At 41.0% G+C, this 72089-nt stretch overlaps 4 protein-coding genes across 4 annotated transcripts in view; 2 read left to right on the top strand and 2 right to left on the bottom strand.

The window, feature by feature from the left end:
* The window catches only part of LOC119740012 (protein SERAC1-like), a 15677-nt gene extending 3377 nt beyond the window's left edge, over positions 1–12300 (top strand). The window contains exons 5-16 of the mRNA XM_038215201.1: positions 613–741; positions 1166–1284; positions 1947–2072; positions 3255–3368; positions 4255–4423; positions 5319–5469; positions 5909–6080; positions 7412–7512; positions 9073–9170; positions 9374–9556; positions 10901–11044; positions 11764–12300. Coding sequence (XP_038071129.1) covers positions 613–741; positions 1166–1284; positions 1947–2072; positions 3255–3368; positions 4255–4423; positions 5319–5469; positions 5909–6080; positions 7412–7512; positions 9073–9170; positions 9374–9556; positions 10901–11044; positions 11764–11984 — 1727 coding nt within the window. The 3' untranslated portion in view covers positions 11985–12300. The remainder of the gene's footprint in view (positions 1–612; positions 742–1165; positions 1285–1946; positions 2073–3254; positions 3369–4254; positions 4424–5318; positions 5470–5908; positions 6081–7411; positions 7513–9072; positions 9171–9373; positions 9557–10900; positions 11045–11763) is intronic.
* A 6742-nt stretch (positions 12301–19042) lies between these two features.
* On the bottom strand, positions 19043–26884 carry LOC119740113. The gene is made up of 8 exons (XM_038215313.1): positions 26522–26884; positions 24653–24718; positions 23870–24121; positions 23414–23557; positions 22798–22897; positions 21684–21830; positions 20387–20448; positions 19043–19855 (listed from the first exon to the last, which is right to left on the bottom strand). Exons 1-8 carry the CDS (start codon positions 26735–26737, stop codon positions 19343–19345), a joined length of 1500 nt encoding a protein of 499 aa, XP_038071241.1. The 5' UTR covers positions 26738–26884; the 3' UTR covers positions 19043–19342.
* A 1444-nt stretch (positions 26885–28328) lies between these two features.
* On the top strand, positions 28329–39604 carry LOC119739899 (uncharacterized protein C2orf42-like). Its single transcript, XM_038215025.1, is given in 8 exon segments — positions 28329–28481; positions 30129–30985; positions 31741–31854; positions 32939–33048; positions 33051–33150; positions 34241–34449; positions 36363–36522; positions 37323–39604. Coding segments are annotated over 7 exon segments (1719 nt in total). The 5' UTR covers positions 28329–28481; positions 30129–30153; the 3' UTR covers positions 37517–39604.
* A 3493-nt stretch (positions 39605–43097) lies between these two features.
* On the bottom strand, positions 43098–58571 carry LOC119739974 (ectonucleoside triphosphate diphosphohydrolase 1-like). The gene is made up of 11 exons (XM_038215141.1): positions 58335–58571; positions 56825–56953; positions 53881–54044; positions 53238–53358; positions 51795–51945; positions 50317–50482; positions 49495–49740; positions 47515–47817; positions 46477–46587; positions 44782–44910; positions 43098–44148 (listed from the first exon to the last, which is right to left on the bottom strand). Exons 1-11 carry the CDS (start codon positions 58444–58446, stop codon positions 43891–43893), a joined length of 1890 nt encoding a protein of 629 aa, XP_038071069.1. The 5' UTR covers positions 58447–58571; the 3' UTR covers positions 43098–43890.
* Positions 58572–72089: the final 13518 nt, after the last annotated feature.

Genomic DNA, 72089 nt, shown 5'->3' with positions numbered 1-72089 from the left:
TCCTTTTTGTTTTTATAACGCTAACGAAATTGTTAACAAGTTCTTGAAACATTGATAGTGACATATTGGGGAACCGCCAACGTAGGGCTGGATAGCTCAGTTGGTAAAGCCCCTGTATAATGTTCTGGAGGTCGCAGGTTCCAACCCCGCTCCTGTCTATTTCTTTGTTTACCTTTTGTAATACCAATTAATGGACTAGTTCTGCACATTGCACAGGCATCATGCGCTGAAAAACTTCCAGTGAATAGCCAATCTGAATCGTTTGAATAGAATTTGGGAAAGAATGTTGCAACCCGACGCTGCTTTTTGCTTTATATATCATCTCATTGAAGGTCAGTCATTGCAACAATGATGATAAGACATGAATCTGGGACTGAGAAACTTTTCCACTTTTGTCAGGAAATACTTAGAACATTTCTATAGACTCTCTGTAGACTTTGTACACAACCGCTGAAGTAGCGTCAGGTTGCAATGCTCTTTCCGAATTTTGTTCTTTGAGACCGACTTTACTAGGCTTGCTTTGCCTTGTTAATTGGTTGAAAGTTTCCTCAATGTACGGCATCTGGCCTTCTGCCAATTTCTTGGTTTTCGTTGTTTTCTACCCCCAAACAGTCCTCTCCAAGTTACCCCTGGACCGGACGAGCGACGACCCCTGGCGTTTACTCAAGAGGGCCCAGTCAGACAACCCGCAACGCAGACTAGCTGCGGTGGCTAAACTGGCCAAGAAACACCACTGGCTCGGTAACCATCATTAGTTTTTCATTTCTTAAAAACTTTCCCTTTTTTCAAATTATTGTACGTGTTGATTGTGTTATTATTTTCTTGGGCATAGTGTAGGTGCTTGTGATTACCTTGTGATTGCTTTGTGATCACCTTGTGACTGCCTTGTGATTGCTTTGTCATTGACTTGTGATTGACTTGTGATTGACTTGTAATTGACTTATGATTACCTTGTGATTGCCTTGTGATTGCCTTGTGATTGCCTTGTGATTGCCTTGTGATTGCTTTGTGATGACTTGTTGTGACTTGTGACCGAGTCAATTCCAACTCTGGTCAATGGTTCATTGCTCCCAAATCCGGAACTGACAACTAATAAGACTTTTAATTTAATTTGGTGAGTTCGTTTGTAATGAGTTAAATAAAATTCCTTTTTGGTTTTCATCAGACGCTGAATATAGAGCCATTGCACAAGCGTGTGATCAAAGGACACTGATTGGTCTAGCCAGGTCAGCTGACGTGGATACCAGGTTCTTTCTGGCCCCGCCCTCTCTGAATGACTTCAAGGTTTGTGAAGTTTTTGTTTCTTAATTGGAAATGGACTATACAATCCTGAATTTTCAAATTCATCGTTGTGTTAAAGAGCAATTCCAGCATTATAAAAGGAAGTGTAAAATCCGTGACAGAGCCAAGTTAACCATGAAATCTAATTAATGATTCAGAGAAATGATCCAAAACTCCTAGTCTGTAATCTCCTTGGCCATTACTAGAAAATGGATGCATACGATTTGAAAAATACATTTTCAGGTCTATTCACTGAGCTCTTAAAAGCTCTGTCACGGACATAATGCCGGAATTACCCATATGCCTGTTCTGTTAAAAGTCTTTGTAATCACCTACATGTTGATGTGAACACGTTGATTTTGGTATTATATTCATGGGGAAACTACAGTTTTATTTATACTTTGTTTACTGCCCAGTTAAAGCGTACAAAATAAGTCAAAAATTATAATTATAGCTGCAAGCGATCCTTACCGACTCCGTATTTGGTATGCTTAATTTGAGCCTTATGGGTACTCAAACGTTCTGAACCAAATTCCGGAGAGTGAGCACGATTTCTAGTTCAGAATTTTTGAATTAAGGAATTACTATCAATCTCTACAAACGCAAGGATCAGTGGTAGAAACAATTGAAAAAAATTCAACATTTTAATGAATTTTCCTTGTTAGGAGAGCACAGAGGAAGGTTTCAAGAAGCTTCTGGGTGCTCTACCGAGAGACAAGATTGACCGATGTACGGAGTTCTTCACCCTGAGGGCCATGACAGAAGGGAAGACAGTCCAAGCCCATGATCAGGTCAGTTTTTACTTAATTCTCCTTAAATAATGTTTTATATTAACAGTCCCCATGTTTTTCCAGTGATGTGATGCTGGTAAAATTTGGGTTTGAATTCGACAAGTTCAGTTCACTTTTAATTTCGAGTCCACAATCTGTACAGATGTACCAAAGTTACTGACGGGTCAAGTTGACACCACCCGAAGTGACTGCTCATTCAAGAGGGCTGAATGTGTGGTAATTTTTGAATTGTAATCTGAGAACAAGTTTAAGCGAGAACCTTAATCCATTGATCTTCATTCAAAGGGTTCCCACAGTCACGGAAAATTCATGGTAAATCCTGGAATTTAAAGCTATCATGGAAAGTTATGGAAAAGTCACAGAATTTTGATAATTTTATAAGGACATCATTGAAAGTTGATATATCAAGAAAAAGTACCATGTACCATAAAATGCTAGGAAGATGGTGACATGATGCCTTATACATGTACAGTGGAACGCCGTTATACCGAACACCGCTATACCAAACATTCGGCTATACCGAACATCGTCCTTGGCTCTTGATTTTTGTGTACAAAATATACCGAATATTGCTGTTGAAAAATGTCAACAGAAGACCGAAGAGTGGCTATTATTTCCCCAAGGAATAGAAGGGGAAAGCCATGCATTGCTGTAGGTACCGGTAGTAAGCTCACAATCTGTGTAGTTACATTATTCAATAGTCGGCATGAGTTCAAAGTCAGCTTTCAGTAATTAGAAGTACCAGGGCATGCAGGGTGAAGTTCTGAAGGGCGCTATTTATTGCAAAATGAATACCGGAGCACCGGCAGCTTAAAATCGCTATACCGAACGATCGCTATTACGAACAATTTCTGTGGATCCCGTGATGTTCGTTATAGCGGGGTTCCCCTGTACATGTTTTGCAACATTAACTTTAACCTGGAAAAGTGGGAGGATCGGATGGCTGTGAGGGGAGGTGGAGGCCATCTTGTTGATAGTTATGCACACTGTATCTAGACCTTTATTTTCAATGTGATGACTGGCCAGTGTGTTGTAAAAAGCCCTCTGAGATGCAAAACAGCGTAGGAATTGGTCAAGAAAATGCCGTTATTTTGTCCTGGAAAAGTCATAGAAAAGTCGGCCGCAAAATCAAACATGCTCCAGGGATTGATTGTGTGAATTTTTATATGCCTTTCCCCCTAGACTGGGGCGCTGTGTTTCGGCGGCAACACCTTGACCTTTGTTACGGGGCTCAGCAAGATCCCCGAGGAGGCGAGGGAGACAGTCAACCTGCAGGCTCTCGTCAGTCACTCAGAGGTAAACCACCCCCTCAAGAGGTGACAGTGGGAATAAGGGGAAGTGCCGTGGTCTAGTGGTCTGGAGCATTGAATTTGTGGTCTGTGGGTAATTCTGCAGGTTGTGGGTTCGAGTCCAGCGTGGGGTTGTGGTGCGTGTTCCCTTGCGGCGAGACAGTTTGTCACTCATTGTTTCTCCCTGCCTAGGAGTAGTATGGGTACCTGTGAGGGAAGAGGTGGTTACCTTTTTTTTTTGATTTGATTTGATTTTATTTGCGTGTTTACTATGATTGATTTTAGCTGTTTTGAGCCAAAATGGCAATGTCCAACTGTATGCCAGGATCCTAGCCACTCTGGAAAATCATTGAAAACCTTGAAAATTAGTTTCCATTCTGGTCAGGGTAAACTTAGGGAATTTGGGGAAAACACCAAAATCAGGGAAAACTCAACTCAATCAGGGAATTCAACAGTGACCCCAAAAGGGAAAGGTTTCTGCCAGTTTGGCGTATGTGCATCTTGTGCCACGTGTCCAAGTTGTGTCCATAGACTGATTGCCTGTGGTAGCTGTTAGTGTTTATGCAGCGTGAATATGACACACCTCTCCAGACAATAACAATTGGCTGCGCTACGCCACCTCTTGACTTCCCAGCAACCTCGTTAAAGTGAAAATATTTCTCATGGAATTTGGAAAATTGTCAGGGAAATATCAAGGCAAACTTGGGGAAATTTTGTTTTCATAAAGTGCTGGGAACCCTATATAAGGATGCTGAGATCATGGGATACAGCTTTTGTTTACAAATCATCAAATAAACCATATTGAAAAGCCTGGATGTTTCACATCATTACATCAATAAAGAGTTGAAGTGAAGAAATTTTTCCCTGACTTAAGTTGATATGAATTCTCAAAGGTTCCCAGCCATTGTGAGGAGATTGCCAATCATGGAGGCCTGCAGCTACTGATGAAGCTACGCAACTCCAAGGCGGCAGAGGGCAGTCTCAAGATTCAGTGCTACATCGCTCGCATCCTAGCTAACATGGCGCTCAATGAGCATCTACATTCCAAGATTGTACAGGCAGGTGGGTGTTAAATATGCAGTTTAATAAATCTTTTAATGAAAAACGAGCTCCAAAAATGAAAAAAACCCCAGAGTGACATAAAATGCTGTGGTCAAGTGGTTATACGTTGTTTGACTCATGTGCCATCGGTATGTGGGTTGGAACCCTAACGGGGAACATGGTGCTTGTGTTCTTGGGCAAGACACTTCACTACAATTGCCTCTCCCCACCCAGGAGTATAAATGGGTACCTGGGAAGGTTGAGACCAGTTTGCGCTGATCTCGAGCTGCTGCAGAAAAAAATTGTCTCATGACATCTATGATTTTATAATTCTCAATCCAAGAGTGATTATAAATAGCGAACAACCTACCCAACAAATACAACTTATTTTGAAATCATTTCTAAGATACTTGAATGGTAAATTACAAAGTTTGGAGGTAACAGGCACAGTAAAAATGTCACATTTTGGCACTCTAAATTTATAGAATGACCCAAAATTAATTTTATATAGGTCCATGATTACCTGTCTTTAAAGGCATATAGGATCATTTGCATTTATCCCAAATGTAACCTACCAAATTATAATCAAAATCTTCTTTGCATTAAAGATCCTACTGGTACTAAACATACTTTCATATTATTCCATCTGGCTTGCCGTCAGTTAGAATAAATCAAGAAATGTAGGTGATTTCCAATTCACTGATTTTGGAAGTCAAGAGTTACATATAGATGAAATTGCGTTTCATGATCAAAAGGTTGTATTGTGCATGGGTTTTCACTGTTTTCTCGAAGAGTGTAATATCCCTTGAGCTGAAACTTCAATAGGTTAGGTTTTGAACTTTCTTCTTTGAATTTTGAGTGGGTGTTATTATTAGAAACTATACTTTTTTAAACCACCTTCTTGGGTTTCTTCTAGGCTGGGTTACTGTCCTTGCCTCCTGGGTGAAGTCGGACTGTATCCCTCTGGCTGCCCACGCTGCCAGGGCCCTGGTCAATCTGGATCGCGATGCCGTGACGGAGAAGTTTGATGACGGTATCTTTCTACTGCACCCCCAAACCAGAACGAGGTACGGAGATCCCACTACTTTTAAAAAAGCTTTTCCGAAACATTTCAAACATGCAGTCAACACCCCTGAAACATTCCACCTCCCACAAACACACTCACCCTTAGAAAAAGACAAGGAAAAAAGGGAAAGGTATGAAAAAGGATAATCAAGAAAAGTATCTACGCCAATTTGATTTCATGTCAGTAGAATTTGCCAGAAATGGGCTTAAAATGTGGCTCAGCAGTTGCTAATACCTTTGATTTAATTAGCTCTAGCTCTTACCTTTTTGCATTTCACCATGGCTGGCTGGAAAAGTTGCAGATATTTTCAGATATTTTTGGGTAACCTTCTTGATCTCATATAGACAAATGTTGCTAAGTTATCTCTATGTGCCATTTTTGTACAAGAGTTTTGCAATTTCGTGTTTGTTTTAATTTTTGTTTTAATTTTTTTTCTTCAGGCAAGCATTGGAGGCTGATGTGGTATTTGTGCACGGCCTCCTGGGCGGAGCCTTCAAGACGTGGAGGCAGCAGGACAAGGTGAGCAAGACAACCAAAGAGTCACAGCAGGAGGAGGGCAAGGAGGAAGAGATGAACCTAGCTGATGAGGAATGGACAGATTGCTGGCCTAAGGTAAACTTGAGACATGAATTCTTATCTTCAGTTTAGAGAGTGTCTTTTAAAGGTACAGTCCATCATTTGCAGCTATCCAAAAAGTAACTGACATAATTATTGTTGAAAAGCATACTTGGTTTAAGATAGTGATGGGACTAAACTCCCTGTGAAATTATTCATTCTGGCAAGCTGTCATTTTGAAGAAATCAATGAAAGAAGGCCTTTCCAACGATGCATCTAAATTTCCGTTAGTAGTTTTTTATTTTTATTTGGCGAAGCTTTGACACGATGCACACACAGGCGCAATTTATATAATTTGTCGGTTTAGTGCGCGACATCGTGTAGCTGCAATCGGCTCAGGCCCGATTCAAAACATGACTCAGCAACTTTTGATTTGAAATCGAGATCCTAGAATATTGTTTTCTCAGAATATACAGCATTCACTGAGCTGAAATTTCATCAGGTAAGTTGTTCAGCACCCTTCTTTAGATTTTGAACACTTTTGTTGCTTCAAAAGAACATAATGCACAAATTACAAATGATGGATGTTACCTTTAATACAGAGGTTTTGCATCCAAATGGATAAATGTACGCATACGTTTAGCTATCCGTAACCGTTATCGATCATTCAATTGTTTCACATTGTGTATGCGTACATACACGCAAACTTTGAAACAAGGATTTATTAGCCTCTATTTTGAAATCAATGGTGCTCTAATTGTCATCCGTGACTGGAGAGATGCAAATAAGATATCAATGAAAAGCTAATGAAGTACCCTTTAAGATGGAGCCACTTTGGCAAAGTTCAAGTTCAGGGGCGTAAATCCCAGTGGGGATGGGGGATATATAAAAAAATAAAAAAAAACGTACTTTTAGACCGGGGGGGGGGGGGGGGGGATGGGCTATTTCATCATTCCCCCCACTTTTTTCATGATGAGAAAAACAAAATGCGGATTTTGAGGTATTTTTCGAACATCCCAGCAACCCAAATGTATTCAATAGCACTGAAAAGTACAAAAGCTTTTAAAATGCGCTGTTTTGATGTAAGCGCCAGTATTCATGTTGATATACATCTATATCCTGAAGAGAGCTCCCTATTGTAATGTGGTGTCCAGGCCCAGTCCCCCCCCCCCCCCCCCCCCCATGGCCGGGCAATTTTTTGCATTGTGGTCATCCCCCATCCCCCCACTCACCGGCACAGATGTACGCCACTGTTCAAGTTCATAACTTCTATATATTAACCCGTTACTTTTGCGTTACCTTTGTTTTGATAAACCCCCTATTTCAAGACAAGGAAGGTATAACTGACACAAATGAAGAAATTACTTTCTGCTTTTCAAATACCCTAGACTTGGTTGTCCAAGGACTGTTCCCAAATGCGCATACTGACCATCTCCTACGACACCCACATAACTGAGTGGTCCGCCAAGTGCCCCTTCGAGAGTGACAAGTAAGTGGACTAGGGGAAAGTTTAGGCAAACCGAATCGCATGGCTATGGCCACAAATAACACGCGCACCTATGGAAGCCACCGGCTAGTGGCTGCAGCCACTCCCCACAAACTTGTGTGTGTGTTTTTTTAGACATCTGCACTAGTAATCTAGGCCTTGGGTTCGAGTCACACCTGAGAAAGCTTGTGAATTTTTTTCCCCGAAGCGTTCAACAGCACTAAGTGTGAAGCGCCGATAAACTTATGTTGGGGACGTGAACCCCAGACCTTCAGATTTCCAGGCATTAGAATCTTCCTGTTTAAACAGGAATTCCTGTTGTTTTTTTGCCCAAATTTCCACATTTTTATTTATTTTTAGCCTGTTTTTAGGCTTTTTTGCCTGCTTTCACATTTTTATGCCCCGCGGCGAAGCCGAAGGGGCATACTGTTTCCGCCTTGTCCTTCCGTGGGTGGGTGGGTGGGTGGGTGTGTGGGTGTGTGTGTGGGTGGGTGGGTGTGTGGGTGTGTGTGTCCGGACAAATCTTGTCAGCACGATAACTTGAGAAATACTTAACATATGAACTTCAAATTTGGTCTGTGTATTGTTCTTGGTAATCCTAAGAGGCCTATTGCATTTGGGGCCGAAAGGTCAAGGGTCAAGGTCACAGTGGCTAAAACAATAGAAATTTTGTCAGCGCGATAACTTGAGAAATACTTTACATATGAACTTCAAATTTGGTTTGTGGATTGTCCTTGGCAATCCTGAGAAGCCTTTTGCATTTGGGGCCGAAAGGTCAAGGGTCAAGGTCACAGTGGCTAAAACAAAAGAAATTTTGTCAGCGTGATAACTTGAGATATACTTTACATATGAACTTCAAATTTGGTTTGTGGATTGTCCTTGGCAATCCTAAGAAGCCTATTGCATTTGGGGCCGAAAGGTCAAGGGTCAAGGTCACAGTGGCTAAAACAAAAGAAATTTTGTCAGCGCGATAACTTGAGAAATACTTTACATATGAATTTCAAATTTGGTTTGTGTATTGTTCTTGGTAATCCTAAGAAGCCTATTGCATTTAGGGCCGAAAGGTCAAGGGTCAAGGTCACAGTGGCTGAAACAATAGAAATTTTGTCAGCGCGATAACTTGAGAAATACTTTACATATGAACTTCAAATTTGGTTTGTGGATTGTCCTTGGTAATCCTAAGAAGCCTTTTGCATTTGGGGCCAAAAGGTCAAGGGTCAAGGTCACAGTGGCTAAAACAATCAAAATCTTGTATTTATTCTGAGATCATAGGGATTAGGGATTAATTCATATAAAACCTACAGAAGACACTAATGCTGTCAATGAACATTCCATGTGGCCAAGGTACATGTAAGTTGATGTTAAAGAGTGGTGTTATGTCATGGGAACAGTCACGGTTGCGGGGCATTTGTGTTTGTAAACACACCTGACTTGTTTTCCCCATGTTTTTGGACTAGTTTCCTTTTTATTGAAATTCATACATGCCTGTATTTACCCTGCATGTAGACTGTAAAAAGTGTACAAATTTAGTTCTGTTTTTGTTCTAATCCTATTTTTCGGCAGACGGTCACTGGCCAACCGTTCGGCAGAGATTCTAAACAAATTGCATCGGACAGGTGTGGGCCAGAGACCTGTTATATGGGTGTCCCATTCCATGGGAGGTAAGATATACTTAAAAGAGAGTTAAACAAATCTTTCAAATGTCCATGGGATTAAAGTTTTGGAGTGTTTGGGAGAGGGGCAATTTGGTTTACACAACTTCTTTAATGATTTAAGTGCATGACTGAATGCTGGACGTTTAACCTCATTTTCGCAGTGCAACCTAATTAGCAAACAACTTCTCATAATTTTTTTGTAACCGCAGGACTACTGGTAAAACAGATGCTGCTGGATGCCTGCGAACAACCTGAACTGGAGAATATTGCTGATAATACGCACGGCGTGGTGTTCTTCAGTACGCCGCACCACGGTTCCTCCCTGGCTGCAGCATCCCAGCAGGCCAAGCTCCTTATCTATCCATCAGTAGAAGTCAAGGAACTAGTCCAAGGTCAGTTGAGGCTCATATTTGTTATGGGGTCGTGTTCACTCTAAACACCATTTCCAGTTTTGGTTTTAGGCAGTGTTTGAGTACTCGTACTCGTACTTAAGACCTCTTACTCATGAGAATGTACTCATTCTCGTATTTGCAAGAATAAAATACTCGCACTCATGGAATTGTTCTTCCACTGAAAGTTTTATTTTTTTTAGAGGTACATGCAGGGATAATATTCGTCTCCATTAGGTAGGCTTTTGCATTTGTGACCTGCCATGAGGAATAATTCCCACCTTTGACTTGTCAAGTTATATACATCATGTTTAGGCCCCCCCAAAAAAGTCTCCGGTTTCTGGTATGCGCGCGCGTCGCCGTAGCCATGCGCGTCGGCAAAATGAAAAAGTTTTTTTTTCAATGAAAGATGATGTCTCAAAACTGCCAAACTCACTGGTTTGACTGGATTCCTGCTGCTGCACAATTCTAACGTGTTTTTAGATTGGGTTATAGTCGAGAATAAGCTTTATGTGGCCTCTTTGGACTCCCATATATTTGCACAAAGTTTAGTCGGGCACCATTTGCAGTCATCAGCCGACATTTGAAGCAAAAAAATCAGGTAAAAAAAAAAAAAAGCCGCATCGCCGCACCACTTTTTGGGCAAGCTCCATACCAGAAACCGGAGACTTTTTTTTTGGCCTTAAGTGCAAATGACACCGAATTTATTTCTGTAAGCTTAATTTATTCCAAAGATACGCAGCAGGAACTTCAACAGTGTTCCGCCGAACTTTGCTGACCTCGTTTCGAGAAAAACAGCTTTGAAAAAAATAATACGTATTGCGCCGCCAATGGCAATGAAAAACATTCTTCAGTTTTTCCACTTTTAGGGCTATTTTTTCCTCAAACAAATGCAAAATGAGAATCTTGAATACATTGGCTACTCAAAAATACAAAAAAAGCAATGCTGATTTTGACATAATTTTCTAGTATATCCGACTTCGGGCGCTGCTTATTCAAAACAAGGTTTGGGGGACAATCCTGATTTTGCCTCAGTAGGTCACATTTATCTAATGCCTAGTTTGACAGCAAAATATCCTTGGGAGCGTATGTACCCATAGAAATGTACTCGTACTCAATGAGGTACCGGTACTCATGGAATTATACTTCATACTCTTACTCATACTCGTGGAAAAAGTTGCCTTGTACTTGTACTCATGGCAAGGTAGTCATACTCTGAGCTTTAATATCCCCATGTTTTCTTTGGTAGTTCTTTAACAGCAAAGGGAACATAAGAGAATTTCCAATCCGCAAATTCCCTTTGAAAAATTGCTATTTTTTTATATTTTCTGTCCCTTTTTCAATCAGATTCCCCCTCCCTGAAGAATCTTCACGGCCGTTTCCGGGCTTTTGTGCAGATGAGACGTCTGCCCGTGCTCAGCTTCGGCGAAACCAAGCCCATGAGTATTGGGCTCGGGGTTAAGACAGTCGTGGTTCCTGTCGAATCCTCACGTAAGATGGGCACATTCAGTATTAGTTGGTAAAACATTAATAATGTGGTGTTTATGTATGCTGTATACTAAGTGCTCCACAGTTATTACACCTGTTCATCGGGCCACTAGACCAGTTTGCTGCAGTAGTTCGAGATCAGTGTAATCTGGTCACTACCCTCACACATACCCATTTATACTCCATTTATACTCTGGAGAGAGTGGCTATTGTAGTAAAGTATCTTGCCCGAGAGCACAAGCAACATGTTCTTGTTGAACCTACGTACCAAAACACATGCATTGAACACTGTAAACATTGGACCACAATTCTCTACAAGGAAAACAGCTGTTTGATACCCAAGTAAGGATTGACTCAGTTAACTCAAGTTTGGCCTAGTTTATGGACAAGTACCCCCTCAATAGTTAAATAGGGAGAGTTGGGGGAGACCACTTGGAAGATCTCCTGAATGCATTGCTGAAGGCGCCTGACGCTCACGCAAAGACATCACAAGTTGGTGCAGAATCAATATAGTATTAGCCCTGTGCACACTGCCCAATATGCGTGAACCAGCACGTGCAGACGATGTGTCCCTCCACTGGAGCCAGAAAGTGCCAGGAAGCATCTTTTGGTTGTGCACTGGCACGCAGTACATAGACTTATAAAAGTATAACATGGGCATACTCTGTTCTAGACCTTCCAAACATTGCTCCCAGTGACTTGCCATACACTTTCCCCAACAGATCCTGGATATGGTGAGTACCATTCCCTGGACGTCAACCACCTAGAGATCTGCAAGCCCCCAAGCCAGCGCTCCCTCCTCTATCAGCTGACTCTACGGTTCATCAACCACTCCGTGCCCCGCTCCCTGCCCCACATGCTGTCGGAGAGACTCCGGGAAGATTTGGATGGGGAGGACACGGCCGAAGTCTTCTATCCGCTGGGCATGAGCTTCGGCGAATAATTCCAAGCAGTATTCAGTCAAACTTGATCGTGCATTCCATGCTGCGTTTGGTGCCTGCAAGATTTCACTAAATTGAAAATAGAGTCAGTGAATTAAAAATTGAAAGTTGAACAAAGAAATTGACTGGAGCAGGGTTTGAACATGGGACCGCCCTTGTGGCAGATTTGATTATTTGAAATAAAAAGCCGCATCCTCTCCAAGTGATTAGATCACAGTTAGCCATTTTCCAGGTTTGCAGCATTGCTAATGTTGCTATGGGCCTTATTCACGAGTCGGCCATATTGAATTGGAAGTGAGGTAAAATCTTCTTTTTTTTGAACTTGCGAAGAGAAATGAAAGCAAGTAAATGAATAATTAATTCAAGTCTGCTTCAATGAATAATTTAAAATTTGTAATTAAATGTTCCCTAATGTTTTAAGCCAGATTTAAAAAAAAAATGACAGTAAAATAAGACTGCATAAATAGTCTGGCGCCATCCCATTCAACAGTTAACAATTTATGAAAGACATTCAGGGAACTCGACAAAAATGGCCAACTCGTGCATAAGGCCTACATGGCATATGTATACAGGTTTATGGTACAGACATCTTAATAAAACCTAGATCTGCCATTTATGTACTTTTACGTTGCATGTTTCCGTTTGCAAAATACTGTGTCTTGTAACTGCCGTCTGACTTTAAGCTCATTCTGTGGTGACATTTCACACATGTGTTTTCAGCTTTCGCAAATGTGTAGCGTGGAAAAAACTTGTTGTGAAGTCATCCATTCATGTTTGCGTTATATCTTTGTGCTAATTATTAACTGGCATTTTTCTTTAGGGCTTCCCGAGACTATGCAATCATTCTATCTCTCAATATTTCATGAACTTACATTTGCATGGACATGTATGTGTGTGTGTAGTTTGTGACGAAGAAAGTTGTGCCTGGCCCCCGGCATACACCATTTAGCATTATGCACTTTCTTGCCAGATGATTTGCGTTTCTTTTTTTGGGGGACCGTCTTACCTGAATAATTTGAATTATTTTGAGCCAAAGATATTGTTTTTGTATAACATTCCAATGAAACATAAGAGTTATGCGTATTTGTTATATTTCTGTTGTCTTTATTTTATACTTTTTAATCAGCTGGATAATATTTTGCAATAACCTTGTTTGCGTCCTAAAATTTACAAAGGATTTGTATTTTCGCCTGTTTTCTTATATTCGCCAGTAAAAAAAAAGTTGGTTTAAGTGAACTGTTTCTGTATTCCATACTTCAATGCTTATGTGATTATAAACGTAAAAAGTAAGATCCGATAATTTATTTGTATTATAAGAAATTTTAAATGAATTTTGTCAAACAAATCTATTACATATAGTTAGGGAATGACAGGCTCTGTATCTCAGATTACTTTACATGGAAACGATGTTCGGTGTTAAAGTTGAAATGGGCACTCTCCTTGACATGTTTATGAGTCCACTGTAGGTAAAAAAACTGCAACAGCACAAGTTTATAACAAATTTTATTAACATTTGTAAATGGTGCCCAATTTTTTGGGGGGTTGGGGGGGGGGGGGGTGGGGGTTTAATTTGACCGAATATGCGATTAATGCATGCATGTACATTGTGAAACTGATTTGCATATATGTAAATGTGAATATTTATATTGTAAAGCTTCACAGATTATTAATTCTTTATGCTAGGTCTGAATTAAACCAAATAAAGAGTTGAAACAGTTCAAGTCAAATTGATGCAGTTAAATTTAATTGTTTACCGTTCTCCAACTTCGCAGCATTGCAGTATGGGACATCTATGGCGCAACTACACTGCCATGTAATTAAATAGTAAATTTGTCACAAGCCAATATGGCCCATCACAGAATATTTCTATTCCCCTGGATGGGATGCCGGTCCATCGCAGGTTACTCCCCAGCTAATGCCGGTACCCATTTATGCTCCTGGGTGGAGAGAGGCAAGTTGGGGATGAAGTGGCTTGCCCAAGGACACAACATAATGTCCAGCAGGCGAATTTCTTTTCCCTAGGCGGCATGCTCCAAAGTCATGAATGATTCAATAGTTACGACCAGGCCAGTATGTTTATTCATGAAACAGAACGATGTTATCAAGAGCATTGTTATTTAGTCAACCAGTTACATTCAAACATTTTAAAGAACGGTTGTCGTCGAGCTACCACACAGTAGCCTAGTGGATAGCATGATGAGCTCTGGATACAAAGATCCCTGGTTCGAATCCCTGTCATTGCTGCTCATTTTCCGTCGACTGTTTTTCTTCTCTGAATTTATCCTTGAAATAATTTTATTGCAAGGGGGAAAAAAAAAAAGAACGAGAACCTAAGTGTCTTGCAACAATTCAAAGGAAAACTGAATTTTGCATGACTTTGGAGCATCCCGCCTACGGAAAAAAATTCGCATCCAGCAGCTGGATTTGAACCCCCGACCATCTGATGACAGTCAAGAACACTAACCACTAGTCCGCACACCCTCCGACACTGCCATGTTCTTAGATTTACGGTTCATTTCCAAAACACATAATATATCCATTTGAAAATAGTTAAACATTTACACGGTCATGAAACTGTAAAGAATAAAGACAATACAACAGCTGTTTGTGAACTTCGTCTTACGCTTTATTGTTTTCTTAAGTTGCGTTTAACTATATATAACAGCTGTCGACACTGACTTCGGGCAGCCAGGCGAGGGCGGCATTCTAAACGGTAACAAAATGGCGTTTATCGCAGTTTGGAAATAAACTCTTTGTATAAACACCAACAATAAGTTACAAATGTATAACAAACTGACATAAACTAGGTGGGATAAATGTGAAGAACCATAACTTTTACAGGTAGAGTATATCACTTGCAGCTATCCAAAAAGTAACCGACAAAATATAATTGAAAAGCATACTTGGTTTAAAGATAGTAATGGCACTAAACTCTGTGAAATTATTCTTTCTGGCATGCTGTCATTTTAAAGAACACAATGAAGGAAGGTCATTTCCAAAGGTGCCTCTTAGGACCCATCTTTGGAAATTTCTGTTAGTAGTTCATTTTTAATTTGGCTAAGCCGTGAGTGGGTGCGCGCAAGCGTTGACACGATGCACACACGCACACGGTTGCTATAATTCGTCGGCTCAGCGCATGACATCGCATAGCTGCAATCGGCTGAATGAGAAGGTGTCCTAGACATTGATTTAGGGCGCAATTCAAAACATGATTCGGCAACTTCTGAATTGAAATCTAGATCCTAGAACATTGTTTTCACAGAATATACAGCATTCACAGAGCTAAAACTTTATCAGGTTTAGTTGTTAAGCACCTAGCTTCTTGAGATTTTGAGCACTTTTGTTGCTTGAAATGTAAAATAAATGCAAAAATGACAAATGATACACTCTACCTTTAAAGTAAATATTAGAATAACATGCCTCTTGAAAATCCATAAATATTGAATCGGCAGTCTCTTGTAATTGCTGAATGATTTGTGCGACCCTAAGCCCCACTCTGAGGCAGTGTTTACCACTAAAACCTTCCAGAGTCCAGCATATACACGCACTGCCGGCCCCCATATGGGAGTCGCAACGGAGCACAGGCAGCTGTAACTACCACATGGGGGCAGTGAATGTACATGTACAGCATATACACAGCCTTGCAAACAAGACTAGCAAGCAGTATAGTAAAAAGTCCATGTGTTTTAAGTGAATAACACAAAGACCGCCAGTTCCTATTTGCTATGAATTGCGTGCACTTTTGTTTCTGCCTCTAAGGAGACTGAACAGCCCTGAAGCAAGGGTTGCCATAGCAACAATAGTCCATCATGTGACCCTTTGTGACGTAAATTGCAGGTAAGTATTGCATTAAATATGTGAACAATTTTTTTAAAGCACATTTAAGCCTCTTAATATATGTAGAAACTATATAGGAGAAAATATTGATTATTCCTATAAATTTCCACAATGAAGGATTTTTTTCTCAATATTTGTCCCCAGCAGAAGAAAAGAATAGACTACTATGCTTTACCTTTGTAACACACACAAGTGAACACATAAAATGTAGAGTAGATCATTTGCAACTATCCAAAAAGTAACTGGCCAAATTATTGTTAAAAACTTTACTTGGTTTAAAGATAGTAATGGCACTAAGCTGTGAAATTATTCCTTAGTTCTGGCATGCTGTCATGTTGAAGAAAACAATAAAAGAAGGTCATTTCCAAAGATGAGTCAAGTGAAGCATTTTTAGAAATTTCCATTAGTAGTTGGTTTGTAATTGGGCTAATACGTGAATGGGTGCGCGCAAGCATTGACACGATGCACACAGTAGCTGTTATTTTTCGGTTTAGTGTGTGGCATTGCGTAGCTGCAATCGGTTGAATGAGAACGTGTTCTGGCTGCTGATTTCGTGTGCAATTGAAAATATGACTTGGCAACTTTGAATTGAAGTCGAGATACTAGAATATTGTTTTCTCGGAATACAGCATTCACTGAGCTGAAACTTCATCAGGTTAGTTGTTCAGCACCCGTCTTTAGATTTTGAGCACTTTTGTTGCTTCAAACGAAACAAACGCACTAACGACAAATGATGGACTCTACCTTTAAATTTAAAGTAAAAATGTTATGGGTTAAAACATTGATTGCTCCTGTTAGTTTACATAATGCAAGATTTGTTTATTGAAAAAAAGGCCTATATTACTTAAGGGTAGCAAGTGACATCCAGCTCATTTTGTTGGGAAAAAGATGAATGTTCGACTTTTTGAATATTTAAAATTAGGACTATTGCACAATTTATCATTTTTACAATTCTGCAGGCATTATTAAAAAGATGCCCTGAATTTTTTTTTCTTCAGAATTTGTATTCCATAATACGTTTACTTAAAAATTAAAAAGGAACAGTACATGCACATTCAATGTGTCACTAAGTGCACCCAAATACAAAAGAATTTAAGTACACGAATGTATGCGGAGCATGTCATGAGAATTTTGAATTCTTAAAAAAAAATAATAAACAAATAAAGATTAGAAAAATATCTTCACGAAGCACATAAAAGTCACATACAAGATTGCAGAAAACATTGAGAATTGAAAAAAAGATCAGTGTAAGATTTTACATTTCAATAACTAATTCCCATGCAAAATATCTAAATATGTGAAAGCGTTTTAAGCATGCTTATTAGTGTATCTTCAATGGTACTGCAAAAAATGTAAAAATAATTATGTAAAACAACGTTTGGCCGTTTAATTGCAAGAGTTGTATTTTCACATATCTATATAATAAGTTATTTTTACAATATATATATATATATACCGGTATATCAGCAGTTATGTGGTTTCATAATGTGAATACACCCAAACGAATAAAACCGTGCAGGGTAATATCATGTAAATTATCGTGCAGGGTAATAGGGGGAAAAATACTCTTACAGTGATGTTCAATATGTTGCAATCTGTTTTTGGGAAATTTAAGGACAAAGAGAGTAGTATACTCTAACCACTTGGCGATGGGATTATTTTTGGCCGAAAAACATCATTTTTGAAAAAGAGAAAATATATTGGCCAAATTTTAAAATCAAGTCAAAACACCACAAGTACATGTACTGACTCTTGACAGTCATGTATTCAATATTTGTAAGATACTTATCACAGTAATTTCATATTTTGTAACACTCCGGGGTTCCCGCCATGGAGTGATATTTGCTACAATGACAGGCCTTGTACGACGGCCAAGTTCAAGTTCAACATTAGGTGTATACAAAACACAACGGGAACCACTGACACGTCCATATACACGTCCGGTGCAGGAGTTTCAGGGAAAGCTTGATAGTTTAACCCGTCACCCGAACCTGTGAATATACATTGCAAGATCACGTTTACACGTCCTCCGGCGTTAAATGCAGTGGCATAGCAAGGGGTAGGGGGGGGGGGGAGCCAGGGAAGGCACTTGCCCCTCACAAATTCCAGTGCCTCCCTAAAAAAAATGAATTTGCTGCTTGCCAAGGAAGTGTCTTTTAAAAGTATGTTTTTGACTAATTAAACAGAAGAGGAATTTAGACTTTTTTTTTCTTCCCATAGACCCTACAGCTTTGCGAAATGTGAATAAATTGCAAGATAAAAAGTGTGCCCTCTAGTGCCAAAAGAGGCTTCCCCCTCCCCCCAAACCCCCTCCCCACACCAGTATTCACCTTTGCAGCACTTGCCTGGCCAGTCTGTGCCACTGGTTTGGGGTTCAACCTTGCTACCCCTGCATAACGTGCCTGTGCCCCCCCCCCCTCCCCACCCCTGCACCTCCCCCTGCACCACCCCCTCCCAACTTCAAAAATCCTGGCTACGCCCCTGGTTAACTGGTTAACATGGTTAGAAAATAACATGAGATTAATCATTTTGCATGGCATGATATATATAGTGGTTTCAAAGGCAAAGTGCAAGGAGCAAACTGTGCATCAAAAATCAATCTTTTGATATGCACATTCTGGGTATGGACGACAAAGTGACCAGGTCATTTGCCAGGGGGAAAAAAAGAGAAATTTAAATTCCCTTCAGCCTGTTTTTTTTACATTCCTACAAAGTCATCAATAGTAGTATCCACTACTCTAGACGAGCACAATGCTTGCGCCATTGAAGGGGGCCTTCATGATAGAGTTGGTAGCCTGCTCAGACTGGAACCAGCCGGCCAACCCCAGTTGTGGAATGGCAAGAGCCCTGCATTAGAGGGCGAGTTGAGGGGTCGAGTTCACCCTGATAAGTGTATGACACTTTCCTCTCGCTGTTTTTTTTTTACTCTTTGAGGAAGCCCCTAGCCTTCAGTGCCTGTGAGATATGTTGGTTGAAGGTGGTACTCACTTTTAACCCTAACTTTCTAGGCATACAGCCTCAATCCTGCAAAATCCTCCGTTATTTCTTGAATGTGGTCCTTGGAGGGGTGACCACTGCCTCAATCCTGCAAAATCCTCCAGCAATCACTGTCAATTATGTTGAGGCAGAGCCAGTGACATCCTGGAGCAGTGCGGAGGATTTCAAGTATAACATAGGCCTAAATTTATGCATGGCTGAGCATAAACAACACAAGGTCCGGCCCAAGACCTTGACACGGTGCATCCTTCAAAATCAGCCACACACTTTTGCCATATAGCCTCAATCCTGCAAAATCCTCCATTTTGCAAAGAGGATTTTAGAGGGTTTGGGAAGGTTAGGGTAGAATGACTGGTCCTTGATCATGAAGTGTAATACCACCTGAACACCGGGAACTGAAGAGAATCCAAAACGTTGATCGCTGATATGACAATTGTGCTTCTACATAATGGCTCTGGTAACATCCACCAAGTTTTCAGACTATGAGTTGCTATTTTAGTAAGGAGGCCGTTTCCGGCTTAACATTTCATGTCTTATCATCCTCATAATCATCATCATCGGAATAGTCTGTCGAGCTTTCCGTAGGCTCCCCAAGGGCTATTTTTTGTTGCCAGGGCCACCTTCTGCTTGGAAACGGCAGCAGGACAATCACCGCGTTCTCCTTGGGCTGAATGACCTCAATGTTCTCAAACGGCCCGAAGTCCCGGAGCCTGAAGATCAGCCCCAGGCTGGTGAAGACGGCAATCTCGGGCAGCTCCGAGGCCAGCGTCCGGGCCCAGGCGTACTCCGTCAGGAACGTGGACATGGTGACCACCACGGCGAAGACGATGGTGTAGATGGCGCAGACCAGCCGCAGCCGGACGAAGATGTTGCGCTTCTCCGCCAGCTGCTTCAGGATGCTGACGCCGCGGAAGCGCAGACGCTTCTCCTGGATGTAGCGCATGCTGCGCAGAAGCTGGCGCGTCAGGTAGTCCAGATTGTAGGAGCACCACTTGAGGGCGCGGTAGATGACAAAGATGATGCTACATACGGCAAATGCCTAGTAACCGAAAGAGGAAAAAAGGGCAAACTGTCATCTCTCACAGGAAAACATATCCATGCTCTGCTGAAAACTTCTGTTTAATTTCTCCAAGCACACTTAAACTTAAGTATGGGAGATGACATTTTTTGAATGAAAGAAAATAAAAATGAAATCTGCACTCTATTGGTCTTCCAAAAATCTTGTTTATCAAAAATCTTGTTACTTTTGTCAATGTAATCAGATTGATACAAATTAATACTGTTGTAATTGTGAGAAATACAGTGTTCAAACAAATTAGGAAAGAATATTGCATCCTGATACAAAACACGGGACAGAAACATCTTCTTAAGATCCAAGAATCAGGACCAAAAACGCATTGAATTTCATTTGACAGAATCCAAAACAGGTAAAAATGGTGACCCATATAACAAGTTATCTAACAAGTTATCAATTATTTATGAAGTTATCTCAAAGCGTGCCTTCAATTCAATAATGACCTGTCTTTCCAAACTGATAAGCCAACTGAATGAAACACACATCTGTACTTACCATAAAGTAATTATGCACCCAGATGACACATATCGAGGAACCAAGGAACACAAGGAATAATACTGCAATAGACAAATTCAGAGTCACGTTATTAGGGAAATGGTTTAGCCTCCTTTTTTGGGGTTACAATTATTTAGTGCTTACAGTCATGTCACCAGCGTATTGATTGCCCGTTGAAAAATATAATTTATGTCCCAATACATTTGGTGACAGGGCATCCTTGCCGGAAAAACTGACAGCATTCCCCCCCCCCCCCCCAACCACCCGACCTCAGTAAAATAAAAAAGCAGGGGAGGGGGGAGTGGGGTGATAGCACTAGACACCATCTTCCTATATAATAGGGGTTGTGGCTGAAAGCTGATGAACATGGATGCTATCGGACAATAGGTGGCGCTATTCATCCCGGCACATTTGCCGACAGGCACATGATTTTGCCGACAGCAGGACAATTTTGCCAACAAATACGACTCGGGAGGATTTCACGACCCCAATTGTGCATTCAAATCCATTTTCGACGTCCCAATTTTACTCTGCAGCATTCCGATTTTGCTTTTAAAATCTCTAGCCCGTTGCAGTCTGCCACTCTGCAACCCCCCCCCCCCCCTGTTACACCTGTGCTTAAAATATGTACCAGCAAAACAAATCACTGCTGCGTTGGATATATTTTACAACAATGGTATGTGGATTTCTTGTGAGCTAGACATTCGAAATATGCGAGGCGTTCTGGAAAAATGAGACGGACCTGGACAGATTTAGAAATGAGGGTTTGCCGGTACTAGGAAAGGGAATAACGTCTCTTTGCAATAATTTTGGGTGCACTTCAATTAGACAATCCATTGACAAGATATGGCTGTTTAAAGTTAGCATAATATTGACATGTCAAAAAAAATGCCTTTAAAGTTTGGACTATTTTGTAGTCATGAATGTGAAAGAATGTCAATAGTTTTTCCTTAAAACACTTTTATTCCACAGCTGTTTTAATACTTCTTCTTTTAAATATGTGTATTAGGCATATCAAAGATCACAACTATCAATGTAAAAAGTGAAAAAAATCACCCCCTCCCCCTTCGTTTTTTGTTTGCATTTTCTCCACTACGGTCTGTGCCTACATAGTTGCATCTCATTTTACCAGAAGGCCTGACATATGGTTACAGTAAACAATCAAAACCACACAAGTTCGCAATCTCCGGATTATAATTTGTACATCAATGTGTACATAATGTCACATCCTTAAAACATTTCATAGAATGTTCTTGGCGGTATACAGTATTTGCACATTACTCTGCAGCATATTCACCTGGTATGAGTACGCAGCGTATATTCCTGATTAGCGGTCTGAGCACACACCAGCCTTCCGCAGCCAGCATCATACTCATGAACAGCATGGCAATCTCGGTGCTCTGCACCATGTCTTGACACATCTGGAGTGATACATTCTCATATCCTACAAAACCAATCAAAGACAACACCAGGCATCATTGACAGAAAATGTGCTCTTTTTACAGTCATCTGACGTCATATAAGATGGGCAATGCCCCTGCCGCTTCTTAGATTTCATTGGTAGCTTTTAAACATAATATGCATGTTCCTTTATTCTAAGTAGTCTGAACCACTTCGGGATGGGTTTATTTTTGCCGAAAATTTTGAAATTTTCAAAAGGCAAAATTTCCCACCCAACTTCTGAGTTACAGCTAAACGCCACAAATACTGATTCGCAAGAGTCATTTCAACAGTATTTGTACGATATTTCTTGCTGAAACCTCATATGTTTCAATACTCCGGGGTGTGCACTGGAGCGTAAATTGTACCACAATATGCCGTGCACAACGGTCAGCACACGGTCCGCCTCATAACAGATTACACAGACTTTGTGTGTGTGTACAAAAGGCACGGGGGATTAGTGTGTTTAGACGTCACCTGAAGGCGAGTCGAGGCAATCTTGATGTCTTAATCTGTCAACCGTGCCTGTGTACAAAAAATGCCAGTTATCACGGCCTCCGGCGTGAACTGGTTCAATAAAGCCCAAAGTCAATAAGCCCTGGCCAATGGTATTTCGACCAATCACAGCCGTAATCAATGTCTGACATGTGTCCACAAAAGTTGACATGCGTGTAATGTCCATGCTATGTCCAACTTTCGAAACCAAAATATAGATTTCTATTAAATTGATATTTTCTACAAGTCAAAAGTCATTCACTTTTGAATGAGAAAACAAAACCAAAAGGATCCATCCACATTTTAGTTATGGAATAATTACAAGTTTCCAATTGATTACGGCCTGATAATAACTTGTTTCTCACAGGGTAGTCTGGCTCCCCTCCCCAAATAAGAAAAACAAAGTTTATTTTTGTAAAAAAAAAACATCAAGTGCATCTTGAGGTTGTGTCCTTTGACAAGGGAAAATAATCTACCTGTAGCTGCGACAACTTCCCAATTCACGAGCGTCAATGTCAACAGGAGGAACTTGAATGATGGGGCAACGAAGAGTAACTTGTGAAGGTGGTTGGAATACTGTGTGAATAGAATATAATGAGTAAATTAAAAAATAGAGATTTCATTTTTCGGAGTTATGGGGCAAAAAGAGTAAGATAAAGTAGGAATTTCAAGAAATAAGCAAGAAAAGTAGGAGCAAGGTAAAAAAAAATAGGAAAAAGTTGGAAAAGTAGGAATCCTTGAAAGCCTGTGATATATGCACATGCACAGCTGGAATACCTGATTGTAGTTGACTTTTTATTGACTAGTGAGGTCTAGACAGCTCTGTGGAATATCGTTCATTTGAGGCCCTATGGCTACATACCCATGGGCGTCGCGAGGGGGGGGGGCAAGGGGGCACTTGCCCCCCCCCCCCCTGGAAAAGCAAAAAAAAAAAAAAAGGAAGAAAAAAAAAAAAAAAAAAAAGAGGCGCGAAGACAAAGTGGTGTAAATTTAATGAGTTGGGGGGGGGGCAAAATGTCCCTGCCCCCCTCTAAAACTGATAAATCGAGAATGTGTTGAGAAATACAAGCATTTTTTGGCAAATGTACATACCTGTCTGAACTTGAGCCAATTGGCAATCCAGAGGGCAAGCAGGATGACCCACAACATCAGCAGCACCTTGTAGATTGGCAGCAGGGCCCCCTCATCCTGGCTCAGGTGGCTCCGCCCATTGCTATTCATCAACACCAGTCTCCCCTGAATGAAAAGACAAGATTGACATAGTCCTATGAATGAATAGAGGGAGTCGTTAAGCCCCTCCCCTCAAATTACTTTTAACCAATCACAACCAGGCTAGCAGATGAACACAGTGGGTACATGTACGTGGTAGACCTTGGTAGCCTATGGCCTCCGTGCACAAGTACCCCCTCAACTTTCAATAATATTGAAATGGATGAAAAGACCTGGATGCCACAAGTTTGTGCACAATTACCGGTATGGATGCACTCGAGGCCGACTCAAGATAGCTCCCTAATCATTTAACATAGCTCTATGGCCTGTAGCAATCACCTTGCACTGAGCCTCAGCAACCCTAGTCCTGGTCTTATTGGGCACCTCCCGCGGACACTGCAGCATTAGGAACCTCAGGAACGCGTCCCTGTGGAAGCTGTGGTGGGCCCTCCAGTAGTTGCCATGCTGCGACGGGGCGAAGGGCTCCATGGGTATGGCCTGGCACAGCATGGTGAAGTTCTTCTCAGCCCCTTGTGGGTACTGGAGCTTCTGACAGGCCTGGTTCAGACCGGTGCGGCCCACTTCCACAATCTACGCACAGATGGAGAAAGATGGTTCACAGATTTTGATGGTGTTTCAATACCTTGAATCGTGTACAATCGTGTCACACATTATTATCCCTTGATTTGACCAGATCTTTCGCACTCCACCTGGTGGTTTTTGGAATTTGCAGGACTGAAGAAGCGAATGCAGTACCAGTCAACTGCAAGACAGACCCCAGACTGGGACCTCGAGTGCAGAAAAACATGCAAAATAAAATCAGGCCAGCTTTACTCACTTTCTAGTTGACAAAATTCCTCAAAAAATTCATGAGGCAAAGACAAGATCTTCAGTATTTCAAAAGCCAAGTTTGAAGTCTCACTTCAATTTTTAAGAAGACTCTTCCTCAACATTTTGCATCTGACCATGCTGACAGTGAAGCCAAGTGGTTCAGTGAAGCCTAAGACTAGGCTGGTAAATGTCCCACTTTTTGAAAAGATTGACCCTTTACTCAAAGTCTTCCCTAGTCACACTCCTTGTTAGTTTGCTTAAAATGCCACCTACCACAGTCAAATGTCATACCTCTCTTTTCTCTAATGCTGTGCATCCAAGAAGCCACAAATTGGGGGTTGGGATCTCTGAGTTTTTCTGAAAGATAATAAAAAGGAAAATGAGAGTCTTTACACTCGGAACTTTTATTCCAGCTTGCGTCATTGAATGACACAATTAAGACGACGAATGCTGTGCAATAACAAAACATACAAGTTTTAGTAGGAAAATAGACATTGAACATCGGCTAATTCTTGTACAGATCTGGAGAAATGGTTAGTACATGTGTAGAAGTCACTGTAAGTAAGATGACAGATAAAAAAGAGGAAAACTGTGAGACCTTTGGGAAAATTATAGCAACGTTGAAAAAAATCCATGTCTCATCAGACATGTGCCTTTTGACAGATGCAAGCCCCATTCTATGGCCACACACTAGACTAAACTCTGTGACACAGTCTGTGTGTGACATAGATTTGAATATCGTAGCCAAACCTGTCTGATTTATAAAGCTTAATAAAGTCTAGGTCTTCTGCGGTTGAGAATATGTCGGCACAAACACTAGCCATATAGCACTGAAAATTTGTATCGTTAATGTGCTGCCGTAAATTTGCAACCTAACCCCCCCCCCTTTAAAAATATATATAATACTGGATGGCTTTGAGGGGGATACAAGAATATATTGCATGAGCTATAAAAATATTGCACGAGTCGAAGACGAATGCCATATTGTTATAGCGAGTGCATTATATTCTTGTGTTCCATGAACAAAAAGCCATCCAATATTATCAGACTGACTTGATCCGTAAGAAATAAATTTCAGGACACTGTCTTCCACTGGGCGAGTAACTCGATTACCCAAGTACTAGCGATTCGTTTATGCTACTCGTTCTACTCGTGGTTTTTCATCTACTCGAGTACTCGTCCTGGCTCCAGTAGAAGCAGGCAAAAGCATTCGTAAGCATAGGGTTTAGGGTTCACGGCTTAATACGTCTCCTGCAAACACGGAGTCAGTACTTCCACATCTCCCTCCTTGGGATTCATTTGTCCACCCAAAAAAATAAAAATTCAAGTAAATGACCCAAAATGTCGAACAGTAAGGATATCTCAGCGCTGAAGAATGTGGTGTGACTTGCACGCTATTTGCTTGTAAGTTACTTCACGTCGTACTAACGTATATCTTATTTTCTGCTTTTATGGGAATTCGGTTAACTACTTGCGAGTACTGGACTACTGGTGAATAATTTCTTTGTGAGTACTCGAGTAGAAAAATCCACTATTCGCCCAGTCCTAACACTGTCTTTATTTGTCAAGTTTCGTGGAATTATTCTTCACTTACCGAAGCAACTTTTGCGCCACTCGAAGCTGCATTGTGGTTTTTGACAACAGTGCGCGTATACCTAGTCCGGAAATTTGGGACTCTCTATACTGCATGTACCCTGCTGCGCGCTGCGTCCGCGTGTGCCAGTAGACTACCGCGCGCTACGCTTGACTGCACTGGTTGACAACGATGAGTCTCTACACTCTTGATTATGCGGGAAACAGCAAAAATGCCCAGATGAGGACAATATCAAAAACAACACTGAAGTCATCTGGGTACTTTAACTGACAATGACATATTGATAATATTGCAGTCTTTACGGAAGCACACAATACGCTGATTTATTTTTATCACTGGAAACCTAGCTGGAGTTACCCAGCCCTAAATTTTATCATTGGGTTGTCATTTCGACAACCCAATGATAAAATTTAGAGCTGGGTAATTCCAGCTACTGGAAGCCTGATATAATAAATAGTAAATAACAACTTGTAATACTCGTTCAATCTTTTTTTTTTAATGTAAAACGAGACAAAAAATCTATTAAGATCAGAATAAAATAAAGCAACATAAACAGCGGTCCTTACGTGTGTTGTTGGTTCACACTCGAGCTCAAAATCCAGCAAACCCTCTCTTCCGAAACCGAAATTTTTGTCCTCAAGGACGCCTCCGGGGAAGACCAACACAGCATCTGTCTGTCCGTACAGTAATCTCGCGTTGGGTTCATAGATCCTGCATTCGGCCCCGAAAAGATGGCAAAATAACAGGCTAAAGGAAAGCACGATCTCTCTGAAGGTCACCATGGCTGTTCGTCTGGTACTAAAGATTTAAGCCTGGTCGGAAAAAGTACAAAATGGTACAAAGTACGCCTCTTGTTTACAACATTATGCTTGTATTTTGTGTGCGTATGTGACAACAAGCAGGCAGACATGATCGCATGACATTTCCCGGTCCCATGAAGGCAATATGCAAAGTGCTATTTAAAGCTGTCATGTCAGACAGCTTGGAATGTTCCATTGCACACTGGGGGAACTTCTTTTAATCTCGCTATTGAAGACACGGTAATCTAGATTATTGTTGAACCTGATCTTTTGTTTTTCTTTCCAAATATTGACATCAGTTTTCGAAACCCAGTGTTTCTGGGTTGCATCATGGTGGTAGTAAAAGCTGGCCAGTTAAAATTCTTTGATATTTTTTTTTTGGGGGGGGGGGGAGGCCGAGGTGGTTTGGTTGTTGTTTGGCATTGAATGTTTGATGGTAAATACATGTGCTGGCTTACTTATCACTATTTTGTTCTTTTAAATACGCTTTCTCGCCAATATTAGTCAACAATGACAATGTCAAATTTGTATTAGGGGGGGGGGGGGCCAGCGGCGTCACCAGACTTTTCAGTCTGGGGGGGCACAGGGGGGGGGCACCAGCATTTGATGGGGGGCACTTAGGTGGATACGGATCGCCGTCCTGGGGGAGGGGTCTAAGGGGAGGGGGTGCCCCCTCCCCTTTGGAAAATTTTCACATACGGAGAATGGGCTAGATGCAAAATGGTGCCACATTTGATCAAGGGCGGATCCAGAACACAATTTTTGGGGGGGCCAAAAAAATTTTGGTCCCCCAAAAAAGTGGTTTCCCCAAAAATTTTTGGATTCTAGATGCTCTGTGGTGCGATCTGAGGCAATTTCTGACCACTTTAACCAATGTTTTTTTTGAGGAAAAGATGGTGGTGTACTCATTGCCTGCCTTTATTGCGATGTCACATAAAAAAAAAAAAATTGGTTTCGTTTGGGGGGGGGGCCATGGCCCCCTTTGGCCCCCCCCCCCCCTGGATCTGCCCTTGCATTTGATGCTAAATTCGATCTGAAGATATCTCCAGAAATTGCTATTTAACCAACTCAGATGATGGGAGTTGAATATAACAAAATATATATATATTTTTTTACCAACCCAAATCTCAGATGGGGGGGCACTCGGGGGGGCACTAGGTTTTCCAGGGGGGGCACGTGCCCCCCCTGGCCCCCCCTTGGCGACGCCACTGGGGGGGGCAGCCGGGTTTTGGGCGGGGGGGGGGGCAGCTGGATCGAGTTTTTGTACAAGTAAATGTTTGTCTTCTCCCCTTTAATTTTTTTCTTGGGGGGGGGGCTTGAGGTTGGTTGAAACAATTATGTATGTGTTTATAGCTCCATGGTATAAACAAATGTGGTAATGAAATTTACTTCTTCCGTGTTGATTGGTGATGCGTTGCAAGATCTTGAGCTTTTTTGGCTGATTTCCCGCTAACCTTTTTTAAGCATAAAAAGCGGCTCTGTGAACTTTGTGTAAACATTAATTTTTGGGTACCCAATTGAAATTGACGTCAGAAATCAAGGGTAGCATGTGACGAAAATTGACCAATCAAATTCTGCGTTTTTACCGCTGTCGTCGCGCTATTTCTTACCAACATGGCGGCGATGTGAGGACCAAAACTCGAATCAGTGACTCAAAATATGTAATTATTCGTTTGATTTAGGGTATGGTGTACGCACGTTTCATGCCGAAGTATTGATTAAGAAGGTATATATGGTGTGAGTCTATTTTTAAGTTGCTCTCTGTTTGTTAGATGTTAAATTTTTACCTCCGTTACTTCTTTCATGCGCTGAAGGAACGGAAACTGGCCGGCTAAGGCTTTGGATAAAATACGTGCTGCATGCTGGCACCTTGACTTAGTGCAGAAAAAAGCGTGCAAAACTAATTCACTTCAGGCTAACTTTACTCACTCTTCAGAGGACAAATTTCTCCAAAAATTTCATAAAGTAAAGACAAGGTCCTAAGTACTTCACCAGCGAAGTTTGAAGTCTCAATTCAATTTTTAAAGGAGACTTTTTGTTTATTTTGCACGTAAAATTAAGATAATAAATTAAATCTAAAAATTAATGTGGCCTGACGTTGCGAACTTAGCAAGTTCTTCTTCAGAGGCTAAATTAAAATAAAAGAACCGGTCACTGCCGGTTGGGAAAGATATCCATAGGCCCTACCGTACGTGGACATCACTTGTCACCCAAATGAGGCTGGTCTGAAAATTGCCAAATGTTTTCTCAGGAAATGCTTCAAAAAAGTTCAATATGTTCCCTGCTAAATTTGTCTTTTTTAGGACATACACTTTCTGATGGCTGGTCACTGCAGGGAAAAATGAGTGAATGTGTGGCCAGGTATGGGAATCTTTCCACAGGTTTTTTCGTGTGCCACTGCCACTTTATTTTCTTGTAAAGTCCAATAAAATAAATGTGGTTCAAATACTGGACTTTCTCTATATTGAGAGCCACACACCAATTAGGTGTTTCACAGTAATATGCGTCATCTTGCCCGCAGGGCAATTTTACACGCATTGCTGTGTACGCATCGTCATTGGAAAGTTTTGGCGCTTCCAAATCATCATGTGTTCTTTTTGCCCCGCGAACAAGATGGCGCACATTACCGTGAAACACCTTATTACGCAGGCATTGATGTGCGGAAAAATTATGTCAAGGAAATCAAAATCAGGACTGTTGATATTCACTATAGAAGATACTCTCCTGGTTAATAAGTGGGGGAAAACAATTAATTACGTACCGCTAGATGTCCAGTTAAGTAGTTAGGCCTATCTTGTAATTTTCAGGCACAATTAGCAGAGAGTTTGTCGAAAAATGAATGCAATATTTTTCTGGAGGTCAAGGCGCATTCTCCTTGGACCTTTTGATTTTTCTTGGATATTTACCAGATGAGTAGTTACCATAGCAAATATCAAGTTTAAAACAATCTTAATTTCAAACGCTTGAAACACAACTTCTCAGGATATTTACTAGCATTCATTGGTGTGTGGCTCACAATACCGAGGAAGTCTGGTATTTGAGCAAAAAAAAGGGGGTCACTTCAGGACAAGTCATCCGTTGGGACAACTCAACTTTCAGTGCTGTATGATTTTGAATTTTTTCCCGCTACTGCTTGTGGCCATAAAAGTTTTGGTATCGTTTCATTTTTTTTTTTAATTTTTACTTTATTATATTTCTGCACAGTTCTGCAAAATATCCCGTACCACCATCATGATTGCAGATAAATAATTAAAAAAAAAAAATTAAACATTGGGACTGACAAACATTTTAATCAATCACAAAGATCTGTCACTGTCATCAACCATGGTGTTTTACTTAATAATTTTAATCTGAAGTCTCTTTTTGATTTCAGGTAGGGTTCTGCTAGGTGTGTGAGAATGGCCCTGGCAAATAAAGACAAGTCAACGGTCAAAGCAAAGGAGTTGCTGAAGGACCTTGGCAAACCAACGCTACGCGGCGTGAAGAAATGCCCCAACTGTGGCTTCTACAACGGCATCCGGGGCCTGAGCTGCAAGAACAAGGCCTGCAACATGGTCCTGCGAGGGGCGGGCAGGAAGAAAGGACACAGCGCCGACGCAGTGAAGATCATCACAGGGTCGACGGTCCAGGTGTACTCGGTCAGGCTAAGGGACCGCGGGCCGGACTACAGGGGCTTCGTGGAGCTACCCTTGCACCCATTGATGGACCTCCAGGGTCAGGTCCTGCAAGGAGCCCGCTGCTACGTGGATCTCTGTCAGAAGCCCACGGACGCCACCGCCGCCCCAACAGCTACGGAAATCCTGAACTGTAACCACATCCGACTGGCCCTGGAGAGCGAAACGGAAGCCGTGCCCCTGACGCTCAAGAACTCAGTCCTGAACGGCCTGCCCGTGTCCAACGAAATCAAGCAGGCCATTTGGCTTCTAGCCACGGAAACCACGGGCCCTCTGGTCCAGCGGGTCAGTAAGAACGTCATGGTGGTCAAGTGCAAAGTCCAGCCCAAGAACCCGCTGGGCTTCCTGCATTTTTCCTTCACGGAGAGCCAGCGCAAGAACGGAACCACGGAGCACAAGTTCCAGTGCACCTGTCGGCATTTCAGGAACTACAGGGCCCCGCCTGGGGAAGAACTTCAGCGGCGCTGCGTGCACTTCTACGCCTGCATCTGTGCGTTCGCAAGTGACGACGCTTTAGCCAAAGAATTTGAGTTTTTCATCAATCTGGACGCTGTTGGTAAGATGATAAAAGTCAGGGCCGAATCTACTAAGAAAATATTACTAATAAGAAGCAGAAATATAATATTAATAAACCGTGCTTATCAATCGCATTTCATACAAGGTGCTGTACATGAGTCAATATTACCCCTGCTTATCGGGCCAGTGAAACATTCCAAAGACCATATCGGCTCCTTGGGAAGTTTACAGCTTGATGCTGCCATTTTTGGCACAAAGAGGCTTAAATCAACCACAATATACCATCTCTGCCCTCACGGGTACCCAATTTACTCCTGGGTGGGGAGAAGCAATGAGTGACAAAGTGCCTTGCCCAAGGGCGCTCTTCGACGTTTCCCTCGACTTTTCCCATGCAGTTTTTGCCTAACCTCTTTATTGACAAACTTCAAATTCATTTCAGTAAAATACTGGCACGGTACGTTGAACCTTTGTGAACAATTTCAGTGACATAAAATTCAATTCGAAATTCAAAAACGGTGGAGTCCGGAAATTAGGCACAAAATCACCCAAGTGTTCCTTAATGTGGCATACTTGAACAAATCTCAGAAAATCCCAAGTCAACATTCGAGAATTGTTTGTGCACTTCAAAATGAAATCGGAAAATCATGCCAAAATAAATTTCTCTGTTAACTTTGTAACGGTAAGGTTAACTCAAGATTTATAAACAGAAAATTTAGATCTTGATGAAACTTCGCTTACTGTAAAATTTGAGATGAAACTTTTAGTGGTGTTGATGATGTGCCTTCTTTTTCTCAGTGTCAACAACAACTATGGCCGTACTCAGTGAGCCAGTCCAGCTAGACCAGGTGATTACAGAGGAGAACAACCCTAATTTATTGGTCAAGATACATCGCAAGGATGACATGCTAGGTAAGGAGCATCAAGAACGTGCTGCATTTTTTCATGCGGTTTGAATTTCCCATCTCCCTATCGGTCCATTACGTGCATATCTAATGCCCTGTTCTTGACAATATAAACCCAGTATAAACTCTGTTAGTTTTCTTCCGCACTAACATGTTTATTATTATTTTTTAAAGCTACAGTCCATCATTTGCAGCTATCTAAAAAGTAACCGACATAATTAGTGTTGAAAAACATACTTGGTTGAAAGATAGTAAGGGGACTAAACTCCCTGTGAAATTATTCTTTCTGGCAGGCTGTCATTTTGAAGAAATCAACGAAAGAAGGCCTTTCCAACGATGCTTCTAAAGACGCATCGTTGGAAATTTTCTGTTAGTAGTTCGTTCATTTGTATTCGGCCAAGCGCGCGCAAACATCATTGGATCCACAGAAAGTGTTCGTAATAACGATCGTTCGGTATAGCGACTTTGAACCGCCGGTACCCTCTTTTGACCAATAGTGAAGTTGCATTTCCCACATCCCGCGGCCGCACGAGGAGTCGTCACGAAACTTTAGCAATGGGTGGTTTTCCCTTCTATTCCTTGGGGAAGTTATAGTCATCTATCGCTCTTCAACATATGTGTACAACCGGTAGATTTTCATTGTTAATCTGTGTACTTTTTTCAACAACAACATTCGGTACGTTTTGTACATTAAAACCGGGAGCCAAGGATGATGTTCGGTATAGCCGAATGTTCGGTATAGAGGTGTTCGGTATAGCAGCGTTCCACTGTATGTAAGGGCATTCAAATCCATCGGTGCACAGTATCAGGAAACTTTCAAAAACAGGGTATTTAAAATGTCACCATGTTCTTTTTTTTGGTAACGCGAGTTACTGATAAAAAGCTATTGCCAAACCAACAGAAGTTTACTTTGTGTTTGGCCTTTTTCTTTTGGTAGTTTAGTCACTTAATTTCAAAGGATCTTCTGTGAGAAAAATCCACCGTAAAGGCTTTGACTTTATAGAATAACAGCACAGAAATGACTTCAGACCCCATCTAAATGTAACGTGAGTCACCATGGAATTGCCCATTTTATATACTCACACATACAGCTCAGGCTAGTAGTGCCCTCCTCACGCTACAAGAGAGTGCCGCCTCGCCGGCCAAGAAGCAAGCCACAAAGCGGAATCAGCTGACGCCCTCCACCACCCCCAACAAGGCCCTGCCCCGGCCCAGGAGGGGGAGTTCACCTCTGTCACCTTCATCAAGTGGCTGTCCAGCGTGACGGAGCGCATCAATCAGACCATGCATTACCAGTTTGATGGTGAGTTGCATTAACAGTATTTTAACAGTTTTACAATATTTTAATGATTATTCATTGACACAATAGCTGGTCTGGCCTAGGTCTGGGGGAAAGATTGTTGCATCCTGATGCCACTTTTTTCCACCATATATCATCTCAATGAAGGTCAGTAATCACAAAACTGTGTTCTTGTGGTGTCGAGGCAAAGTGCACTGGGTATACTGGTTCCCGTCACCAAAAATATCAAAGGCAGGGCGTTAGCAGAACAGATGGAAACCAGCTGCACTTGGCCACTATGTCGATGTCATTGACCAATCGATGCACACGTGCTTTTCGAACTTTTGGGGTGTGTGTCCCCACACGTTTGGATTGTTTTTTTTCTGCTACCCCCCCCCCCCCCACCTCAGGCCATGAAAACTCCATAATCCAAGTAATTAAAAAAAATTCCCGCTTACATATTAGTAAGCAAGTACCTAAAATCTAAGTAACTGAATCCTTCAAGATCATCCATTTTACCTGTATCCTTAAAAATCCTCCACTGCGTTTGCTGGCATGCTATCACATAATCAAATTTCAATGCTCTCATGAGTTCATCAGCCAGTGTAATTTATTGAAATCCTCCATTGTTATCCTGTATTGTGGATGGGCAATGCCAAGGCCCTAAATAATAGGAGTGAAGGGGCTGTACAATAAAGAGGTATATGCTAGATGCCTGCCCAAGCATACATGCATAAAGCAAGTAACAGCCTGAATCCTCCAAAATAGTTTTTTTTTTCTCTTTGGTTGCTAAACCAGCCAGAGCCTCAATCCTCCAATTCCATCCAGCCTCAGTTGGGGTCTGCTAACCTGGATCCTCCATTATCCTCCAGAGGCAAAATCCTGTGATGCCCTCCATCCTGCAAAGTCCTCCAGTGCTTTGAGTTTCCAGTGCCCTCAACCCTTCGAAATTCTCCATTATGCTAAGAGGATTTGGGAGGATTTGGGTGTTTACACTATCAATACACTACCAACAGTACCATACACTACCAACAGTTTACACTATCAATCCCAGCCCTATCTTTTACTCATGATGATTTCCTCTTTATTCACCCTCTCCCTCTGTCACATACAGGTCGGCCTGAGCCCTTGGTGTTCCACGTGCCCCAGGTTTTCTTTGATCTCCTGCAGCAGCGAATCGCCAGCGGCGGCAGGAAGAAGCGATTACCGAACGCGACGACGGCGTTCATCCGCAAGGACGCCCTCCCCCTGGGAACGTTCTCCAAGTACATGTGGCACCTGACAAACGTACTACAGGTCAAGCAGATCTTTGACACAGAAGAGGTATTGTAATTCCCCCCAACAAAAAAAATCATGACATTTATTCACAAAAAATGCAAATCCAAGCCTGGTGAGTTTTCAGGTTTATTCTGTAAGGCCAAAAAAAAAAAGTCTCCGGTTTCTGGTATGCGCGCGCGTCGCCGTAGCCATGCGCGTGGGCAAAATGAAAAAGTTTTTTTTTCAATGAAAGATGATGTCTCAAATCCGCCAAACTCACTGGTTTGACTGGAATCCTGCTGCTGCACAATTTTAACGTGTTTGTGGATGGGGTTATGATCGAGAATAAGCTTTATGTGGCCTCTCTGGACTCCCATATAATTGCACTAAGTTTAGTCGGGCACCATTTGCAGTCATCAGCCGACATTTGAGGCAAAAAAAATCAGGGGAAAAAAAAAAAAGCCGCGTCGCTGCACCAATTTTTGGGCAAGCTCCATACCAGAAACCGGAGACTTTTTTTTTGGCCTAAATGACTCTGGCCTAAAAAATAACGTATGGCAGTTTTCTTTTAAATACACAATTTTGTGGAATATATCAGAACTTGTTGCGCAATTTTCCCAAAAAATTTCGGCAAAAGTGGAGTAAACCCTTGCCTACCATACTCTCTAATTCACTTCAAATCACTTCAGTATATTTTACAAAAATTGACTTCCCTATGTTGTTGCTCTGTCCCAGAATAATTATGTGCCACAGTATCATATCTGTACCAAGTACAAGGTCTGTACACCCAACAACAAAAAATATGTCACTAGCCAATATGGCCCACCAGGTCGGCGTTTAACTCTAGTTTCCTTGCCATGAAACGATTGAGAATATTCCTATTTCTCCCTGGATGGGATGCCAGTCCATGGCAGGTTACTCCCCAGCTAATGCTGGTACCCATTTGACCTCCTGGCCGTCCTGGGTGAAGAGAGGCAAGTGTGGTGAAATGGCTTGCCCAAGGACACAACGTCTGGCCAGAGAGCAAGGGTTAAAGCTATAGTCCATCATTTGTAATTAGTGCATTTTGTTCGTTTGAAGCAACAAAAGTGTTCAAAATCTAATGAAGGATACTGAGCAACTAACCTGATGAAGTTTCAGCTAAGCTTCAGCTGTACATTCCGAGAAAAGCAGCATTCTGAGATCTCAATTTCAAATCAAAAGTTACTGAATCATGTTTTGAATTGTTTTGAATTGCAGCTATACGCGGCGTCGCGCACTGATCCGACGAATTATAACAACCGCGCGCGCGTGTGCGTCGTGCCAATACTTGTGCGCGCTGCGCTGAATAACAAAACGAACTACTAATTTAAATTTTCCTACGGTGCTTCTTAAGAATCACCGTTGGAAATGCCTTCTTTCGTTGATTACTTCAAAATGACAGCTTCCCAGAAAGAATAATTTCACAGGGAGTTTAGTTCCCTTACTATCTTTCAACCAAGTTTGTTTTTCAACAGTAATTACGCCAGTTACTTTTCGGATGGCTGCAAATGATGGACTATAGCTTTAAATCATTACAAAAACGCTCCTAGTGGGAAGTCAATATTCAGAGCAATACGTAAAACCCTTTAAAACCCGGCAGGTCAGTTTCAAGTTAAGGGTTATGAAGTGCTAAAGTAACTGCGTCACTTAAAGAGTCTCTGCACAAACCAAAAACAGGAGTGTGGAGAACAGTGAAGTGTGACCGAATCTGCCTGCTTGCCCTGAGCTTAACCACACAAAAGAATTGCGCAGGGATGTGAAGTGTTATTCATACTCCACAGAAGATTACCTCATTGGAATTTGAAGTCTGGGTGCTAACTCTGGGTGCTAACTCTGGGGGCAAAAGTGGTTTTGCAAAACTTGAAGGGTTGTAAAGTGCAGAAGACTCGAGGAGGGTTTCAGTTTCATGAAATCGGCACCAGGTCACAGTGTCCTTTAAATCGTTGTCCTTTGCCCAGGTACCTCTGCAGGTCACTCGTAGCTTTGTGGAGAGCAGCAACGGGAGTTTCACCCTCAACCCTGCCCCACCTCGGCTGGACCAAGACCCCTCCATGTACAGGAAGATCAACGGCCAAGTCCCAATCAAACCGTTTGAGCTGAAGACTTATCTCAAAGTTGGTGAGTAGTCTTGAACAGGTAGCACACGCCTGCATGCCCCATGTCAATAAGTGAGGGCAGAGGTAGTTTATTGTGATGTATTTAAAGCTACAGTCCATCATTTGCAGCTACCCAAAAAGTAACTTACGAAATTATTGTTGAAAAGCATACTCGGTTAAAAGATAGTAATGGCACTAAACTCCCTGTGAAATTTTTCTTTCTGGCATGCTGTCATTTTGTAGAGAAGCAATGAAAGAAGGCCATTTTCAATGATGCGTCAAAGATGCATTGTTAAAAATTTTCATTAGTAGTTCTTTTTTAATTCGGCAAAGCGCGCGCAAGCGTTGACACGACTTACTCACGCGCGGTTGCTATAATTCATCGGTTCAGTGCGTGACATCGCGTAGCTGCAATCGGCTGAATGAGAACGCTGAATTCGGGCGTAATTCAAAACATGACTCGGCAACTTTGATTTTGAAATCAAGATCCTAGAATATTGTGTTTCTCGGAATATACAGCATTCACTGAGCTAAAACTTCATTTGGTTTATAGTTTTTAAGCACCCTTCTTTAGATTTTGAGCACTTTTGTTGCTTCAAACGAACATAATGCACAAAATTACAAATGATGGACTGTACCTTTAAACTGCTTTGCACCGAAATGGCAGCATCAAACTGTATACTCCCCAAGGAGCTTAGATGGTCTTTGGAATGTTTTATGGACACAGTGAGTGGGGGTAATATTGAAGTTAAGCGCTGTGAGAGTCCATTTCGTACTGAAGGAACTGTATTAAAATAATTGTATTTTATAATACCTCCACAGGCCACACCACCCCTGACATGACCGAGCCCACGCCCTTCATCATCGAGTGGATCCCGGACATCCTACCCATCACGCACATCGGGGAGTTGCGCATCAAGTTTGAGTACGGCCACCAGCGCAACGGGCACGCGGAGAAGCGACCGCCGGGAACGCAGACCAGCACGGGCCAACAGACGACCATAACGATACTGTGAAGGGGGCAGTGGTTAGCCTTGGTTCAAGACTGTGTGTGTGTTTGGGGCCCTTAGTGAAATCCAGCCTTTCGGAACTTCGGCGCTCAGACCCGGGGACATTCTGTGCATGCCTCATGCACGTGCATTACATGTAATGGAGACCATTTGCCAAAAAAAGATGTGATTTTGCCGACTCGAAGAACAACAATGCAATAGATCTGAAGCACTTTTTGAGAAAACTGTCAAAATACATTTTTGTCGACGCAAATCAAGTTTCCTTTAAAAGCCCTTCCTTCCAAAATGTTCATTAATTTGTTTTGGTTAGCGTCTTCTTGTGGTATGATCCCAATTTCTCACGCAGGAAAAAACTAATTCCCATTCACTGATATGTAACCAATTGCCAACTAAACTGAATTGGTGGCAGTATTTGAAAAAAGGTGGGTTTTTTTTTTCATGATGGTTAGGTCCAAACCATCTGAGGAAATGATGTTCATTCCTCATTTCTTAAAAATGACAGCATACTAGGGGCATGATTTCACAGGATGCTCAGGACCTAAAAGTAATTTACTTGCGATCAAGTAGGGTATTTTCATTTCGTTTTATTAGTGTTTGCAAATGGTGTCTATCACAGTTAACTAGAAAACAGCGGACATAAGGTATGCTCAGATTGTTGCGGGTCCGAGCGCCAAAGTTCCCAAGAATTGATTTGCATCATTATGATGATAGCACCATCTACCACCACAGCGCTTGAACTTGCCAGGGACTGGCTGCTTTAGGGGCACAAAACCCAAATCTGGTCTTGGAACCAGAACAAGCCGCTGATTGAAGATATTAAGGCTTCGGTCTGAAAGCAGCTGAATTTGAATTTGTTATGTGGGCTTGTGTCTGTCTTACACACACACTGTTCAATGTTACCCACGTTGCTAGAAATGCCAGTAGCAGGCTTTCAAGTATTCCTACTTTTCCTACTTTTTCCTAGTTTTTTTTTACCTTGCTCCTACTTTTCTTTTTGAAATTCTTACTTTTCGTCCCACATCTCTGAAAAATTAAATCTCAAAACAAAAAGCAAAAAGCGACGAGTAAGGTGCCACCTGAAATGCCTCCCAGTGACTGGGTATAGTTTCCAGAATTCAGTGACCACTGGGCCATTTATGCGAAAACACTCCAGAGCTGTAATGTTGACAAAAATGGATGGGAGCTCTCTGATAAGTCGAATGGGTAGTCTATTCATATACCAAGACTACTTGCAAGTGAATGCAATAACAATCAGAGACCGTTGAGCAAATTTGGGGATGTTCCAGTTGGTTTCTTTAGCCTGTGTCACAACAATGGAAGCCTTTATTTTTTTTTAAGGTTGGTTTCGAATATCCGGTTTTCCAAAATGGAAACCAAATAGTAGAATTCAAAGCAAATTTTTTAAAATCGGGATTTAAATCCCACCACTAATTGCAGTGATCTAGGTTATTGCTCTTTTTAGTTTATGCACCGGGATACTGTTGACCGAAAAGGTGAACAAGTACATTCATATTTTATTGTTTTGTCAACTTTTCCCCTTTTTTTGGGGGGGGGGGGGGGAGGGAAGGGGATCCTTTCTTCTAGAATTTGTTATTTCCTGAACCCCCAAAGTGTACACTGGATAAAATTGTTGTGTTGCTTTTTGTTTGTGGGGTGAAGCATTTAGAGTCGCTTTTCACAACTTTAGTTTGGAGAAGTTATGATTCTTTCAAGTCCTACCATATGTATGTGTTGATTTGTGTTTTGGGGTTTAACGTTTGATGTTATCACACCCTCATTTGGGAGAATTTATAACTTTGCATTTTTGGGTGCATGCATTTTTTTTATTTTGAGAGACCAGATGCAATTACTGAACATTTACACCCCAAAAAATGGAATGAAGGAACTTTGATTTCAGTCCTTTTTCAAGAAAAATTAGTCTGGCTTTGTTCTGTCCTGTGATTGGACAAAAATTTGCCTCAATCTGTGGTTTATCCAATGAAATCTCAGTTTTTACTCGAATATGGGAAATAACAGTACAGATGTTGCAGCTGTTTTGGCTGTACCGTTGGGTTTTCTCAAATGAAATCTTCTTATTCATGAAAAAAATAATAATTTATAACAAAAATGTGGAGCTTCTATAGCAACTTTACACTTCGACATCTCGGGATCAGCGCAATCTGGTCTCTACCTTCACAGGTACCCGTTCATACTCCGTGGCAGAGAGAGGCAAATTGTGGTAAAGTGTCTTGCCTAAGAACACAAGCACCATGTTCCCCATCAGGTTTCGAACCCTCGTACCACGGCACATGAGTCAAACACCGTAACCATTGGACCACAGCACTCCAATAAGGATTGCCTCGAAGTTTGTTACCAAAACTGTTGGCAAGAAACTTCCTTTAAATGTGAGTTCTATACAAACATGAACTGCCAATGGAGTGTGTTCTCTTGTTTGTTCATTTTGTAAAAAAAATTAAATATACATAGTAAATTATGATGTGCTTTATAGGCCAGTGAATTGTTGAAACACAGGTGTCCCAAATGTACATGATGTGCTACGTGCTCTCTTTGTTAATATTGTACAGAATGGCAACTTGTATATTTCTCACTGTATATACTGTATGGAGATCCTGAGCGTTTATGTTGAAAAGAAGTTCAATAAAACCTGTTTTTGTTTGCTTGACAATGGATATAGTCACTACATCGCATTTTTGCTAGGACGCAACCTCAATCCGCCAACTGCCTCCATGTAAAAATTGCATACAGCCTCCATCCTGCAAATTCCTCCATTATTTCTTGAATGTGGTCCTTGGAGGGGCGACCACTGCCTCAGTCCTGCAAAATCCTCCAGCAATCACTGTCAATATGTCGAGGCAGAGCCAGTGACATCCTGGAGCAGTGCGGAGGATTTCAAGTATAATGTAGGCCTAAATTTATGCACGGCTGTGCGTAAACAACACGAGGTCCGGCCCAAGACCTTGACACACTGCACCCTCCACAATCACAAAAATATCTACATGTCTCTTCCTGGTTGGTCGGTCGGTTGGTCGGTTGGTAGGTCCGTCCCCGGAAAATTGACCAAAAACAGGCCCCCAAAGTTTCCCATAAGATATAGCTACCAATTGACCAAATATTGACTAAATGCAATGCTGTCGTCAGTAAATGCACTCTTGGCGAAAGTTTTCGGAACATGCCCCTTTGTCTCGATCAATGCACATGCGCGTCTATTTTGCATACAAAGTGAGACATGCCAGAACTGGGCCAGAGCTTATTGTGCACTCGCGCTTGTTTTCACAAATGATCTCAGAAAGCACTTGGCATATAATGCTGATAACGTTACATCTGTGAAGGGCAAAAGATTTATGGGTCATTCTATAAATTTGGGGTCCACTTTTTTCCCTGTCCCCGTAACATCTGACATCTATGATTTTATAATTCTGGATGTCCTTAATGCAGACGTCCTCCAAGAGTGATTATGAACAGCAAACTACCTACCCAACAAATACAAAAATTGTTCAGTACCTTCAATTGTTCAGAAAAGGAATTACAGTGTACTATGCAAAAAAGTAATTTACACATCAACATATTCCAAAGGCAAGATCAATATATACCATTTTTATTATCAAAACGTTCTCGGAAATATACAAATATTACACATTTCAAATCATCGAAGGTCAAATATTTCAGTGACTGATAAGTGATCACCATGGCACGCCAAAAATATCCTCGAATAGTAAAAGGCTATGCTGAAAATCCGCTTAACATTTATCGCTCTGATTAGTGCACTTTGTAAAGCTGCTTAACAAAACTATAGTATAAATGCGTGAAAACAACTCATATTGCCATTTTAAGATTTAAATTATTTGATTCCTTGTATGAAAGCAGCAGTATATAAAGCAATCTTAACAGTAACATCCCACTTGATTTCTTGAAGACCACAGTAGGATAAAGGGCTTAAAGGGGCACTAGGTCCTGAAATCCCCGAAAATTTCATGTTTTGAATTGTTTACTTATCCTATTTCAAACATGCGGTTGAAAGGAAACCAACCTAATGTCTTACCGTTCCCGAGAAAAGACGAAAAAACCCTGGTTGTTTACATCGTACACGACGGAATATGAATACGTTTTTCGTGTCGTTCTCATACAGTGTATGATATACACGTTGTGTGTCTCGGCAATACAGCGGTGACCAATCACCAATGCAAAAAAAATGGTTTCTTCAACGTCTGCAAAAGGCGAACACTTTACGCGTACATGTATGTATGAAATCACAACTAGCATCCAAACGCCTCGAATTTATGGGGTCGCAAAAGTGGACCCCGAAATTCGTTCTCGCACACATAATACAGGAATAACACCAAAAAAACCCAGGTTTTTTTGTGTGGATGTTTCTATCCTAGTTTTAAATGTTCTTTCCGATTAACATAATCTCATTCAAAGCGCGTGTTGTAGCCCAATTGGGCTGTTCCAGGACCTAGTGTCCCTTTAAGAACCTTTACTTTTCTTGCATTTTGCATGTTTCCAATAATAACACTAATAATTAAACGAAGAATCTGCAAAACCTAACCTGTTAAACTTTCAGCTCAGTGGAAACTACGGTTTTTTTTTTTTTTAGAAAACAGTGAAACACCTTGAAAACAATTGTGATCACGAACAACACTTGTGTCTCTAGTACTCTTTATATCCAAAAATCAGTCAACTGACTGATCATTGGTAATTACCTTTATTTCTTGATTTCTTCTAAATGGCAGCAAGCCAGTTGGAATAATTTCACTAATGAAGCTAATTCCACTTATGAAAGCTTGGAAGACACCAGGTTTTTTTATGCCAAAGATTAAAAACAAAGAAAGTAACAGCCAAAATAACCATACCAAATCATGTCAAGTGAATGGAAAGATACCCTTTCGGGGACTTTTTTAGATAATTTTTCACATTGGCAACTTGTTGTGAAATATATATATATCTATAGCCTAAACTATAAACACTTGCTATGTACATAGCGTAATCAGACTAGAACTAAGCATCAATTTTTTTTTTACTTCAGAAAATGTATCCTTAAAATTCGTCTTATTGCCAAAAAAGGTAATCAGAGATACAAATACAATTAAGACAAGTAGCCTCTTTGGTGTGAGAAAAATCATATTAATCTTGGATGATTCAAGAGTCAAGACTGTTGGGGTTAAAGGTAGAGTGTATCATTTGTCATTTGTTCCTTTTTTTTCGTTTGAAGCAACAAAAGTGCTCAAAATCTAAAGAAGAGTGCTTAACAACTAACCTGATGAAGTTTTAGCTCAGTGAATGCTGTATATTCTGAGAAAACAATATTCTAGGATCTCAATTTTAATTCAAAAGTTGCAGTGTCATGTTTTGAATTGTGTCTAAAAGCAGCATCCGGGACAGGTTCTCATTCAGCCGATTGCAGCAATGCGATGTCACGCACTGAACCGGCAAATAATAGCAACCGCACGCTCGTGTGCGTCGTGTCAACGCTTGCGAGCACCCATTCACGGCTTCACCGAATTTAAAACGAACTGCTAACGGAAATTTCCAAAAATGCGTTTTTAGAGGCATCTTTGGAAATGACCTTCTTTTATTGTTTTCTTCAAAATGACAGCATGCCTGAAAGAATAATTTCACCGGGAGTTTAGTGCCATTACTATCTTTAAACCAAGTATGCTTTTCAACAATAATTTCCTCAGTTACTTTGTGGATAGCTTTGTAGAAATGATGTACTCTACCTTTAAGGATTATTGCCAATAACATTTCACAATTAATTTAATGACATTTTATTTTGCCTCCAGCAAAGGCCCCGGACTTTTAAACTAGAAACAGTAAATCACACATTTCTCAGTATACAATGCTGTATGCCAACAATCTCCTGTGAAATTCTGTGACTTCAGTTTTCGATTTTCTAACTTTACTACAAAATGTTATATTTTGAAAGCTCTGTGCCCTGAACGGTAGGATTCAATTTATTGAAAAACTTTCAATTCTCAAGTACTGATATTGGACAGAAGGTTGGAAATGCTGGTTGTCATGGTTACTAAAGGGCTATACCCATTACATTGTATTACACTGTACTACATTGTATTACATTGTATTACATTGTATTACACGGTATTTATTCAGTGATGATTCCATAAAACCATAGGGTGCTGGCGTAGTTTGGAGCGGTACAGGAAGTAACAGGCTGGGCTTTGTGTTGCTGAACAGGAACTAATGCATGAGCAGATGGAGGTTTGTCTCAAGAGGAGGGCTTAGCTGTCAAGAGGGGGATCATCAGTTGTCTGGTATTGTTTTTTTTTTTTAAGTTATTTCGCTTTTTTTAGCAGCCCCTCCCAATAGATTCACCACTGTAATGGGTTAAAACGGTAAAAAAAACCTAGAGTTTCTACTAGCGATCACACTGTGCCATACTTGTGTCCTCCGTGAGCAAAGTCTGGGTTGAGTTCTTCGTACCCGCCTTGCTGTTTGGGCCGCGTGCATCTGTAGATCCCGCACACCAGCAGAATGAAACCTATGACGAAGGCAGCAATGAGGATGGCTATACCTATGTAGAACCCGGACCTGGTGAACTCTGTGCACGCGGCTTCGCTCGGGATCATGTTGGTGGCGTTGATCATGAAGCCTAGCGACCAGCCTAACTCTTGACCTCTGACCTGCAAAACAATCAAATTTTTTTTTCACAAGACAATTTGGTGCGAAGGTATAATTTCTGTATTTTGAAATTGCTAATGGCTGCGTACAACTACAGGTAATTTGGCGACAGCCATTTTCTGCGGTAGCACTAGGCTCGCAAAAGTCGCGCTCAGGTGGTACGCATGCACTCTGGGCTCCTTCGACCAATAGGGCTCTACCAAAATACGCGCCCGCCTCATCTTGAACCAGTTCACACAGGGATTATTTTGACATTGACTGGGCCCAGGCGTGGGATTGTTTGTCATGAACCTCGATGCCAGACAGGTTCAGGCCGTCATCTGCGGGTAGCACACCCTGATATTTCCTGCCTCGCTTGCTGAGAGCGGGTCGCAGAGAGATATCTCCCGCCTTGTCCGTTGCATGTTTATCCGTCATCTGTTCCGACTACCGCAAAACCTTTGCGTGTATACACGTCTTCCGACGTGAACTGGCTATTAGAACACGTGCTGCATGCACGCAGGCATGGCACCATCGCAAAAATGGCTTTTAAGTTTTTTCGACGAATTACACCATTGCTCCACTTCTGTTCCAAATTTGGTGATCACCAAGCTATGGAGCTTGATAAATTTTCTTCACTAATGAGACATATGTACCTCTCCGGTGAACGATATCTTCCAAGTGTCTGTATCAAAGTGGTAGCCTTCACGAAGCAAAGTTAAGACGAAGTTGATCTCAAAGCAGTATAGCACAAGGAACTGGGTGTTACCCGACATCTTTTTGATCTAGATACAAATAAAGGTAAATGTTTGACATGGTCAGTAAAAGAGCTGTGAAAGAAACATGATCTACAAGAATTGAAACAACACTCCTGACATTTTGTCACATCAGCCGATATGCATGTGGTCATTTGATTAATTTAGGACTCAAAGTGTGACATTTATCTTGTCCCCCGTACATTGGAACATTGTAATTTGCCTTTCAAGTATCATTAAACAATTTTTTATTTGTTGGGTAAGTAGTTTGCTCTTCATAATCCCTCTTGGAGGGCGACTGCATTAAAGGGAAAATACAACATTTGCAAACATCAAAAAATAAAACTACCAAATCATTTTGAAATACCTTGCTGGACTGTTAGTGAATGACAGTGTAAAGCATCCTGTAAAATCATGGCACCTGGTATACTGTCATTTTCAAGAAAACTGGTATTTTTGTATCAATTTCCAACGCTGATCGGCCGACCAGCGTTGGAAAAAAACTGGCCTTTTTTTCAAATACTGGCCCCAATTGACCATCGCACTTGTTTGCAATCGATTACACACCTATGAACGGGTACAAGCCAGCTAGACTGGTTCCCTGACCTTACAATTCCCCAATGTATGTAAACTGCTCTGTTTCTTCTTATATGGAGTCAGGGAACCAGACTACAGGAAAATGATTGTTTTTCTTGGTTTTTATAGCATTTTCGAACCCAAAACCTCAAAAAAGTCAGTGTAACTATATTTGCTATATATTTCCAACCCCCCAATTCCATCCATTTCTGAAAATTACAGCAAAAGCAAATGATGTATATTCCCTTTAAGGAGTGCATTAGAATTATAAAATCGTATATGCCAGATGTGCATGTAACAGGGACAGGAAAAAGTGGACCATAAATTTATAACCTTATTCGTTTAATTCAATAGGTTTCAGGTTTAGTTTATTTCCCACTCAACATGTGCATTTTAAAGCAAAATAAAGTTTTGATTTTGTCTATGAGTGATCATCTACAAAACCCAGTAGGGCTTAAAGGGAATGTACAACATTTGCTTTTGCTGCAATTTCCAGAAATAAATGGATTTGGAAGATTAGTATGTTATAGCAAATATTGTTAAACTGACTTGTTTCACGTTTTGGGCTTGTAGATGCTGGAAAAACCAAGAAAACCAATCATGTTCTTGTAGTCTGGTTCCCTGACCCTACTTAAGATGAAACGGAGCAATTTATAGACTTTGGGGAATCAGTCTAGCTGGCTTGTACCCCTTACAAGTGTGTAATCAATTGCAAAGAAAATGCGGAATAACTATATATGAAAATTTAGGAGCAGATTTAACCAAAAAAGCCAGTTTTTTTCTCCAACGCTGGTCAACCGACCAGCATTGGAAAAATACCAAAATAGCCACGATTTTACAGGATGCTTTTAACTGTCATTCCCTAACAATCCAGTAAGGTATTTCCTGATAATTTGACCATTTCGTTTTTTGATGTTGCAAATGTTGTAGCTTCCCTTTAAACAGATGACCCCATATAAATAAATGTTTGTGTGAACTCTTGTAACAACTTCAGTTTTACATTCCAGAAAATGGACTTGCCTCGTCATATGTTTTAGCACAGAAAGATTTCATCGTGCTCTGAATTTGCAGAATAGTGGCATTCTTTGGAAGGCCAAGACCACTGATCAGCTTTTCGTAAGTGCTGAATGCCTGCAATGCAGAGAAAAAAGAGATGAAAAATGTATCTATAGTACGACTTCACAATAATTAACATAATGGATGCCCCCAAAAAGAGTGTTCAATGAAGGTCTTTAGGCCACCATTGCACACTAAAATTATACGTAAAATTGGGCGTTCAATCAGATGTTGGTTGTAGCCAAATTTTTCGGTACAGTGGTGTTCAGTATAAAGCCCGGTTTATAGTCAGCTGCATGATGATGAATGTCTGACGCTCATGGTTGCTGAACGCTAAGCCTTTTTTGGGCAGTTTATAGTCACCGCGAAGCGCTCATGAGAATACGCACATTAGTTTGAAGCATACGCGTATCTTACACACTATGCGCGCAAAATTCAGTGCGACGATCAGGGGCGTGTTTTCGTGACCGTAACCAGAAACATGAGCGTTTTCGTGACTTTGGTTGGCTGGAGTAATGTCACTGTTCCGACCAAAACCGAACCAAGGCCAAGGGTCAGTTACGAATAGCTCCATGATTACGGAGTGCATTTCAATACGTACATCGATACGTAAGTTTGTACATTTTAAGTGGCCTGTAATAAAATGTCTAAACAACTTACAAGCCCACAAGGTATTATCCCGAATTTCGCCAGGACTGGCCGTAAACACCTAAAAATTATCGATGTTGTCAAAATGTCCGCCATGTTTGTTTACAGCTTTTTGACACGGTTTTCGGTTCAGCGTTTTTGTGCGCATGTGTAAACATGTTTCTGGTTATCAATTTGACGTCACAAACATGTTTCGGGTCGCGATCGCGAAACCACACCCCAGGCATTACTACTTTTTTCTGAATATAAGATTACTTTCAATTTATGCACACTAAATTTCCTATTCAAGGGTTCTGGAAGTGAGCCATCAGGGGCGAACTTTCAGGCTCATTCCCCACAACTGTATATATTTACCAGAAATTGTCCAAACGGCTTCGGTTGGTAAACTCCATTGAACGAGCACGGCTCTATTAGACAGGGAGTCGTGAAATTGAACAGCTTCCCGACAGCAGTTTGGCACTGGTCCAAGTCACCCGTCCCGTTCAGCTGAAAGGTCGTGTTTTGGGCGCTTGCAGGGGGCGTGAGCTCTGACCCCCAGCCCTCCAGGGCCTGGGGCCCCGAACTGCAGGGAACTTCCCAGAGGTATTTGCTGTCCACGGGTTCCTTGAAGCCTTTCGGAGCGCAGGGGTTGTCGGTAATGTCGGCATATCCTGAATCCTGGGAAAACAAATTGAGGTTTTAAGAACAGAAGTAACTCACATATCAAATAATTATAACTACAGTAAATGCTAATTAAGTTGAAACTCAAGGGAATGGATAGAAAATTGGAGGTATCTGGAGTTCGACTTAAGCAAGTTCCCGATTTTTCTACTGTCATGTCATCTACACATACATGTGTTTACATGAATGGCTTCTACCATTACTCGCTATGCAATGGGCACATTATTTGACACCCTTCCCTTCTTTCTTTACTTTCTAATGCTGTATTTTTTTAGTCACCAAGCATCATTTTACTCAGATTTCATTTTGTTCTTACCTAAAACATGACATGAAACCACTCAAAATGTGTAACTGTGAGTAGTAAATCTTTATTTCGTGTCGTTTTTTAGTGATATCAAAGCACCATGCTCAGGTTTTTTTTATTTGCGGCGTGGTCACATGGCCGGTCCTATTAAATCGATAGTGGGCGAACCAGCTGCAACTGGACCAGCGGTAGTGATCGGGCTATCTCACACGCATCCTCAGTGCTTTCCAATGTGGTCACACGGCCACCACAAAGAGTCTAGTGATTGGACTGCTGGCATGCGGGTCACAATTGGGCCAGCGGTAGCAATCAGGCTAACTTTGAAAGCCAGGATTTTGTTGCGGTTATGGGCTGGAGTCTGATCACAATGCAACATGTAAGCTGCACCCCCATGTGAAAAGACAAAGTCCGTTGGGCAGTAATGAGTCATGAAATCATGAAAAAGTTTTGGGATGTTGTTTACACTTCTTTGTGACTGTTTTGGCAGCGTTTTCTATGAGCCGGCCGAACAAAAGTTCAAGTAAAACATTTTTGTGTTGTTGTTTACGCTTCTTTGTGACTGTTTTGGCAGCGTTTCCCATGGACTGGCCGAACAAAAGTTCGAGTTAAACAAAGGTATCAGTGTGGGCGTTTTGAGTTCCGGGGGTATTCATATACATAAAATCCTATTCTCTTAATGACGGGAATGGAGTATTACTTCGAGAAAAACAGAGTTTCGAGTTATCCGAGTTTGAGTTGATAAGAGTTTACTGTACAGAAAATGCACACATCCACTCAAGTGGTTTTGATAACTCCTGCTTATTGGGCACTAGGAAGGTATACAGTTTGATGCTGCCATTTTGGCATAATAAACGTCTTTAAATAATAATAATAATAACTGGATTTATACAGCGCCAAATTACCAAAGGATGCAAGGCGCTAGAAGGGAACAAATTATGAAAGAATGAGGAAAACCAGCTACTGTTTGGGGAAGAGGTGGATCTTGAGTCCTTTCTTGAAGGATAGAACAGAATCAGTGTTTGTGATGGAGACAGGCAGAGCATTCCATAAACGGGAGGCAGCAATGGAAAATGTCCTGTCACCGGACTTTTTGTGAGACTTGTCAACCACAAGGGATATGGCATCAGAACTACGAAGGGAGTATGAGCATTCATGGATTGTAAGGAGAGAGGATAGGTAGTCGGGAGCACAGTGATGTAGAGAATTGTAGGCATGGACGAGTGTGCGGAATTCAATGCGTTGAGCGACTGGGAGCCAGTGAAGTTGTCTGAGAAGTGGTGAGGTGTGGGAGTGTTTTGGCATCTGAAAGATTAGCCTACCACATCTGTTCTGGAGTCTTTGAAGGCGAGATATGTCTTTCAAGCACTTACCTTGACCAAGGTGGCTTTGAATCTTCGGATGGCCTCATTTACACCATAGCACAGGTAGCTGTGTGTGTACATGGTGTAGTTGACTCCGTAAAGCATGAATGTCTCTGCATACTGCGGGGGTATGGAGGAAGGGTCCTGAGGTATGAACGTGATCTGTGTGGAGGCACCTCCCAGGTCTAGCGCCCCGAAGGTGGACGGCGGGTCGGAGGAAAACGCGGCGGTAATGGCACTGGAAAGTGTCGAGCTCTGAAAGAGACATATCACACTACAGGCTTAAAGGGCCCATGCAATGTAATGTATTTTTTTTTCAATGCAATCCTTGAAAATGCACGTTTGTAAAATAAACTGGTGCATGTCTAGCCTAGTTTCCAATGTCTATAGTACTTTACGGTGTAGTCGTACACATCAACGAACCTCAACGTTTAGACTGACCTGCCTATCCCGCTGTTCAAGGGTTTGTTTGAAGTGATTGAAGCTTGTTCAAAACAAATTTTGTTATGTTTTTTTGCTAGGATCACCGATTTTACAGAATTCTGCTAGAAATCTGCTAATATTTTATTCTGCTAGATTTTCCACCAGATTCGTGTTATTTTCCCCAAAAAATCCACCAGATCTAGCCGAAAATTGGCTTAAACTGTCACCCTGATCATCACATAAGGGTTGTGCAGGATTCCATGACTTTTCTATTACGGTTTTTTTTGGAATAAAAACTTAAATTTAATTTCCAGGATGTTTCCATGACACTGGGATCCCTGCAAACTGAACCACATTCTGCAAATACAAATGCCCCTTCGACAAACCCCCCGAAATGCATCTACTCACGGGATTGAGCGTGCCCGACAGAAAGTTGGCCGAGACCCAACCGTAGCTGCCCTCCTCTGAGCCTGAGATGATGGTGGCCTGGTCAGGGTGGAAGTTGAATGGGTAGGAAGCCATGGTCTGACGCACGGACTCCATGATCAGAGCACTGGTGCTAGGCTCCGCTTTCCTGAAAGAAAACAGTCATTTTTTTATGCCGCCTTTCCATAAGGGTATTTTCAGTTCCTTATTGTAATTGTAAATAAGGTCCATATTTGCTCTTTTCACACTTCCGCCATGGGCATGCACAGCCTCGATCTGGGCCCAATTTCACGGCGCTGCTAAGCACAAAACTTTGCTTAGCACAAAAAAGTTTGGCTTATAAAAGCAGGTTACCAGCCAAAAGTCAATATGATTTTCATGCTAAGCAAACAAAAGCCGAATACCAATCACGAGCAATATACATCACAATGAGTTTTGGCTGGTAACCTGGTTTTAAAAGCCAGACTTTTTTGTGCTTAGCAAATTTTTGTGCTTAGCAGCGCCTTGAAATTGGCCCCCGGGCACTTTACACAATCAATATAGCTGGTTCAGTGATTCCCGTGTTGGTGTTCAGATCACTGAACTGATTGTTTTATTGTATAAAGTTGCCAGATTGAGGCTGTGTATGCTCAATGGCAGAGCATGAAAAGAGCGAATACAGGGTGGTCAACAAAACTGAAATGGCATACTTCCACTACCCTACACTAGCTGAGACTCAAACCACACATTATACCAATGCATGGAGAATCTTTGTAGAAGAAGAATGAAACCAAGATTGCATGATTCAGTGCAGTAAATTTGTTCTATTTTGTGAAGCAAGGTACGGGGGTCAGTTCGGGGAATTGTCAGGTCAGGGAACCAGACTAGCTGGCTTGCACCCGTTCACAGACGTGTAGCCGATTGCAAACAAAATGGGGACTAACTAAAATGGGGGACAGTATTGGGAAAAAAATATCACTTTTTTTTCAAACGACGGTCGGCTGGCTATCGTTTGAAATTGATACCATTTTTCTTGAAAATGACAGCACACCAGGTGCCATGATTTCACAGGATGCCTGAGACTATTATTCACTTACAGTGAAGTAAGGTATTTCATAGTAGTTTGGTAGTTTTTTTTGTTTTTTGGGGGATGTTTGCAAATGTTGTATATTATCTTTAAGATTTAACGCAATTTTGTTGCTTCAAATGAAAAAAAGTGATTCTATGTACCCAGAAGCTTTCAGTCTAATACAATAGTTCAGTCTGTCTAGCCTCATACGCCATGATGATTTGAAAAATCACAGCCCGTGATCAACCAGAAGTCTGAAATGTTTGGAGTTGCGTATGACATGTTTCAAGTTGCGTATGACGTGCCTGCGCGACTGAAAAATGCACTGTGGCAACAGTCCATCGAAACGGTCCGTGAAATGGTCCCTCAAAATTCCATTACAAATCTTCATTTCTTTCTTTCCAATCCTTACTCTAATAGCCTCATTCCAGCTGTTGCTCCGAGATGTAAGGAGGTCAAGTTGTAGTGCTGTTTGGGCACGACTTGTTTGGCGTCATCCAGGCAGGAGACGAGGGAGGGTCCAGCATCTTGGGGGTTGTCATCATAGCTAGAGATGCCTCCACCTAAAGGGAAAAGCATTTGAGATTTACCGGAGCACTTTGGCCGTCAACTTAAATTCGGAATTGCCTCAAAAGACCTGGGCCCAATTTCTTGGATATGCTTACCGTTAGCGAAAAATCACTGCTTACTGCACATGCCTACATCCCGCAACAAAGGATTCTGCGCTTACAGGGTTAGCACAGAATTTTTCTGCTAGTGCTGTAAGCTCAAAATAGTGATCGTAAGCATGGAATTCTGTGGTAAGCAGAGCCATGAAATTGGATCCTGGAATGTTTCATATGACAAAGTCTAATTTTTGTGCAATGGAGATATGATCAAAAAAACTATGTTGGAATGATTTTTTTTAATTTCACTTTTTTTGGAATTTTTATATAACATTGTTGGAATGATTTTTTTTTTAATTTCAATTTTTTGGGAATTTTTTATTAAATATGTCTAAAATATGTCTAAAATAGGCTCTGAAAGTTTCGGATCAGACTTTTGTATTTGATAATTTGTAGAGCTGTAACATTTGGAGAAATGCATTACCCAAAAGTTTTCTCAAGAATTCTATATTGGGTTTTGACCTTCACCAACACATTTTATAAACACTGTATATTCAGCGTTATCCTGAGCGTTTTTCTAGCAAAATTCCACCATCTACTCGGGTGGGACTCATGCTCACGACCTCCTACTCACTTGTGCAGATGTCTTATCACTCGACTGCCGAGCTTGCCGGGGTCGGAAGACTGGGTCAAGTGGTAAAGACGTCTGCACTAGTAAGCAGGGGGTCATGGGTTCGAGTCCCACCTGACTGGTTTGTAAAACTGTTTTCTCACGATCACTTGGGGCAACAGTGAGTATACGGTGTTTACAAAAACACGTCGGCAAAGGGCAAAAGGGAATATTGAATTTACATCACCCCAGTGCAAATTCCATCTTATGAACACTTTCTCAAGCAATATCCCCATTTATATCTTTGTGACATTACAATATTCAAATTGGCCAATGTTTGGTGTTTTTTTTTCAAATTTTTCGGCAGTAGCTACAACAGCGCCTTCTATTGTCACACCACCTCGACTTTCCGTGGGCAGCTCGACCTGGAGAAGGGAACAAAGGCAAATGGAGGGCACCAAGGCAAATTTTTGGCCTAATTTCCGAAGTAAAACACATTTTTTCCCAAACAATAAAAGGGAAGAGGTCTGTTTTCGACCAGCTGCCAAGATGTATCTGTTTTTCACAAAACAAGTCATAAATTCGACCCGAACAACAAAATGAGAAGGCTTCTGTGCATGGCGAATGATGCCAAACATACCTGACGCCCGGCACGTTCCTTCTTGTTTGACGATCCCGGTCCCATCTGTTTTCGTGTCTCCCGGCCAACTGTAGATAGTAAGGTTTGTATGGGACGAGCCTGCATCAAACACGGCACCATACTAAAAATACAAAATGAAAACTTAATGTTAATTGAGTTCACTAATTAAATGGAAGGAAAAGCATACACAAACAGTTAAAGGCATAAAGGATCATATGAGTTTATCCAAAAAGTAACCTACCAAATTATAATCAAAAAGCTTACTTGGATTAAAGATCCTACTGGTACTAATTACCACATGAAATTATTCCATCTGGCTGGCTGTCATTTTGAAGAAATCAAGAAATGTAGGTGATTTCCAACGATCAATCAGCTGACTGATTTTTGGAATAAAGGGTACTACTGACAAAATCGTACTTCGTGATCAAAAGGTTTTCCCGAAAAGTGTAATATCCACTGAGCTATATAAACTTCAACGGGTTAGGTTTGAACATTCTACTTTGGATTTTGAGTGGTGTTATTGTTGGAAACGAACACAATTCATGAACAGAAAATGATCCCATATGCCTTTAAGATCAGTTAGGCTACAGCATTACAGAAGAAACAGAGTAAATATATTTGTTTTGTTTTTTTCTCAACTTACCCCTTCATCAGTGCATATTTCCTCTGTGAATCTCATGGCCAGGGCAATAATGCCACATATGCTACCGGTGACCAACACAAACCCGACAAACAGCATGAGAATATTGGACATGCCTGGCTTCTCCATGCTGCGGCCGGGACGCACGTCGATGGCTTCGTCGTCGCCTGGAGAGAAACCAAACCGAACACAAAAACACGGCTCCAAATCAGCATAACATGTGCAGGTACACACAAACGTGTTCACACCGTCGATAGTGGACGTCCTATTGTCCCTCTTTTGTTTGTACTCTAACTTTTTAGGAAGACTCCCATAGGTTTTGTGCACGATCCCAATCGCGGACGTATGCTGGGAATCGTAGACGATATTGTTCTCTTTTGTTCTCTGGAATTTTCGTCCACGGTTTGAACAGATGAACACGCCCACACATACTCGTATGCAACTGCGCCATTTGCACATATACAAATTACAGCATCTGGCTGTATGCTCCTTAGGAAATGTACAGTGCATTTTTATCATCGTAAAAAGCTGTACATGTATAGAAAAAAATACCTATTATCAATAAAGTTTATTACAGAAGTCATGCACCACTGTAAACAGTGATGCCTATACCATCACATATTAATGATACAAACGTTACCTGTGGCTTTCTAAGCAGACTAAATATCATTAAAAATGTGCAATTACCACCTGATCTCTGTTCTCACTAATGCATTTTTTTATGGGGAGAAAAACAATATCTTGACTCTGTTTTGCTGTATATTATCTTACCACTACTCAACTACATGACAGCTGTCAGATCCAAAGTGCATTTTAATTAACTCTTTGAAAATTTTGCCTTTTCACCTAATCCTGTGGTAAGCCGATCCAGAACAAACCTTGAATGCATCATTTTTAATTCAAATGTCATTCTTGTATTTCAAAGTTAAAGGGAATATACAACATTTGCAAACATCGAAAAATAAAACTACCAAGTTTTTTAAGAAATACCTTACTAGGATGTTGGTAAATGACAGTCTAAAGCATCCTGTAAAATTATGGCACCTGGTGTGAAGTCATTTTCAAGAAAATGGTATTTTTGTATACATTTCCAACGGTGGTCGGCCGACCACCGTTGGAAAAACCTAACTATATTATTTCAACTACTGCTCCAAATTTACCTTTTTTCAGTCCAAATTTTGTTTGGTATTGGTTACATGTTCATGAACGGGTGCAGGCCAGCTAGACTGGTTCCCTTACCTTACCATTTTCTGACAACTATAAATTGATCCATTTCATCTTTAGTGGAGTCAGGGAACCAGACTACTTGAACAATTTTATTTTTCTTGGTTTTTCCAGCATTTTCGAACATAAAACTTCAAACATGTCAGTGTAACAATATTTGATATATTATACTAACCCCTCAAATACTCCATTTCTGAAAATTACAGCAAAAGCCAATGATGTACATTCCCTTTAAGTCTTTCAAAATTATTTTTTTCGCTCACAAATATAGAAATTGGCATATTTGCATAATGACAAACAAGTGTTTAGTCCGCAACTGTTTCTTGATGACAAATTTGTTTTGTAAATGTTTTCAGGGGGCGAGATGGGAGGAAAATGAAAAATCCACGAAATAATCAGCAGAGGGTTTCAGGGCCGCTGAGGGCCCCAGAGAAACATAGGGTCTGTGGTATATGTTTGTATTTGGCTAAAGGCATCTCTTAAAGGTGGAGTAAATCATTTGTCATTTGTGCATTTGTTTCGTTTGAAGCAACAAAAGTGCTCAAAATCAAAAGAAGGGTGCTTCACAACTAACCTGATGAAGTTTTAGCTTAGTGAATGCTGTATATTCCAAGAAAAGTTGCAGAGTCATGTTTTGAAATGCGCCTGAAATCAGCGTCTGGGACACCGTGACATTCTCATTCAACCAATTGCAGCTACGCGATGTCACATGCTGAACTGACGAATAATAGCAACCGCGCACGCTGCGTCGTGTTAATGATCGTGCAGACAAAAACTATCTACTAAAGGGAAATTGCCAAAAGTGCATCTTTAGACGCATCTTTGACAATGACCTTCTTTTATCGTTTTCTTCAAAATGACAGCATGCCAGAAAGAATGCTTTCACAGGGAGTTTTAGTGCCATTACTATCTTTAAACCAAGTATGCTTTTCAACAATAATTTTGTCAGTTACTTTTTGTACAGCTGCAAATGATATACTCTACCTCTAACCCTTTAGTCAATGTAGCCCCAGAAACCGCCTTGCCTATTACTCACTATAGCTCCCAAAAGCGCCCTGTTTTATGGATTTTTCAGTGACTAATACTGGGTGGATAAAAAAAAACGAAACCGAGATGTTATTGCTACTTGGAACAGAAGTAGGGCACATGTGAATCAAAGGGAGATATCCTCTGTTAGGGCTGAATCTCCTCTTTAAAATGACACCCTGATCATGTCCTTACATTCACAGTTGACTGAGCAGCGACCAATTTTATGAAAGGGTCTATTTAGAGGCTTGCGCCACTTTTCATGGTGAAATCTCTTTTTTTCAACACCTGCCTTGATTGGTAACCATAGCCTTCCACTTTGTGACAAATGACACAACAAAAACCACAACTGAAAGTGGCGCAAGCCTGTAAATAGACCCTTTCATAAAATTGGTCACTGCTCAGTCAACCGTGAATGTAATGACATGATCAGCGTGTCATTTTAAAGAGGAGATTCAACCCTAACAAAGGATATCTCCCTTTGATTCACATGTGCCCTACTTCTGTTCCAATTAGCAATAATATCTCGGTTTCCTTTTTTCTTTTTTTTTTTGATCCACCCTGTACAATAAAGTCCAGGTGCTAATGGGTTATAATACCAATTTCTTTTGTTCTACATAAACTTTTTTGTTTTGTTTTTTCAAATCTGGAAATCTGGAAAAATTCAGATTTTTAACAGGGACTAGCTGCCACTCACTTTCGGGGTCAGAGTGCGATATGAAGACGGTGTCGCCATTGTGGATGCCTGCCTCGCCTATACTGGCATGCTTGTTGAGCATCAGACCACTGTCGTCCTTCATCTGTACGTTTCCAGTCATGGGAATGTCTGTCCAGAAAATTATTGGTTAGAAATGAGCGTTGTCAATATGAAAAAAGGAGTACAAATCCTGTCAACTGCTAACCACCCCCTCCAAAAAAATGCTCACCATGCATACATAGTCCGCCTCCCCCCCCCCCCCCCAAACAACTCCCAGAATGTACAATACATTTTAAACAATATACACCACATCGTCAATAAAAAAAAACTCAATGAAAAATTATTATACCTGACCAGTTTAGTTAATTCGTTTTTGCTCATCGACTTTCAAAGTTCAATTATCAATTTAGCACTCGATCTGCTGGGGATATATGTGGCTTATTCAAGTATACACATAATGTGCAGTTTTGTTTAATTGTATCGAAGTTTGCTGGCATGGGCGTCGCGAGGGGGGGGGGGGCACCTACGCCAAACTGGCATAAACCTTTTCCCGTCTGGGTCATTGTTAAATTCCCTGAGTCGTCTCTGGTCTTTGGTGTTTTCCCAAATTCCTTTAGTTTTTCCGACTGGGAAAAATGGCAACTCATTTTCAAGTTTTTTTTCTGATTTCCAAAGTGGCAGGGAACCATGTAACCCAACGACCAAACCTAGGAAGAGTTACCGAGGTGGACCCACATCCATGTGCAGGTGGTACACGTGCACTCAGTATAAGCACCATCGATATATGGATATTACTTGATTATTCAATATTATTTTGATATTGATATCGCTGAGCAATTTTTTTAATCATATCGAAATATCAAAATTTTCGATATTGAGGAATGATATCAAAAATATTGAATATGCGTCAGATTACTGTCACAAAGAATGATACAGGAAAATTAAACTCTGTTAAAGCTATAGTCCATCATTTGTAATTTGTGCATTTTGTTCATTTGAAGCAACAAAAGTGTTCAAAATCTAAAGAAGGGTACTGAACAACTAACCTGATGAAGTTTCAGCTCAGCTTCAGCTGTATATTCCGAGAAAAACAGCATTCTAGGATCTCAATTTCAAATCAGAATTTGCTGAATCATGTTTTGAATTGCTTGAATTCAGCGTCCGAGACGCGTTCTCACTGAGCCGATTGCAGATATACGCGATGTCGCGCACTGATCCGATGAATTATAGCAACTGCGCGCGCGTGTGCGTCGTGCCAATGCTTGTGCGCGCTTCGCCAAATAATAAAACGAACTACTAATTTAAATTTTCCTACGGTGCGTCTTAAGACGCACCGTTGGAAAGGCCTTCTTTCGTTGATTACTTCAAAATGACAGCTTGCCAGAAAGACTAATTTCACAGGGAGTTTAGTCCCCTTACTATCTTTCAACCAAGTATGTTTTTCAACAATAATTACGCCAGTTACTTTTCGGATGGCTGCAAATGATGGACTATAGCTTTAAGATCTTACCAATCCTTTGGCAAAATTCAGTGATGACACTCTGGATCATCCAGCTCGGTTCGACCTCGATGGGCACGCTAGTCACCTCCGCTCCAATGGCTGCCTTAACTGTGATCTGCATTGCCGGACTACAGGTATGCTTCAACTAATATCATGCAGGAAAAGTTGCATCTGCCCAGTCACTGTTGTAGATGGAAAACGTCACTCACTCATGTAAAGAAACTGAATCGGAAACGAAATAGGCTCGCCAGAAGTCATTTTCGGCAATCAAATTTCCTGGTATATTTAATATCTGTATTTAAATATACTATTTTATGCATGAGCAGCCTAATGCACATGACACCGCACCTATTGTTAACAAGACGTATTATTGCTGGTAGATGCAATTAAATATCAGCCAATTATAATTTGTCCATTTGTGAGATATATTGCATCAGTAACTTTCAGAGGTTCCTGTGATCGACCAAGGTGTAAGACAGTTTGTTTGCAATTTGAGAATGTCTACAAATGCCATATAGTCCTTTGGTGGTGGGGGGGGGGGGGGGGGGGGGGGGTTGCGGTCAAGATTTTAAGTCAAATTGTACAAAGGTTAAATTTTCCCACCTCACTATGAGCAAGAGTTTTTTCTAAGTACACAGAGAACTACTTGTGCAGAAATACAGTATATGAATTGATAAGGCCGCCGATATACAAACATTCTACGCACACAGTACAGCGTGCGCTGTATCACGATTTTGGCACTGTTTGTCCTCGTTCACGCACTATGATGTTCTAAAGAGGACAAGTTTCCACCGTGATTACATACGTTTATACTACGTATGTCATAGAAAGTGAACTGGGAAAGAATGTTGCAACCTGACGCTACTTTTTTCTTCATATATCATCTCAATGAAGGTCAGTCGTTGCAAAAATGTTGGGAAAAAACATGAATCTGCAACTGAGAAACATTTCCAATGTTGTGAGGAAATAATTTTCTTGATTTTCCAACTGCTGAAATGGCGTCTAGATACTACATTCTTTCCGTGAACCAAATCCGATTGAAATTCGTGATGCAACCTTTATTTTTTTCTTTTATTGAGTTTTTTAACAGTTTTCTTTACTTTTATGTTATTATTCTTTGTAATCAATGGCTTTGGAAGATTTTCTTAAAGGAAAATAACATCTGACAACCATTTGGTTGATACTCTGGTTCCGACAGCCAAAGATCCTGACATTGAATACTATCACAGTGAACCAGACCAGACGGTTGACTGCCATGCCGTAACAATCGCAGTTAAAAATTGCGTTACGGCTGCCGTAACGACATGAACGACAGCCACTGTGTTTCCGGTAAATAGTAAAAATAGTATTAACCCCGATATCCAGTCAGTAAATAGAGATCTAGCCCCATAAATGTGGCCAATTTACTGGACTACCAGTAAAATTAAACGTTTTGTGTAATTTCGTGTTGGAATTTAGATACGCAAACGTGTGAAAATGAACCTGGAAATTACAAGAAATATTGATGTGTGAAAAGGGGGGACCTACTTTTCTATCACTAGAGGGTGAGTGTGCTTCTAAAGTGTAAATAAACTATGGTAATCCTTACTTTTAGGACCCCTTTCCTATATAAGGTTAAAAGACTCACCAAAACAGCTGACTAAATGACACTCAAAAGTGACATTCTGATATTTCATGACACATTCGAACATTTGGCAATGACACCTCTTGAATATCAGCAGGTTTGATTTTGTAGAAAGAGGGCAGGGTTTTGATTTATGAGGGGTTAAAGACGACGATGACAAACAGAAAATAAATTTAAAAAGCAAGATGGCGAACTGCAAAAAAGGTAGGAAAGTCACATTTTCTTTGAAAGTGCAACCTTTCAAAATTATAACTAGCATGAGTTTGTCTGAAGAAAAAAGACTTCTTTAGCCTGCAAAGGCAGTTGGTATTTTGCGGAACTCGCAGAACGTGCAGAACTCTGCGGAACTCTGCAAAATTGTTAATAAAACACTAAATTAAGATGAAATACTGGCTTTCAAAGTACAGCAAGGGCCAAATCTCATAAAAAAGTCCCAAAATCGCCATAATCTGTCCTTAAATGAATTGAAAATAAAAGATTTCCCGCCTGTTTGTGCCGTCGTATAATAATTGTGTGCAGTATTTGCAGAACAGTGCAGAACACATGCTGTACAGGGATACATGCCGTTTACAAACCAAGGGTGCAGCTTTGACTCAGTGCTCTGTGAAGCACGTGTTTTAAACAGTTGATAGGGGGATAATGTACCGCTGCAGAACGAATTCTGCCGAAGTAACAATATGGAATGATCGTAATGTTTTATTTGCAATGTCGACAAGTGTCTTATATCCTCCACATGTTCATGGGAAGGCCCTCTGTATTTAATAGTTCCATGTTTTACCCAGGCAACGCGATCAATGGGTGCGGGCCTCCAAGAGTTTCGCGTTTGACACAGGCAGAATCAAAATTAAAAATCATCACAATGTTTTAATTTTAATCTGGATAAGTGTATTATATTCTCAACAACTCCTCTGATTTTTTTCTTTCGGAAATTCACCCGGGAAGACCTTTTAAAATGAGAGTTCCGCGTTTTACCCACCTAGGATTTTTGTGCAAATAGGCCCAATTGCACGGTATATGCAGTATACGCGATACTGGCTCCGATGCCGTAGGAGGGGGCATCTTTAGCGCTGCAGAACCAACATTAAAAATCGTCACAATCTTTTAATTTTAATCTTGATAAATGTATTATATTCTCAACAAGTCCTGTGATTTTTTTCTTTCCGAAATTCACCCGGGAAGACCTTTTAAAATGAGAGTTCCGCGTTTTACCCACCTAGGTTTTTTGTGCAAATAGGCCTATGCACGGTATGTGCAGTATACGCGTACTGGCTCCGATGCCGTAGGAGGGGGCATCTTTAGCGCTGCAGAACCAACATTAAAAATCGTCACAATCTTTTAATTTTAATCTGGATAAATGTATTATATTCTCAACAACTCCTGTGATTTTTTTCTTTCGGAAATTCACCCGGGAAGACCTTTTAAAATGAGAGTTCCGCGTTTTACCCACCTAGGTTTTTTGTGCAAATAGGCCTATGCACGGTATGTGCAGTATACGCGTACTGGCTCCGATGCCGTAGGAGGGGGCATCTTTAGCGCTGCAGAACCAACATTAAAAATCGTCACAATCTTTTAATTTTAATCTTGATAAATGTATTATATTCTCAACAAGTCCTGTGATTTTTTTCTTTCCGAAATTCACCCGGGAAGACCTTTTAAAATGAGAGTTCCGCGTTTTACCCACCTAGGTTTTTTTGTCCAAGTAGGCCTATGCACGTTATGTGCAGTGTACACGTACTGGCTCCGATGCCGTAGGAGGGGGCATCTTTAGCGCTGCAGAACCAACATTAAAAATCGTCACAATCTTTTAATTTTAATCTGGATAAATGTATTATATTCTCAACAACTCCTGTGATTTTTTTCTTTCCGAAATTCACCCGGGAAGACCTTTTAAAATGAGAGTTCCGCGTTTTACCCACCTAGGTTTTTTTGTGTCCAAACAGGCCTATTGCACGGTATATGCAGTATACGCGTACTGGCTCCGATGCCGTAGGAGGGGGCATATTTATCGCTGCAGAACCAACATTAAAAATCGTCACAATGTTCTAATTTTAATCTGGATAAGTGTATTATATTCTCAACAACTCCTGTGGTTTTTTTCTTTCCGAAATTCACCCGGGAAGACCTTTTCAAATGAGAGTTCCGCGTTTTACCCACCTAGGTTTTTTTGTCCAAGTAGGCCTATGCACGTTATGTGCAGTGTACACGTACTGGCTCCGATGCCGTAGGAGGGGGCATCTTTAGCGCTGCAGAACCAACATTAAAAATCGTCACAATCTTTTAATTTTAATCTGGATAAATGTATTATATTCTCAACAACTCCTCTGATTTTTTTCTTTCCGAAATTCACCCGGGAAGATCTTTTAAAATGAGAGTTCCGCGTTTTACCCACCTAGGTTTTTTGTGCAAATAGGTCTATGCACGGTATATGCAGTATACGCGATACTGGCTCCGATGCCGTAGGAGGGGGCATCTTTAGTGCTGCAGAACCAACATTAAAAATCGTCACAATCTTTTAATTTTAATCTGGATAAATGTATTATATTCTCAACAACTCCTGTGATTTTTTTCTTTCGGAAATTCACCCGGGAAGACCTTTTAAAATGAGAGTTCCGCGTTTTACCCACCTAGGTTTTTTGTGCAAATAGGCCTATGCACGGTATGTGCAGTATACGCGTACTGGCTCCGATGCCGTAGGAGGGGGCATCTTTAGCGCTGCAGAACCAACATTAAAAATCGTCACAATCTTTTAATTTTAATCTTGATAAATGTATTATATTCTCAACAAGTCCTGTGATTTTTTTCTTTCCGAAATTCACCCGGGAAGACCTTTTCAAATGAGAGTTCCGCGTTTTACCCACCTAGGTTTTTTTGTCCAAGTAGGCCTATGCACGTTATGTGCAGTGTACACGTACTGGCTCCGATGCCGTAGGAGGGGGCATCTTTAGCGCTGCAGAACCAACATTAAAAATCGTCACAATCTTTTAATTTTAATCTGGATAAATGTATTATATTCTCAACAACTCCTCTGATTTTTTTCTTTCCGAAATTCACCCGGGAAGATCTTTTAAAATGAGAGTTCCGCGTTTTACCCACCTAGGTTTTTTGTGCAAATAGGTCTATGCACGGTATATGCAGTATACGCGATACTGGCTCCGATGCCGTAGGAGGGGGCATCTTTAGTGCTGCAGAACCAACATTAAAAATCGTCACAATCTTTTAATTTTAATCTGGATAAATGTATTATATTCTCAACAACTCCTGTGATTTTTTTCTTTCGGAAATTCACCCGGGAAGACCTTTTAAAATGAGAGTTCCGCGTTTTACCCACCTAGGTTTTTTGTGCAAATAGGCCTATGCACGGTATGTGCAGTATACGCGTACTGGCTCCGATGCCGTAGGAGGGGGCATCTTTAGCGCTGCAGAACCAACATTAAAAATCGTCACAATCTTTTAATTTTAATCTTGATAAATGTATTATATTCTCAACAAGTCCTGTGATTTTTTTCTTTCCGAAATTCACCCGGGAAGACCTTTTAAAATGAGAGTTCCGCGTTTTACCCACCTAGGTTTTTTTGTCCAAGTAGGCCTATGCACGTTATGTGCAGTGTACACGTACTGGCTCCGGTGCCGTAGGAGGGGGCATGTTTATCGCTGCAGAACCAACATTAAAAATCGTCACAATCTTTTAATTTTAATCTGGATAAATGTATTATATTCTCAACAACTCCTGTGATTTTTTTCTTTCCGAAATTCACCCGGGAAGACCTTTTAAAATGAGAGTTCCGCGTTTTACCCACCTAGGTTTTTTTGTGTCCAAACAGGCCTATTGCACGGTATATGCAGTATACGCGTACTGGCTCCGATGCCGTAGGAGGGGGCATATTTATCGCTGCAGAACCAACATTAAAAATCGTCACAATGTTCTAATTTTAATCTGGATAGGTGTATTATATTCTCAACAACTCCTGTGATTTTTTTCTTTCCGAAATTCACCCGGGAAGACCTTTTCAAATGAGAGTTCCGCGTTTTACCCACCTAGGTTTTTTTGTCCAAGTAGGCCTATGCACGTTATGTGCAGTGTACACGTACTGGCTCCGATGCCGTAGGAGGGGGCATCTTTAGCGCTGCAGAACCAACATTAAAAATCGTCACAATCTTTTAATTTTAATCTGGATAAATGTATTATATTCTCAACAACTCCTGTGATTTTTTTCTTTCGGAAATTCACCCGGGAAGACCTTTTAAAATGAGAGTTCCGCGTTTTACCCACCTAGGTTTTTTGTGCAAATAGGCCTATGCACGGTATGTGCAGTATACGCGTACTGGCTCCGATGCCGTAGGAGGGGGCATCTTTAGCGCTGCAGAACCAACATTAAAAATCGTCACAATCTTTTAATTTTAATCTTGATAAATGTATTATATTCTCAACAAGTCCTGTGATTTTTTTCTTTCCGAAATTCACCCGGGAAGACCTTTTAAAATGAGAGTTCCGCGTTTTACCCACCTAGGTTTTTTTGTCCAAGTAGGCCTATGCACGTTATGTGCAGTGTACACGTACTGGCTCCGATGCCGTAGGAGGGGGCATCTTTAGCGCTGCAGAACCAACATTAAAAATCGTCACAATCTTTTAATTTTAATCTGGATAAATGTATTATATTCTCAACAACTCCTGTGATTTTTTTCTTTCCGAAATTCACCCGGGAAGACCTTTTAAAATGAGAGTTCCGCGTTTTACCCACCTAGGTTTTTTGTGTCCAAACAGGCCTATTGCACGGTATATGCAGTATACGCGTACTGGCTCCGATGCCGTAGGAGGGGGCATATTTATCGCTGCAGAACCAACATTAAAAATCGTCACAATGTTCTAATTTTAATCTGGATAAGTGTATTATATTCTCAACAACTCCTGTGGTTTTTTTCTTTCCGAAATTCACCCGGGAAGACCTTTTCAAATGAGAGTTCCGCGTTTTACCCACCTAGGTTTTTATGTCCAAGTAGGCCTATGCACGTTATGTGCAGTGTACACGTACTGGCTCCGATGCCGTAGGAGGGGGCATCTTTAGCGCTGCAGAACCAACATTAAAAATCGTCACAATCTTTTAATTTTAATCTGGATAAATGTATTATATTCTCAACAACTCCTCTGATTTTTTTCTTTCCGAAATTCACCCGGGAAGATCTTTTAAAATGAGAGTTCCGCGTTTTACCCACCTAGGTTTTTTGTGCAAATAGGTCTATGCACGGTATATGCAGTATACGCGATACTGGCTCCGATGCCGTAGGAGGGGGCATCTTTAGCGCTGCAGAACCAACATTAAAAATCGTCACAATCTTTTAATTTTAATCTGGATAAATGTATTATATTCTCAACAACTCCTGTGATTTTTTTCTTTCGGAAATTCACCCGGGAAGACCTTTTAAAATGAGAGTTCCGCGTTTTACCCACCTAGGTTTTTTGTGCAAATAGGCCTATGCACGGTATGTGCAGTATACGCGTACTGGCTCCGATGCCGTAGGAGGGGGCATCTTTAGCGCTGCAGAACCAACATTAAAAATCGTCACAATCTTTTAATTTTAATCTTGATAAATGTATTATATTCTCAACAAGTCCTGTGATTTTTTTCTTTCCGAAATTCACCCGGGAAGACCTTTTAAAATGAGAGTTCCGCGTTTTACCCACCTAGGTTTTTTTGTCCAAGTAGGCCTATGCACGTTATGTGCAGTGTACACGTACTGGCTCCGGTGCCGTAGGAGGGGGCATGTTTATCGCTGCAGAACCAACATTAAAAATCGTCACAATCTTTTAATTTTAATCTGGATAAATGTATTATATTCTCAACAAGTCCTGTGATTTTTTTCTTTCCGAAATTCACCCGGGAAGACCTTTTAAAATGAGAGTTCCGCGTTTTACCCACCTAGGTTTTTTTGTCCAAGTAGGCCTATGCACGTTATGTGCAGTGTACACGTACTGGCTCCGGTGCCGTAGGAGGGGGCATGTTTATCGCTGCAGAACCAACATTAAAAATCGTCACAATCTTTTAATTTTAATCTGGATAAATGTATTATATTCTCAACAACTCCTGTGATTTTTTTCTTTCCGAAATTCACCCGGGAAGACCTTTTAAAATGAGAGTTCCGCGTTTTACCCACCTAGGTTTTTTTGTGTCCAAACAGGCCTATTGCACGGTATATGCAGTATACGCGTACTGGCTCCGATGCCGTAGGAGGGGGCATATTTATCGCTGCAGAACCAACATTAAAAATCGTCACAATGTTCTAATTTTAATCTGGATAAATGTATTATATTCTCAACAACTCCTGTGATTTTTTTCTTTCGGAAATTCACCCGGGAAGACCTTTTAAAATGAGAGTTCCGCGTTTTACCCACCTAGGTTTTTTGTGCAAATAGGCCTATGCACGGTATGTGCAGTATACGCGTACTGGCTCCGATGCCGTAGGAGGGGGCATCTTTAGCGCTGCAGAACCAACATTAAAAATCGTCACAATCTTTTAATTTTAATCTTGATAAATGTATTATATTCTCAACAACTCCTGTGATTTTTTTCTTTCCGAAATTCACCCGGGAAGACCTTTTAAAATGAGAGTTCCGCGTTTTACCCACCTAGGTTTTTTTGTCCAAGTAGGCCTATGCACGTTATGTGCAGTGTACACGTACTGGCTCCGATGCCGTAGGAGGGGGCATCTTTAGCGCTGCAGAACCAACATTAAAAATCGTCACAATCTTTTAATTTTAATCTGGATAAATGTATTATATTCTCAACAACTCCTGTGATTTTTTTCTTTCCGAAATTCACCCGGGAAGACCTTTTAAAATGAGAGTTCCGCGTTTTACCCACCTAGGTTTTTTTGTGTCCAAATAGGCCTATTGCACGGTATATGCAGTATACGCGTACTGGCTCCGATGCCGTAGGAGGGGGCATATTTATCGCTGCAGAACCAACATTAAAAATCGTCACAATGTTTTAATTTTAATCTGGATAAGTGTATTATATTCTCAACAACTCCTGTGGTTTTTTTCTTTCCGAAATTCACCCGGGAAGACCTTTTAAAATGAGAGTTCCGCGTTTTACCCACCTAGGTTTTTTTGTCCAAGTAGGCCTATGCACGTTATGTGCAGTGTACACGTACTGGCTCCGATGCCGTAGGAGGGGGCATCTTTAGCGCTGCAGAACCAACATTAAAAATCGTCACAATCTTTTAATTTTAATCTGGATAAATGTATTATATTCTCAACAACTCCTCTGATTTTTTTCTTTCCGAAATTCACCCGGGAAGATCTTTTAAAATGAGAGTTCCGCGTTTTACCCACCTAGGTTTTTTGTGCAAATAGGTCTATGCACGGTATATGCAGTATACGCGATACTGGCTCCGATGCCGTAGGAGGGGGCATCTTTAGCGCTGCAGAACCAACATTAAAAATCGTCACAATCTTTTAATTTTAATCTGGATAAATGTATTATATTCTCAACAAGTCCTGTGATTTTTTTCTTTCCGAAATTCACCCGGGAAGACCTTTTAAAATGAGAGTTCCGCGTTTTACCCACCTAGGTTTTTTGTCCAAGTAGGCCTATGCACGTTATGTGCAGTGTACACGTACTGGCTCCGATGCCGTAGGAGGGGGCATGTTTATCGCTGCAGAACCAACATTAAAAATCGTCACAATCTTTTAATTTTAATCTGGATAAATGTATTATATTCTCAACAAGTCCTGTGATTTTTTTCTTTCCGAAATTCACCCGGGAAGACCTTTTAAAATGAGAGTTCCGCGTTTTACCCACCTAGGTTTTTTTGTGTCCAAACAGGCCTATTCCACGGTATATGCAGTATACGCGTACTGGCTCCGATGCCGTAGGAGGGGGCATATTTATCGCTGCAGAACCAACATTAAAAATCGTCACAATGTTCTAATTTTAATCTGGATAAATGTATTATATTCTCAACAACTCCTGTGATTTTTTTCTTTCCGAAATTCACCCGGGAAGACCTTTTAAAATGAGAGTTCCGCGTTTTACCCACCTAGGTTTTTTTGTGCAAGTAGGCCTATGCACGTTATGTGCAGTATACGCGTACTGGCTCCGATGCCGTAGGAGGGGGCATCTTTAGCGCTGCAGAACCAACATTAAAAATCGTCACAATCTTTTAATTTTAATCTGGATAAATGTATTATATTCTCAACAACTCCTGTGATTTTTTTCTTTCCGAAATTCACCCGGGAAGACCTTTTAAAATGAGAGTTCCGCGTTTTACCCACCTAGGTTTTTTTGTCCAAGTAGGCCTATGCACGTTATGTGCAGTGTACACGTACTGGCTCCGGTGCCGTAGGAGGGGGCATCTTTATCGCTGCAGAACCAACATTAAAAATCGTCACAATCTTTTAATTTTAATCTGGATAAATGTATTATATTCTCAACAACTCCTGTGATTTTTTTCTTTCCGAAATTCACCCGGGAAGACCTTTTAAAATGAGAGTTCCGCGTTTTACCCACCTAGGTTTTTTTGTGTCCAAACAGGCCTATTCCACGGTATATGCAGTATACGCGTACTGGCTCCGATGCCGTAGGAGGGGGCATATTTATCGCTGCAGAACCAACATTAAAAATCGTCACAATGTTCTAATTTTAATCTGGATAAATGTATTATATTCTCAACAACTCCTGTGATTTTTTTCTTTCCGAAATTCACCCGGGAAGACCTTTTAAAATGAGAGTTCCGCGTTTTACCCACCTAGGTTTTTTTGTGCAAGTAGGCCTATGCACGTTATGTGCAGTGTACACGTACTGGCTCCGGTGCCGTAGGAGGGGGCATCTTTATCGCTGCAGAACCAACATTAAAAATCGTCACAATCTTTAAATTTTAATCTGGATGAATGTATTATATTCTCAACAACTCCTGTGATTTTTTTCTTTCGGAAATTCACCCGGGAAGACCTTTTAAAATGAGAGTTCCGCGTTTTACCCACCTAGGTTTTTTGTGTCCAAATAGGCCTATTGCACGGTATATGCAGTATACGCGTACTGGCTCCGATGCCGTAGGAGGGGGCATCTTTAGCGCTGCAGAACCAACATTAAAAATCGTCACAATGTTTTAATTTTAATCTGGATAAATGTATTATATTCTCAACAACTCCTGTGGTTTTTTTCTTTCCGAAATTCACCCGGGAAGACCTTTTAAAATGAGAGTTCCGCGTTTTACCCACCTAGGTTTTTTGTCCAAGTAGGCCTATGCACGTTATGTGCAGTGTACACGTACTGGCTCCGATGCCGTAGGAGGGGGCATCTTTAGCGCTGCAGAACCAACATTAAAAATCGTCACAATCTTTTAATTTTAATCTGGATAAATGTATTATATTCTCAACAACTCCTCTGATTTTTTTCTTTCCGAAATTCACCCGGGAAGACCTTTTAAAATGAGAGTTCCGCGTTTTACCCACCTAGGTTTTTTGTGCAAATAGGCCTATGCACGGTATGTGCAGTATACGCGTACGTGCTCTGATGCCGTAGGAGGGGGCATTTTTATCGCTGCAGAACCAACATTAAAAATCGTCACAATGTTTTAATTTTAATCTGGATTAATGTATTATATTCTCAACAACTCCTGTGATTTTTTTCTTTCGGAAATTCAACCGGGAAGACCTTTTAAAATGAGAGTTCCGCGTTTTACCCACCTAGGTTTTTTGTGCAAATAGGCCTATTGCACGGTATGTGCAGTATACGCGTACTGGCTCCGATGCCGTAGGAGGGGGCATCTTTATCGCTGCAGAACCAACATTAAAAATCGTCACAATGTTTTAATTTTAATCTGGATTAATGTATTATATTCTCAACAACTCCTGTGATTTTTTTCTTTCGGAAATTCACCCGGGAAGACCTTTTAAAATGAGAGTTCCGCGTTTTACCCACCTAGGTTTTTTGTGCAAATAGGCCTATTGCACGGTATGTGCAGTATACGCGTACTGGCTCCGATGCTGTAGGAGGGGGCATCTTTATCGCTGCAGAACCAACATTAAAAATCGTCACAATGTTTGGATTTTAATCTGGATGAGTGTATTATATTCTCAACAACTCCTAGAAATCTTTTTACCGTACAATAGGCCTGTACATTAAAAATCGTCACAATGTTTGGATTTTAATCTGGATGAGTGTATTATATCCTCAACAACTCCTAGAAATCTTTTCGTTGAAAAATTTACCCAGAAAGACCCTCTGCTTTTAGAGTTCCCCGTTTTTGCAAGTCAGAAAAATGAACACGGGAAGGACCTATATTTTAGAGTTCTGCGTTTTACCCAGGCAGCGCGACGGGTATATACGGGCCTAATGCACGTTAATAAAATGTACGTGTAAATAGTTACTATGCCGTTGGAGGGGGGGGGGGTGTTTACCGATGCCAAACTATTATTAAAAGTGATGATAATTTCTTAATTTTGATGTTGATAATTGTCTCATATCCTCTGCAACAGTTGGCATTTCTTTGGTTGGAGTCTTGAAACGGGAAGGCGCTCTGTTGTTAGAGTTGTTTACCTTGCAGCGCCATGGACATCCCGGCCTGAACCTTTCCCCCGGCCCCCAGCACTGTGAAAAAAATATTTCTTTCCATATAAATGCACCACAAAATAATGATCCCCCACCCCTGCTCTGTTTTCAAAACTAAATAACACTGGTATAAATACACTTGTGCACTTATTCCTCCATGGTCAGAGCATGCTGGTTACGCATTTGTACACTATCATGTAATGTGGTGTTAATAATTCTCGCAATTGAACAGCGCCCCCGTTTAAAATATAGTCCGAGCCCACCCCCACCTCCATCTAAAAAACATGTCTACATTTTCAACATTGATTTTCTGAGGACCCCCCCCCCCCCCCAAAAAAAACACCCGATCTCAATTCGCCCCTGCGGGCATGTACATAAAAGTATTGGTTCCGTGCCGTTGTGAGTGACGTGTTTACCGCTGCAGAAGTAACCTTTACAGCGATCGCAAAGTTTTGTAACTGTACAGTAATGTTGATAATTGTCTGATATTTGTCAGTATCATAATTGTCTATGTCTATTTTCAGCGCGTCACCGCGTATTTTTAATTGGCGCAGCCCTAGAACAAGCTGTACACTGATGCAGCCCAACATGTACATTAGTGCAAAGGTCATCGCTACTTTGTCAGTTTCCGACCTGACTTTTCCGCAAAAGATTCGAATAGAAAAAGCGCCTTTTTTGGAGGGTTACAGACGCCCAAAATATCACAAACAACGTCGACAGCTGCTTATCTGCAGCCAATGTGCTAACAACGTCAGGGGGCAACTCGCATATTCTTGTGGAAATGTATGTTCTTCTTTTTATCGCACCCATATGACAAGTCGCTAAGCAAACAAATGCTAACCTTCATGCCGTTTGGGGGTTTCAGCTGCATTTTCATTATTAAAACGCTAATGTCAGATCTCTCTCTAACGTTTGTATCAAGTGTTTTACCTGAAAGACAAAATCGCTCACTTTTAGGATTAATTGAAGGGGACCTGAAATTACGATTCTAGTCAACTGTCTTTACTTTCTTGGGGTCATTTTGCACGCTGTATCAATTACATCGTTTGCTACATTTGTGGTGTGCATGTCATTTCATGCGGGTAAGCTTCGCACTGTTATCTTAAACAGACCATGGACGTACCTATAGCTCCATATTGGACAGACTAAGGAGTGACTGTGCAGGGTCAAACCTGACAATAAAGCGCGTAATCGGACTTGTGTAACTTAATTATTAAGCTTGTCAGTTTGGAATAGTTGGATGACCGTAAAACGGGGACAGAATGTCTGTGGCACTGCCTATAATTGGTCATTAAAGACAATGGAAAGAACGGTTTACATGCAGGAACTCATGTCAACCTGGGGGTGATTTATAACCCAGCTTGTGACAAGTGTCCATGAATTGTTTATTAACATGCATGCGATCAGACAGCGTTCCATGCTCCAGGGTCCGTTGATGTTGGTTGTGTGTGTCTTCACAGATTAACCCTCAATCTTCTTTTTCTTAAGAAACGAGTTCCTATTATCTAGAATTTTTTGGAAATGAGGTTTCGCCTAAATGCTTATGTAAAGAATGGTTTTCATCCACATGTCTGGCATAGGGGACACCAA

The sequence above is a fragment of the Patiria miniata genome, unplaced genomic scaffold (genome assembly GCF_015706575.1).
Source record: "Patiria miniata isolate m_02_andy unplaced genomic scaffold, ASM1570657v1 HiC_scaffold_4, whole genome shotgun sequence".
NCBI lineage: Eukaryota > Metazoa > Echinodermata > Asteroidea > Valvatida > Asterinidae > Patiria > Patiria miniata.
The sequence above is the reverse complement of the archived record's forward strand: the minus strand, read 5'-3'. Positions and strand labels throughout refer to the sequence as shown.

Bases quoted from the DNA above. Each gene is read 5' to 3' on its own strand.
- LOC119740113 (XM_038215313.1), bottom strand. From the start codon at position 26,737: ATGGTGACCTTCAGAGAGATCGTGCTTTCCTTTAGCCTGTTATTTTGC. The intron at 24,122-24,652 runs GTATGACATTTG...ATCTGTGCGTAG, and splicing joins CAGCATTAGAGAAAAGAGAG to ATTGTGGAAGTGGGCCGCAC. The intron at 20,449-21,683 runs GTGAATATGCTG...TGTCTATTGCAG, and splicing joins ACGCTGCGTACTCATACCAG to TATTATTCCTTGTGTTCCTT.
- LOC119739974 (XM_038215141.1), bottom strand. From the start codon at position 58,446: ATGCAGATCACAGTTAAGGCAGCCATTGGAGCGGAGGTGACTAGCGTG. The intron at 47,818-49,494 runs GTAAGTGCTTGA...TTGTTTTCCCAG, and splicing joins TCAAAGCCACCTTGGTCAAG to GATTCAGGATATGCCGACAT. The intron at 44,911-46,476 runs GCAAGTCCATTT...ATTTGTATCTAG, and splicing joins GTGCTAAAACATATGACGAG to ATCAAAAAGATGTCGGGTAA.